The 72,089-nt window shown below is 37.6% G+C and overlaps 2 non-coding genes and 1 pseudogene across 2 annotated transcripts; all 3 read left to right on the forward strand.

The window, feature by feature from the left end:
* Positions 1–19,843: 19,843 nt before the first annotated feature.
* LOC149171738 (preprotein translocase subunit SCY2, chloroplastic pseudogene) lies at positions 19,844–21,184 on the forward strand (annotated as a pseudogene).
* Positions 21,185–34,326: 13,142 nt separating this feature from the next.
* LOC149171739 (small nucleolar RNA U3) lies at positions 34,327–34,560 on the forward strand. Its single transcript, XR_016259946.1, has one exon. It is a non-coding gene; the product is annotated as a small nucleolar RNA U3 (small nucleolar RNA).
* Positions 34,561–44,725: 10,165 nt separating this feature from the next.
* LOC149171740 (small nucleolar RNA U3) lies at positions 44,726–44,951 on the forward strand. Its single transcript, XR_016259942.1, has one exon. It is a non-coding gene; the product is annotated as a small nucleolar RNA U3 (small nucleolar RNA).
* The last annotated feature ends 27,138 nt before the right edge of the window (positions 44,952–72,089 follow it).

Consider the following 72,089-nt stretch of genomic DNA (forward strand, 5'->3'; position numbering starts at 1 on the left):
TTTGTCCCTCCATGGGCACTGCACATTGTTTCTCCTCAGTGAGGACTATGCAGAAAAGTTCCTCAGTCAAGCCTGCGCTGCAGTCTGCATAGTCTCAGTGATCAAGATCTCTCCTTGATAGCTATAACTAGACAATGCATAATCATTGAGCCCTTTCTCCTAGTCTTTCACTTATCTTGAGCTCAGTTCATGGATAATAGTGCATCATCTTAGACTAGAGAGTTTTTAGATTGATGTCATCCCATGATGAGTTAATTGCAGGAACATGTACATTATCAAGTCATGGCGAGATGATAAATAAGGAGAAGAAGGAGGGAAGCATGCCTAAAGACTCACTTGTAGATGAAATTACAAGTGAACCTATTAAAAGAAAGCAAAGGGACACAATTTTTCAACCACCTTCCAAGACCGAAGATCATAGAAGACCCCACATCACCAAGCTATTCAGAGGAGAAGAGAAAGCATATCCAAGAACACATCTAGCACTCAGCAGCAACAGTGATTGGACATTGCCACATCATCAAGCTAGTCTATGTCAGCAATGTCATGTCAAGTCCTGTCATGAGTTGTCATATTCCATATCACTAGTGTGGACCATGTATATTGTAATCAAATGTATTGTAAAGTGGAAGTCCAAGGACACATATGAATATGAAGAGTCATGTAAGTTGAAAAGTCATAGGAAGTTGAACAAACATGAGGGTAGTCAAAGAGTCACAAAGGGAAAAAATCACCCCTTGGTTATATATAACCCCTAATTATATGAGCAAAGGACTTTTTCACCTTGGCTTCTCCCACAAGGCATTAGAGAGATCAACTAGTTCTTTGAGGAGCAATGAGTGGCTCCAATGTCCCACTATTGTGTTGGGTGTGTGTTATATTATTTCCATGACAACCCCACGTCTAGGGGGTTAGTATTCCCCCTTGTACGTTGTTTCGGGTGTAGCAGAGGGGTATGCAAGGGGTCTAGTGCAGTGCCCCAAGAATTCTTTTTGGACCCTATATTAGGTGGGTGGACATACCTATGGTTTTTTGCATGAATTTAACACATGGTTTTGGGCATGATGGTTTTCTATCCATTGTATTTTGTAAATACAGTCAACAAAACTATGATTATATTTTAATCCAAGGTTAATCGATGCTTCGACATCTATATATATGTATTGTAACATTGAAAGGAATATAATGAAAGATCAATCTAGTAGTCCCAGTTTTGGGATCCATGGGAAAATATCTATGTATATATGTTTTATGTTTTATGCTCTCACCATTGTTTATTTTCTTCTTTTAAGAATTCGTTTGTAGGTAATTTGTGTACAAACCCTGGGGCTAGTGATTTATAATGTAAATATGTGTCTTGGAACTTTTTCTTAATAAAAAAATCATTTTAATGCGAGCATGTTCTTCATACATGGACTATGAATGTTTGTAAGACTACTTTGTGGATGTCTGTATTTCATGTTTTCTTTCACATGTACTAAGATAGTTGAACTATTTCGGTTACTTTACTGCTTATCTTATTGAGAATGTGCTGTAATGGTTTTTATCATTGTCCCATCCTTGTGGATTATTTTGTGGGATACTAGAAAAATCATTCCTTGTTTGCTGGTTGTAATGATTGTTGCATCCGTTGTGGACTATTCCGTTAGATGTTAAATGTATTTGTCCTTGTTTTTTGGTTGTAACGACTGTTGCATCATCTGTGGACTATTCCATTGGATCTCAGACGGATCCTTCTAGTTTATGTGTTTCTCTTCGTGGGTGACACTATTACCTCCCACTTAGAGGCTCACTTTTATCTCCCCCTTTTGCAGTAGAAGAACCTTGAGACAGTTGCACTACACACTCACCAAGCACACTCCCCTTGCTTTTCGAGGACAACACTGCATTGTAGATTTTTATTGTAGATTCAAATTGCAAATTGTGATATGCTAAAACAATTAACTTGAATCTACTCTACTCATCAGTGGAAACAAAAACAGATCGATGAAATCATGAAGTAGAAAAGTAAGAATTTCAATCACACATAACACAATAATTTTATGGGGAAAGCCTTAGCTAAAAACCCCTGCTATCTATATATTTAATTAACTAGAAGACATAAGAATAAAATACGATGCTTATTTAACCCAAATAAACTCTGCATAAGTACAATATATCTCACTGCTTCACAAACAAGCTCAAGCCAATACTTAGCCAAATCTGCTTCCTGCCAAGCCCCTAATTCCTTCTGTCATTACCTTGGGAATTATCCCACATTTAATTGGGAGATTCCCTATTCATAACTGCGCAATACATCCATAGGCCTTCCTCTGATTGCATGCATCATCGGTTTAATTTAGATGATTTTACAAATGATAGTACATTGTCCCTGAACTCTAATCTCAATTGGGTCTTCCTCTGAACTAACATGCATGAGTTATTTTTGAGTGAATTATCAGTTATATGATTGATCACTACATGTGAATTAAATCCAATTTAATTCACTTGACTACTCACTAGTTCCTCCAATAGTTAGAACTAGTTTTTCTAAATTTAACTCAGTTAAACTGAATTAAATAATTACAACTCAATAAGAACTCAACCTAAGCCCATAAATTTTAGGGCTCACCCTACCTAAATCTAGATAGACTTCCAACTAGAATTTACTGAGCCAACTATGCCAACTTAACTTAGTTAACTTCTACAAGCTACTATTAGAATAGAATTACAATTTAATTCCCAATTTAATTTAAGGAAAAATTAAATTATGATTTTCTTGTTGCTATTTTTAACACTCCATATCAACAAGAAAGGGATTATCTACTACCCTGATCATGCCTATGTGAAACTCGAATTTTTCATCTTGACAATACCTTTGTCAAAATATCTACATCCTGCTCCTCTGTAGGAATGTACTCTAGCAACATGATTCTCTCCTACACATAATCTCATAGATGGTGACACCAAATGTCAATATGCTGGGACCGAACATGAAAAACTAGATTCTCAGAGAGTTTCGTACAACTATGATTGTCATAGTAAATCATTGTTGGATCCATATGATGACTAAACAACCCAACAAGGATCTTCCTTATCCCGATAGGCTCACAAGCTGCTTGACTAGCAGCCATGTACTCTACTTCTGTTGAAATAAGTGCAACTCATCTCTTCTTCTTGTTATACCAAGAGACTATTGCTAGCACAATACTGAAGATTCCCCTTAATGTGCTCTTTTTGTTGGATGGACTCCATGCCCAATCTGCATCTGTGAAGCCTTGGAACTTTACTCCCTCTATTCGTCTGTACCAAAGACCAAACTAAGTGGCGCCTCTTAGGTATCTCAACACCTGTTTAGATGCCTTCCAATATATCTTAATTGGCTTAACCATAGCTTGAATAAGTTGATGAACTACAAAACACATGTCTAGTTGTGTGTTCACCGAATACATAAGTGAACCCACAAGCTTTCTATAAATAGTAGCCTCCACTTCTTCACCTAAAGTAGCGTCTTCCTTCTTCCAGTTACCATCTAGAGGAGTCTCCATGGGTTTGCTGCTCTCCATGTGGAAATTCTTTAGTATCTCGTTGGCATACTTTCCTTGAGAGACAAATAGTTCCTAATCTCCTTGCTATACAACCATACCAAGAAAGTAATGCATGAGCCCTAGGTCCTTCATCTCAAATTATCTTGCAAGATCCTCTTTGCAATATTTGATCAGATTCTCATCACATGTCAGAATCAAATCATTGACATATAATACAATAATCAACAATCTACCTTCAACCACAATATGGTAAAGGTTCGCATCTGCTTCACTTTTCGTGAATCCAAACCTAGTGAAATAACTATCAATCCTGGTGTACCAAGCAGGGGTGCTTGTTTCAATTCATACAGTGTTAGTTGGAGTCTGCACACATGTGACTCTCTATTGAAGGTCTCAAATCCTTCGGGATACTCAATATACACCTCTTCCTCAATCACGACATTGAGGAATGCTACCTTTACATCCATCTGTTGTATCTTCCATCTTATCTACGCTGATAGAGCTAGAATAGATCTTATTCATGAGTACCTTGCTACAAGAGAAAAAGTATCATCGTAATAAATTCCCTCCACCTGAGAGAAACCTATGGCCACAAATATGGACTTATGTTTCTCCACACTCCCATCTATTGCTTGCTTTACCTTGTAAAGCCATCTTGAACTCACCACTGACTTGTCTGCTGGTCTTGGGACCACCTCCCAAACATTATTTTTGATAATGGAGTCATATTCCTCAACCGTTGCATCAACCCACACTGGTTTCTTCACTTCTTCCTCGAATGAGGATGGCTCAATCTCTACACTCTCGATCATCAGAGCCATGTAGCTAGTGTATCGATTTGGTGACCTCCTCTACCTATGTTGTGATGTGGGTGCTCCCACATTCTCTCTAACATCATGCAATAACCTGTTAGCCTCTCTGTTATTTATCCCATCTCTTGAATTCTATGCATGAGTGGGTGATTCCACTCTCTTCTCCTCAGCATGTGGCTGCTTGACATCATCCAGAAGTTCTTCCTTTGGAGCTCAAAGCTCCTTACCTGCATGTAACTGAAGCTCCCTCTCAAGGGAACATTTCATGGCCTTCTCTTCACCAAATTTACATCTCTACGAACCACTATCATCCTGTTGGATGGAAGGTACACCCAATAGTTGTGAGGTGTATAAGTTTACCATACAAATATGCCCAACTCAGTTGTTGGCTCCAGTTTTTCTGTGCATCCTTAATAACATGATAGTAGTCTGATGAATCAAAGATCCTAAAGTATGCCACTGTTGGAAATACTGAGAGTGGGGTGAATCAATATTTCTTTTCAATTTTTATTTTTACCAATTAGATCACTTACAATTAGAACAGAAAATGGATAATAATAATAAATACTTTTACTAATTAGGAATAGCAAGGACCTCAATCCTGTACTTTACAATAAATCAAGTACAATATAGTGTAGGGACCCAACCCTAGATGAAGACACCAATCTCCAAATCGCCCAGGCTCTAACCTGTATTTTCATTAGGAGAGTTTTGAGGTCTAAAATGGGCCTCCTAAGGAAATTATAAAATAATAGTGGAAATAATAAAATAAGATTAGATTACATCATCAAATTTTAGGGGGAAAAAAACTATTTTTTCAACTCGTATTTTCAACTTATCTCCCTATGGGTTTACTCAAATTTCAAGAGGAAACACTCGTTGGATGCATAATTTGATTGCTCATCCAAGGATTTCCCATGTTGCATACTTTCTATGGACCCTACTACACAAAAAATGAGAAATACATGAAAAGCGTGATTACAATCATGTTTTTTCATGTATTTCTTATTTTCCTTGTAGCAAGGTCCATCGAAAGTATGCAACATCCATACTCCTTGGATAAAAAATTAAAATTTTCATCCAACGAGTACTACTGCTCAAAATTTGAGTAAAACATTAGGGAGATAAGTTTAAAGTATGAGTTGAAAAAATAGTTTTATTATTTTATTATTTTTAATATATTTACTTTTTTACTCCAAAGAATCATCCCCATGGTTGATATTATCATCTTGAATCTTATTGGTTATTATAAATTCTATTTTGGTTGTAAAATTTTCTAAGGAGGCCCATTTTATACCTCAATATTCCCCTAATGTGCCAAGCACCATCTTGGACTTCCCAAGGCTCCAACCTTGTCACTTTGAGGCACCAACCTTGTCTCTGTGAGGCTCCAACCTTTAGGGCTCCAACCCTTAGCTTCAATTCATCAAGATAAGTTTGATGATTCTTCATGACTCCCAATATATTCTACAATGAGCCCTGACAATATCTTCACCAACACTGCCTTCTCCAAATCACTTCATCAATGACAACCTTGTCTTCACATGAAGGTGTCTCCACAACTCTTCATGGTACCCAAACAAAATCTCCAAAGTCACCTCATGAGGGCCTTCAACCGTGCATCACAAGGTCAACAATTAACTCCAAGATCTGCTACTACAAGGTCTCTTCAATAGGTCATCAACAATGCTTCAAGATGTCTTCAATAATTGTTTCAAAATATTCTCCAATGGTTAAGTTGCTTCAACAAATATTCAAACTATGCTTCAAGGAGGTCTTCACTAAACTACCCCAAGAACTCTTCAAGATAACAAAGTCTTCTAGATGATCCTTCAAGATCAGCTAAAAACTTCTCAACAAGATGTCTGCATACAATGTCCTTCAAAGGTGTCTTCAATAATGTCTTGTCATCTGCTCAAGGGTCTTCTTCAAGGGCTTACTCAGTTACTCTTCAAGGTCAACAAGAAGTTTACAAGGGTCTGTCCAAAAATTTCTCCAAGTCTTATGTTCTTCAAGTATTCCCTGCTATTATAATGTTGCTCTAGGCCAACAATGCTCCAAAGATGCTCTTTCAAACAAGATATTTTATGTTGTATTTTCAAAGCTTAAGATCTATGCTAATGATGAAATTGATGCATTTGTTCTTCCTTTAATTCTGTGAACTAAATGTGTTCTTCCCTTGATGATGTGATTACACTGTTCTTGATTATGTGGTTGTGCTTTGGTCAAGACAATCCTATAGGCACCTTACTTCTTGAAACTATTGTAGGTCACCTTCTCTAACAGTGATGATGATGTCCTTACTAATTGCTTCTTAAATGACCAGAAAAGAATATCTTCAGTACTCCTTCTACTTCACTGCTTTAGATAATGAACCTGTTGTAGCCAATAACTTAATATTGAGACAAGATAACTCACAGATCCGAGATAGTCCTAGACTGCAATCTGAGACAACCCTCTGTAATGCTAGCTTCTATAGGAGGCAAGTCTGAGCTCTCCACATAGAAGCTGCCACAGGTAACTGAACTAATAACACCCTAAAGTCCGAGCTAAGGAGAAACCTGTCCACAGGACTGAGCTAAAAGCCTCAGATCACTGGTCTGAAGTTCTTCAATGGGATTGCAATCTGTAACAAAGATCTGAGTTCTGTCCTCCAACAAATGAGCACAATCCAACGCTGCAAACACAGGTGTATACTTCAGGTTTCAAGATGATTGTCCTTGTCTGAGTTGTCCACTAGCCTGAGGTAACCCAATCACAAATATTTAGCCCAAAACATGATGCCAAATTCCTTCTCGACCTCCTTCTTAATTCTGTGCTCAATCTCTGATTTTTTGTGATCCTCACCAAAGATTTTGATGGGAAGAATGAGGAGTATGAATGAACTAAAAATTGGGCCCTTAGGCTTCTTGTCTAACTTACAAGAACCTCTCCCACTACCAAAGCTTTAAATTTTCCCAAGTCTCAATGATTAACCAATGCGGAATTAAGAAATGCTTGAGAATATAGGTGTATGCTTGTACTTGTTTCTTTTACTATTGAGTTCTTATGTTCATTTGCTTATGTTGACACGAAACACAAATAAAATTAGATAAAGCAACAATACAACAAACCCATAAGACAACAGTATAATATGGAGTTCACCCTGATATCTTGGGCTACGTCACCTTGAGCTCTAATAAACTCTATTATGCTCTCTGGGATCATGGCTTCAATTACAAGTGCTACACTTAACTCCATCGGTTTACAGCTGAACCAATGGGCTTAGAATGCCATCTTACCCCTGGTTGTCCTTGCTCTGTAGACAGATCTAGGCTTCTCTGGACTTGACTCCTTCAGTCAGTGCTCTAAGCTTCTCAAGCTTCTGGCTTCTCTGACTCCCTCAGAATTCTACATTTGTCTTTGGAACTCCTGCTCTTGTCTTCGACAAACCTTAGACAACCAGCGACAGCTCGATCATTCGATCTCCTGCTATGTTGCAACTTCACTGTAGCCTCGTGGCTCTTTAGAATTCTGTTAGAGCTCTCTGGCTCTGCGGCTCTGCCTCCAACCTCTGGTGGCTCTGCCTATTACAGTGAGCTCAATTTGAGTCTCACACAACAGATACAACCAGTAGGATTGTACTTGGATCCTCCAAGTCTCTCTCCGGAGTACACAAACTCTCCTACTCTATCTTAACCCTGGCTCACTTGATATCTTTTCTTCTTCAAGTAAGCTCAGCTCTAGTTTCTCTACTTCCAGGTTTGCTTTTTGCTTCCGGGGCTCTCTCCCCTATTTTTTCTTCTCTGTCAATCTGTGGCTTTAACGCTAATCTGCTTCCTCGTTGTTTGTTTCCGCTTCTCTGCTTTCTGGTTCCATGCCTTTGTCTGTTTGAATCCCTTCTTTCAGTGGTTACAGTATCTGCATAATGCCTTATAGGGAGGTGGCCACCCATTCCTTTAACGAATTAGCATGTTAGGTTCACCAGAAACACTCGATCGTTTGAAACGGTCATTATTTCCGTTTACTCCAAGAATTCCCGTGAAACAAAAATCTCTGCCAACTCATCATCCATGTCGGACTTCAAATTTTATCCGCCTCAGCCCATTTCCCTGTCGAATTCGGTCATCCATCAGGTTGCTTCTCCGCCGTTGATCTGGGGCCTCTAGTTCGTATGGTCTCCATCCATATCGCACAGGTAAGTAGCATGCCCTTTACCCACACGATGACAGTGGTTTTCTCTCTCATCCACTGGATGTGTGTCACACGTTATATGGAATTGCGCAGAACTCGCCCGAACCTATTTACCACTTGAGAGCCTTCCAATATCTTGCCAGTTTTAGCGCGGGGCTTGCCTTCTGACGGAATTGATGATTTCTGTGTGTTTCTATGCCTTTCCCCATGACCAAGCGCTTGGGGCTTTCCTTCACTGAGGGGTACGCCCTGCTTTAGCGCTAATCATGTATCATAAACTGCCTCTGTTTTTGGATTTGACTTCTCGTTTTCCTAGTTTGCACTAGCACGTGGTTACCATGGGCCAACGGTCTACGCGCTTTGACCGAGGGTCCTTGTCGCTCCGTGCCAACCATAAATTACCATTGTTCAGAGGTTATTTATGATAAGCTCGACATCCATAGCACTTGAAACTTTGGTATAGATTATAGAGAGTTCATGAAGACTTAGAGAGTTTCAAGATCCATTTTGAATCAGGCCTTCCCACTAAAAGAACTTTTGGTCGATCAAAAGACTGATATACTGATCTAAGAAGTAAAATGAGAGTAAAAACACCCTCTTCTTTCAGCCTCCCTACACTTGCCTTTGCATAGTGCCTTTGAACCAAAATATTTGACCCTTCCCTTCTTGGATGGGTTGATCATCTCGAGAAGAATTATTTTCCTCCTTGACTTCATGCAGAACTTCTGTGGTGAAGTTTACAGAAGGTAGTTTGAACTTCTTTGCCTTTATCCTTCATCCTAGGTGGCTCAAACGAATGTGAAGCACATCTGCTCCACAAAACTTTCAATTGTACTTGTTTGAAAAGCTATCCACAACAACTGTTAACAACAATAGGCATACAAACAACAACTGGATGGACTAACTCCTGCTTCAAAAAAGAAACAAATTTCACATATTGTGAACCCTTCCATGTCTCATATCTACATATAATGATTGACTAGATAACAAGCCAATAAAACATGCCTTCACAACAAATAACTCTTCAAGTCAAGCACGTAGGAAAAGACCTTTAGGACTCTTTTCCAAAAGATGAAACACTTCATCGTTATCTCTATTTTGGAGACCAAGTCAACTTCTCCCAAGTCAACATCACATGCATACTTAAAAAAATTAATCAACCCTGCAAGTTAATTACACATACATGTTCAGTTACAAGGAAATCATCAGTATCCCTGTGTTCAGGCACACCATTCTCATGCATGCATTCCATCTTTCAACTTTCGCTTAAGTACATTGTACTTTCGAAGCTGAAATGAACATAATGTTGCAGCAACAAAGTGAGCCTCCTACTCAACTTTTTCTATTCACCATTTTGGTAAGATCATGCAACTTGCTTTTATTCCACAAAGAAATGCAAATAGATGCATCAATAGACATGCAATCTTAATTGGATAAGAATTCTAACCATTTCTTACCAATCCATTTCAAAGGTCCCTCCTTTGTTTGCACATCAGCATCAATATCTAAATCATCCTGAAACACATCAAGCATGATATCTTTATTTCCATCCCTGCCATATTCTTTTTCCACATTCCCCTTCAGCTTTGGTGGAAGCAGTGCTGGATTCAAAGTCCAACACCTTTCAGCAAGATGTCCTTGCTTATGGTAGTAAGCGCAACACATGTGCATCCTTTTGACAACATGATTTGCCTTGTACTGTGGACCTTTGGTTGCTTGCTTCTTTTCCTTCAAAAGTTTCTTGTATGTGGCCATCCTCTTCCAGCATCTAGCAACATAATGGTTATCCAAACCACAAAAGGAACATGCAATTATTTTTCCATGCTTTACAAAATCAAAAGGAATGTGTTTAGAACCAGATTTATACCTACCTCTTTCACCTTTATTGCCTTCATAAGGAGGTGAAGCAAATGAAGAAGTGACTCCCTTTGGAACACCATCAAACTCTTCAAGGCTGTTAGAGTCTCCCCAAATCTCTAGTTCAAGTGTGTGCTTCTGAACACTTGCATCCTACAATTGGTGTTTGAAGCTATTGCATTCCTCTTGGATGCAACTTTCACACTTTTGAGGTAGAGGACCTACAATGAAACTTCTTTTTGGAACTGTTTCAATGGCCTTCATGGTAGCTTTGGAACTCTCTCCATAATACTGTCCATAGCCAAGACCCAAATAATTAGGCCTTTCCTCAACCATTACTGGTTCAACAATACCTTGTGCATGCTTTCCCAAGCCCTTTCCTTCATAGCCCATCTTGGACATTAGCTTGGAACCTATGCCTTTAGTATGTTTCTCAAAAGAACCAATACAAGTATACTTAGAGGAATTTGAAGAAAAACTGGAATGGTTTACCTCTTCTTCATGCTGATACTTGAACAAGGCTTCCTTGGCAATAAAGAGTTGTGACTCCAACTCATGCCTCCTTTTTAGGTTCATATTTGCAATATGAAGTTGCCTCTCCATTTCCTGCAATTTGTCAGAAAGCAACTGCTTCTCTTCCTCCATAGAATCCAACTGCTCTCTAAGTATGTTGCTTCTCCTACCATCCTCATACATTTCTCTCACCATATACATCATGGAGGATAAGTCTTGCTTTATGTCTTCATCAAAGATTCTTATGAAGATATAATAATTTGAGGACTCACTTGTAGAAGTTGTCACTATGCCAATGAACAAAAAAACTTCAAACAAGATTAATAAAGAGCTTACTCGAGCAACCTTTTGCAACAAAACTCTTATGCTTCAAGGATTTCTTTGAGGTATTTTGGGATAAGAAGAATGCCTTTAGCCCTTATTCCTTCTTGTCCTTCGTGGACTGAGCTATCAATAGCTTTCCCTTAACATCTGCAAACTCAAACAATAGTCAGTCTGCAACCAAGCATACAATCAATGAGGAAATCAATCCTTGATTGTTTGAACACGTTTTAGACAAGCAATCTTGGCCCTGTCAATCAAGCATCCCGATACAACCTTCCTTGAAGGTGGGGTTAATCAATCTTAAGCTTTGATACCACCTGATCTGAAAATGGGGCTCTTAGGCTTCTTGTCTAACTTACAAGACCCTCTCCCACTTCCAAAGCTTTAAATTTTCCCAAGTCTCAATGATTAATCAATGCGGAGTTAAGAAATGCTTGAAAATATAGGTGCATGCTTGTATTTGTTTCTTTTACTATTAAGTTCTTATGTTCATTTGCTTATGTTGATATGAAACACAAATAAAAGTAAATAAAGCAGCAATTCAACAACCCATAAGACAACAGTATAATATGGAGTTCACCTTGATATCTTGGGATACGTCTCCTTGAGCTCTAATCAACTCGATTAGGCTCTCTAGGATTATGGCTTCAATTCTTTTACAAGTGATACACTTAACTCCATTGGTTTACAGCTGAACCAATGGGCTTAGAATGCCATCTTACCCTTGGTTGTCCTTGCTCTACAGATAGATCTAGGCTTCTCTAAACTTGAATCCTTCAGTTAGTGCTCTAAGCTTCTCGAGCTTCTAGCTTCTATGACTTCATCAAAATTCTGCATTTGTCTTTGGAACTCCTGCTCCTGTCTTCGACACACCTCAGACAACCAGCCACAACTCGATCATTTGATCTCCTACTGTGCTGCAACTTCACTACAGCCTCGTGGCTCTTTAGAAGTCTATTAGAGCTCTCAGGCTCTATGGCTCTGCCTCCAACCTCTGGTGGCTCTGCCTATTATAGTGAGCTCAATTTGAGTCTCACACAACAGATACAATCAATAGGAATGTACTTGGATCCCCAAGTCTCTCTCTGGAGTACACAGACTCTCTAGAGTACACAGAATCTCCTACTCTATCTTAACCTTGGCTCACTTGCTGCCTTTTCTTCTCCAAGTCAGCTCAGCTCTGGTTTCTCTGCTTCCAGGTCTGCTTTCTACTTCCTGGGCTCTCTCTCTTTTTTTTTATTCTCTATTAGTCTGTGGTTTTAATGCCAATCTGCTTCCTCGTTCTTCATATCCTCTTCTCTACTTTCTGGTTCCCTACCTTTGTCCATTCAGATCCCTTCTTTTAGCGGTTACAGTGTCTGCATAACACCTTATATGGAGGTGGCCACCTATTCCTTTAACAGATGAGTGTGTCAGGTTCACCGGAAACACTTGATAATCTAAAACGGCCGTTATTTCTATTTACTCCAAGAATGCCCATGAAACAAGAATCTCTTCCAACTCATCATCCACGTTAGACTTCAAATCTTCCCCGCCTCAGCCCATTTCCCTGTTGACTCCGGTCATCCATCAGGTTGCTTCTCCAACATTGATCTGGGGCCTCTAGATCCTACGGTCTCCATCCATATTGCGCGAGTAAGTATCATGCCCTTTACCCGTGCGATGAGAGTGGCTTTCTCTCTCATCCGCTGGATGTGTGTCACCCATTGTATGGAATCATGCGGGACTCGGCCGAACCTGCTTATCACTTGACGGCCTTCTGATATCCCACCGGTTTTAGTGCGGGGTCCACCTTCTGACGGAATCGGTGATTTCCATGTCGTTCTATGCCTTTCCCCATGACCAAGCACTTAGGGCTTTCCTTCACTGAGGGGGACGCCCTGATTTAGCACTAATCATGTATCAGAAACTGCCTCTATTTTTGGATCTGACTTCCCGTCTTTCTAGTTTGCGCCAACACCCGGTTACCATGGGCCAACGGTTTGCTCGCTTTGACCGAGGGTCCTCATTACTCCATGCTGACTGTTAGACTCCGTCTCATGTCAGAGATTGATTCTTCTTCAAAACCCTGTTTTGAAGAAGAAATCATTAATGTGTTGTTTAAATTTGTGTAATTTATTCTCTAGCTCTTCAAAAGGCAGCAGCAAACTTCAAAGCTCCTAGCCCTGCACAAGCACAATTTGAAACATTATCAGCAACCAAAGTCTGGCAATTTATTTCTGTATATTATGCTGCCCTTCTTGTTGTTATCCTCTCTTGGAGGCCTCCATTAAATCCAGTTCAACTTCTCACAGTGCTGCAAAGGCCTTTGTTTTGAAGCGCCTTGATTACACTTTGCTCTGAGAAATAACGAAAGTATTGTTTCTGGTGGTTCTTCATCCTATCAAGATGAGATCTTAGATACCATGGTCAACATAATATATCTGAGTTTGTTGGAAACCACAGCAAAGGTGATGACCGAATTGAAACTGTAAACATTTCATGTAATGTTGTTGGGTCGGCTTCTTGGGTTCCAAATCTGACATGCAGCAAAAAGGATAAGGGTGAAATTATGGTAGAAATAGTAGTTGAAACAGATGAAGTGAAGCAACATGGCGATGCATAGAAAATTGTCCTTGATGCATGCTTACCTTTTATAGATTTACTAGACGACAGTTGATGCTAACGTTATTTGTTTCAGTTCGATAACAGAGCATCTGGTAAGATTATTCCCCTTTGCAGTTGGAGATCATGTTATATATGGGCCATGGTTGGGAAGGGTTGAAGATGTGGTCCAAAATGTAACAGTCCAGTTTGATGACAACGCAAAGTGCAAGATAAAGAGGGCTGATCCCGGAGGTCTAATCCCTATATGTCATAATCTAATAGAAGATGAGGACTATCCTTATTATCCAGGTCAGCGTGTCCGTGGCAGTACATCTGCAGTTTTCAGGGATGCTCAATGGTTGCAAGGAACACACAAAGCAGGGCGTACAGAAGCTACAATAAGTAATGTGGAAATCAAATCTCTAGTTGTAACCTGGATTGCTGCAGCTGGTCCAGACGGTGGTTCCCAATCACCAACTACACCTGCAGAGCAGCAAGACCTTAAAAAATTGACACTTTTGTCTCACTCATGCTAATTGGCAACTTGGTGACTGGTGTTTGCTTCCCGCCTATGCAAAAATTTCCACATCAGTACCTATTAAGATGGAAGACTTTGCATCAGATGGAGAGGAAAAAACAGAGTAATGTTCTCAGCACTTGTTACGGCTATTCTGGAGAGTGTGGAACAAAGAAAAGCAAGCAAACATATGCGATGGTTGTGACAGTTTTGACAATCATGATTCCGAGGCTAGTGTATCTGCCCATGTAAATTTGAATGGAGGCACCCGTGATCAAGACGCTCGACTTGATTGGCAAGGAGAGCCTATGCTAGGTTGTCTCCCATATGATCGCTGTGATCGAGCGTGGCTGTATTGTTGAAAAGGTTGGTCTCCGGGATGATGATGTTCAAGTAGATGAAAGCAGAAGCTTTATGAATTGGTTTTCGTCCCAAAAGGCGGGGAGATGTGGAAGATGGTCAGTCAAATATTTTAAAAGATGTTTCCCTTTTACGCCTGGTATATCTCAACAAGCCAGAGGCCCCGACCCCCAGTGTTCATTTTGGGATCCATTGCGGCAGCTGTTAATGGGGTCATATTTCCTATTTTTTCTCTCTTTATTTCATAGGCTACGGTCAGTTTCTACGAACCTCCGCATAAGCTTCGAAAAGATGTCACTTCCTGGGCACTTTTGTTTTAGCGTTGGTTACTACAAACCTCCTCGTCGCACCAACACACAGATGCTGCAACCGTGCGTGGCATTGTGGGAGATGCTTTGGCACTTGCTGTGCAGAATATTTCAACAATCGTTGCGGGTCTTGTTATAGCTTTTTCAGCGAACTGGAAGTTGTCACTTTTGATATTAGCTCTTTCGCCTCTGTTAGGTATTCGAGGTTGGGTTCAAGGGAAGTCTGTGCAGGGCTTTTCTGGTGATGTTAATGCTGGCACCTGCTGTGAGGTATGAAGTTGCCGCCAACAGGACGGAAAGGCACAATATATGTGTTTTGTATGGATCAATTGTTGGGCTTGGGTCAGTTAATTGCTTTGCTCTCGGCGGAGTTGTTCAAACGCATGAACTCAGAAATTAAAAGGCAGGTTGATGCTACATATTCAAAGCGGATTCGAGCAACCCAGTTTGATGTTGCAATTGGACTTACGGTAGCAGCGGCAGAAGCATTAGTTATTTCTAACCTGATGGAAACTTGCATATTATCTAAAAGCACTGGGTGTTCTGAAATACTTGAAGCTGCTTTTAAACTTAAACAAGCACGACAAATTTGTGGCCTGAATAGCTTTTTAGATGTGTTCACTGAACCTGTTGATGATGAAATGACATCTGAAGCCCTTATGACTAATCTGGACAAGCATCCCCAGGATGAGCAAGATATTATCTCTGTTATGTATTGCATGGGCAAAAGCCATGGCACATATATCTTGTGCTCTGCGAATGAATTTTTACAACAGGATCAACAGGCAATCAAAGGAAAGTGACTCAATCGGTCTCTTTCAGCCCTGGGGAGGTTATTAGTGCACTGGTTTCTGAGGGCGGCATACAGAAATCATAAATTCACGATGCTTATGAGTGATGCATTTGATGGCGATGCCAAAACGCTACTTACTCCTGTGGTGATCCTGGTAGGAAGAAAGGGAAGTATACAGCGTCTTCATGTGTTTTAAGGATTTGTGAGTATTGCTGGGTAAAATCACGACTTGATGGGAGGCTTTATTTTCCATTTGATCTGTTCTTTGATTGTGATGAGATTAGATCGATCCTGGGTTCTGATACTCCTTACTCAACTCCTGAAGTTCATAATAGAAAGTTTGTGGCGGACATTGGATTCAGGACGAAGGTTTCTGTTAAGGACGCCCTTAGTTTCCTTTCCAAGTGGAGCGAATCTGAGTACATATTTAACGCATGCACTTCCAAAATAGGAAAATTACAGTTTTTTCAGGGCAGAACAATCTATTCAAACGGTGCCAGAACAACAGAATAGGATTCGATTCCTATTTCCCCAGATTTTAATTAATGTTTCAAGCTGGATCTGCGTTCCATGTGTCGGCCATCAGAGGAATTTGCCAATTTCGATCCTCAGTCATGATTTCATGAGATTTTTAGCACCAGATTTGCCTCGAAATTAGCCAAATCATCAACAGATTTCAGTGGAAAGAGCGCCATTCTCTCTTCAGGAAGCGCTGATGGTTTTGTTTTTAGTTTATTTTGTTAATAATGATAAAAACAAATGCCGGGTCCTGGGGTTGATTGGTTTTTCCCCAGTGGTTTTTTGTTTCATATATTAAAGAGAAAACGTTCTTTCCAATTTTGGTGTAGTTAGTTAAAACAGCGCCCCTGTTTTGGGCAGCAGTTTTATTTAATGTATTAAAAAATTCATTTGTAGAGAGGGAGTAGACAGAAGGGAGAGTTTTTCTGAGGGCTGGGAGCTGCTGGAGCGTAGCAGAGCTTTCTTGTACAGTCTTTGAGAGAGATTTTTAATGAAATTTCACAGCTCTTCTGAGATTCCTGTGGTTTGTTAATTTAGCATAAGTGTTTTCTTGTGCTTCATATGTAATCTGTTGTGTTCCATTTCATTTCATGACCATTTCCAGCTGAACAAATGAAGTGTTTAGGTAGGAATTCATAGTATTATATGCTCCTCCTATAAGTTTGTTCACTTTCAATGTTTTCTTCTGTTTAAGGAGGATTCAAAGTATTATTTGCCCTCCTTAGCTCCTCACCAGTCTTGCCATCCCATTTAAAATCTAGATTTGGTGTTAAATTGCTTGCCTACCTTACCTCAGTCGTCAACCTGTGTTGTTCATTATATTTCTCTTTTTGAAGCTGTGATTTTGCCCATGCAGCCCATAAAAACCCCGTCACCAAAAACCCCAAAAATCATTAAATCAACCCCCCTATCAATTTACTAGCCTAAAATCTTTATTCTTAATTGGTCAGCCTAATCATATTGAAAGATCTATCAAATCTGACCCGAGAGAGCCTTCTCATACCTCGTAGGGCTAGCTACGAGGTTAAATGGTTTGATGTAGCCTTGAAGGTTTACCTTCCTCAGCCTAGGGTGAAATCTCAAGCGCTAACACTGACCACAAATTTCCATTGTCATAGGTTATTTTTGATAAGCTCAACATCCATAGCACTTGGAAACTTTGGTATAGATTATAGAGAGTTCATGAAGACTTAGAGAGTTTTAGGATCCTTTTTGGATCAATGAAACTATATTAATACTGGTTTGACTCATAGTGAAAGGACACATCTCTTGGAGGTAAGGCCAACTTGCAATAAAAAATATTATTTTTCAACTTGAAGATTCATTTTCTCTTGAACAGTAGGGAGTTTAGGGGTGTGTAATAGCTCGTTAGAAATAGGGAAAATTCCTCTACACTCCTATGCCAATCCCATCCTTAAATATGGTCATTTTATCACCAATAAAATGATTTTTCTGATACTATCCTTATTATTTTATCTATGGCAGCCATTAGGATTTTAGTTTTAAGCATTTAATGTTTAGGGCTCCCTCTTTATAGAATTAGGCCGTCAAGCTATCTAGGATGAGGACTCCTTTAAATGTATCATGGGCATCAACAAGTCTAGGGTGCCTTTTCAATATGTCTTCATGGGCATCAACAAGTCTAGGGTGCCTTTTCAATATGTCTTCATGGGAATCTTCATTTAAGACTTCATTATCAATGATCTAAGGATTTTCATTGACATTAGGGAAAGGGCTTCTTCATTAAGATTAACGCTTCATTCATGTATGTGAAGGTCTTCTTCATAAGTTTAGGGTTACATACACATAGGATTCCATTCATGTAGCTTAAGGGCATCATAAGTATTAGGACTTGCATCAATGTGTTAGGGCTAAGGCATCTTCTAGAGTATGATGGGCATTTAAATCATGCATCACCAATCTAGGGCATAAATTTACTTAGGGTTTTATCATGTAGTTAGCGAAACAACATGAAAGGATTTAAGGCATGTATCACAAGATTATTTTCCATCTGCAACAATGTCATATTGACATCAATGAAGACCTTGACCAACAGTCTCCCCCCTTTTCATTGATGGAAATATTCTTTCCCTTTAACATTCTCTCCCCCTTTGACATCAATGGAAAACAGGGTGCCCAAGTACTCCCCCTATCCGGTTGCTTCTTGATATGCTGATCCCATCGTATTTTCTTCATCAATGATAGTTATCCATGATAGATACGTTGCTCCCACTATCAAGGTTCTCTTCCTTTTGGAAATCTGGTCCATGATAGATGTTGTTAGAGTCGGTCTGGTCATCCCTCCGTCAGAGATCATTTCTCTCACTGCATTTCATTTTTAGGTGTCTCATTCATTTCATTCATCTGCATTCCATTAGGGGCATGCCATAATCTGATGGAAGGGCCTTGTCACTCATTACCCCTCATGCCTTGTACCTGCTAGCTCAGGTCTGTCCATAAAATCAATTTTGAAATCATTCATAGTCCTGTTTTGGCCTCTTGTCAGCAAAGAGTTATTATAAGATTTTTAGGTCTTTTTAGGTCTAGGATTTAGTTGATTTAGTCCTCAAAGTGCCCAATAATGCCAGCAGGCCAGAGGGAGGTTCAATAAGTTTTCATTTCAGATTTTCATCATCAATAATGCGAAATTGTCAAATTTGTTTTTTTTTTAATAAATATGCATTTTAAAGTTTTCTGCCATGAAGTACTTCAAATGCGGACTCCGGTCATCCTTTGCCGAAGTCTAATGCCACCATCCCTGCAAAAATCAACCAAGAAAACATCATTTCAAGCCAAAAATCAAGGAGGAAACAAAAAGACAGAGTTGTATTAACTGTGAAAAAAGTGCCAAGCCAAAACATTGCAAAGTGGGTTTGTGAGAAACAAAAATTAAATCCATCACTATAAGATATTTTCATTGTTTTGAAACATCCATTTGCATCCAGAGGTCGATTGAAAGCCAACTCAAAGTGGTGAGAGGGCGATTTTGTCATTTTGAAAAACCAAGACTGTGTTCAAGTCTGCGCGGCGCATTGGGTAAGCGCGCGATGCATTGGGTGGTTTGCCACAATGCATTTTTCCTCTGGCGCGACACATCTAGGAGGCACGGTGCATTGGGCTTGTCATACGACGCATACAACCAGAGGCTCGAAAATGGTCAAAACTCGCTCAAATCGCTCAACAACACACAGATTTGCCTCGTTTCAAGTAGGCGGCATGATATGTTCATAATATTTGGGGGTCACATATACATGACAGTGCGAGAAGGATACTGAGAGCCTACTCCAATTTTTATTGCAATGGAGGCATTCACAATGAACAGGGGTGTGTCGAGTCGTAGCTGATCAACGGAGACAACATCTACTTCTTCGGTTTGGCCAAGAAGGGACGCAGCAGCGAATTTTGTTCACTTCCACAAGTTACAGAGATTAGGAGGAGGAGCAAGTGTAATTCAGCACTTTGCAAATGGTAGAGGACTGATTTTACGTACTCATTTTTCCCAACTATTATCAATAGAAAGTTACTCTCAGAGGGGAAGTTCTTTGTTGTTATCCATGAAATGGGGTTGGCAGACAATCAAAGACCTCCAGAACCAGTCAAATTTATACACACCACAATTCTTATGTGTTAAGTGTTCAGGTTCTAGAGATGAGCACCTGGAACATGATTCTAATTCACTGGCCACGCTAGATATGTGTAAAGGTGGAACTGAGTCCCCTTCATACTCCTCGCAGTACAACAATATTGTAGATGGGGCACTGAGCAATAAACGAAAGAAGTTTAAGAATAAATATCTCGGGTTAGTGAGGTTAGGGTCGGAGATCAACAATGCAACAGAATCATTTTTTAAGAATGAAACTCGACGGAGATTATTTATAACAGTGGTTTTGGTTAGAGCGAGTCGTGTTGGTTATTTTATTCCTTTGCCAGGGTTTGATCGTCGGTTGATTCCTGAAGATTATCTTGGTTTGTTTCTGGGTCTGTTGATGAACTTGGTGACTTGTCTGCAGAGCTCAAGCTCTCTATTTTCCAGTTGGGTATCAGTCCATACATATTTGCATCTATTATTGTGCAGGTGCTTTGCCATTTTATTCTGCCTCTGATTAAGCTGCGAAAAGAGGGGCTGGATGGGAATGAAAAAATTAAGGGATATATCTGGTGGATTTCATTGGCAGTTGCAATCCTGGAAGCATTGACGATTGCATTGCACTCTCTTCCATATTCAGTATATGCTGCTAGTCATAGGTTTCAACACATTTTGCTGAGTACTTGGCCATGGGACATCATTGATTATATGTGCTGGAATATTGACTGGTTATTTAGATACATTGTACAAGATGTTGGCTAGGCTCTCAGGCAGTGGTGTAAACTGGGTGCCTTATGTGGTTGTGTTGTTGGGGGTTTTTACATTTGTTACCATGTGGGCAGTATTGGTCACAGAAGGATGCAGGAAGGTCAAGTTGCAGTATTATGCATTCAAGCTAGCACCAACTGTCAGAGAGGGGGCTTCACTTCCTGAGGTTGAACCTTACATTCCTTACAATATCAATCCAACAGGAACGCAACCTGTCCTTACGACAACATATGTTTTGGCTTTGCCTGGCATCTTAGCAAGCCTTCTAAAGTCTCCTTTTTGGGAAAGGGCAAGAGATATTCTCAATCCTGCAACTGTGGCTGCTTCTGGGTCTAAACCATGGCTCTACTATTCCTTGCATGCTTTTCTAGTCTTTTCATTCAATCTCTTGGACATTGCCAACTTGCCTAACGAAATATCCAATTACATGATCCAAATGAAAGCGCCCCAAATGTTGCAAAGGATGCTAATTATAAAAAAATGGTTTTTATTCAAATGGCAAAGGGAAGGTGAAAATTCAAAGACCGAAAGCCAAAATTAAAACAAAGAATATCTACCATAGCAGATAGATAGGAACGAATTGCCTATTTTGTCCTCAGTCACGATTTCATGGGATCCATGCTACAGTTTTTTCCTTTTAATTGGTCATTAGAGAAATTCAAGTGGAACGATGCTCTATCTTTAGAACAAATGAATGGCTCTTTTTCTATCTTCATAATTTCAGTTGAAACAGCTCCCTATTTTCATCGATTTGTCTTCCCACATCTAGGTTTATTTATTATATTGTAAATCATTTGTAAAGGGTCGGAGTTATGGGAAAAGGGGTGGAAGAAAAACTCAGTGCTCCACTATACAATTTGGCCAGGAAATTAATAAAATGATGCAACTTTGATTCATGAGATTCATGTGGTATGAGTTTTAGCATATGTTTCTTCTTTCTGTTTCATATGCATCTTATGTTTTACAGTTCATTCATACTCATTTCCAGTTGAATGCTTTTAAGTAAGAAAGGTAGAATCCAGTTTACTGCTCTGCCTTGGGAAGGCATTCATGCTTTGTGTCTCTTCTTTTGTTTGAAAACCATTCATTTATTATGCCCTTTTCAACCTCTCAACAGTCTTTCCACTCCATATTATGTAAATTTGATTGCGAAACCTCCTGCCTATCTTGCCTCAATAAATACTCTGTGTCTTTGATTTAATTTCCCAGTTCATGTTGTCCTTTTTCCCATACAGCCCAGAAAATTCAATCATTCAATAAATTACCTCTTTCATATTTATTTGCTAGCCTTTAGTTCCCATTTTAAGTCATCTCAAGCCCCATTGAAACACTTTTCACTGAGATTGACTCGGAGAGAGCCCTCTCCTGTCCTCATAGGGTTAGCTACAAGGCTGAGCGTGGTTTGGTGTGGACCTAGAACCTTGCCTTTTCAGCCTGAGGCAAATCTAGGCTCTAACATAGTGGCGACCATAGTGGGGAAGAAAATGGTTTGCTTGTTGATGTCATTTGTTTTATAAGCTACAGACGGAGCCTGAAGTTATGCCAGGTAGCCTTCAAAACGCTTTTGCTTTGCATTAGCGGAAGTAGATAAACGCTGCTTCAGTCAATCTCCGGTCTATCTTGTAATCGTGACACTTGACTTGTAAATTAACCTAGTACATGTGTCAAGTTTAGATCTGATTGTTGATGGTGGACAACGATCAGACATTGGAAAGGCTGAAATCATTCACCTGGCGACTTCATTCACTGAAAAATCCAGAAATCAATGCTTCATGGTGACTCCAATGTAGGAAGATGAGAAGCTTAAAGATTTTCAAGATGGAATGGGTTGCAAGAAGATACACTCCCATGAGTCGAGATCACATCCCAGGTTTTCCAAATAAAATGCCCAAGGTGGATTGGCTTTAGAATTTGCCTAGGTTCAGAAATGTGGAAGGTAATGATGCTGCTCTTCATTTGATGAAATTTCACATTCATGTGCATAAATTAAATATCGACTTTCCTGAAGAGTGTTTGATGAAGATGTTTATGGCTACTCTGGAAGATGAAGCCTGATCTTGGTATGAAAGTTTGCCATCTACTTCTATTTACAGTTTAAAGGATTTTCATACTGTGTTCTTTGAAAAGTATAAAGAATCTTATCCATCCTTTGATTTTAGTTCAGAACTATTGTAGCCATGTTCATAGTTTTATTCAAAATCTAGAGAATTTTTATGGGGATAATGAATTGATGGACGGAGAAATCATGGAGGCCCTATACAAGAATCCATTTCAGCAACATGAAGAGAACCTAAAGGATTCCCATTAAGATGCTCAGGAAAATTTGCAGCAGGATCAAGATCTTGGTACAATGGAAAATGATGAAAACTCGATGAATTAGGACATCTTTCTGAAGAAGAAGACAAAGTAAACTTTTTCAAGAAGCTTCAATGGGATTTCGGAAGATTCAGAGGTAAACTACCTTTCAAATGTTTTGCCTGGTGTAGAGTCGGTCATTATGCTGCCAAAAAAATGTCCTCATAAAGATAAATATGAAAAAGGGAAGGAATCTGCAAAATGGAACAGAAAACAAAGTGTAAGTAAAAAGAGCTACTATACTCATGAAGATAGCGATGGTTTATCAAATAGTGACGAAGATAAAAATAGTAATGACTATAGACTTCTGATGGCTTTTGAAGACGATGATTTTTTGTATGCTATAGATGAATATGACCTTTATGAAGAAATCTAGAAACTCAAAATTTGTTTAGAAGAAAAGAATATGATTATAGATACCTTGACATACCAACTTGCTAAAAGAGAAAAACACAATGAAAAACTAGAATGTGAAATTGTGGGTCTAAGAAAGGATCTTGAGAAAACAAAAGCTCTCAATCTTAGATTTGCTAAAGGATCATAAACCTTAAATGAAATTATCAAAGTGCAGCGTTCTCCTCTGATAAAGACAGGTCTTGGATATACTGAAGAAGCATCTCAAGCACAAAATTCGTCAACCTCCACTAAAAGCTATCTTGATGCAGCAAAGAGCAGTGAACAGTTTGACAATCGTCAGCAAAGGCATAAAGCAGACCACCAGGTAAATGAGGATCAATTTACCTCAAGGATGAAAAGAAGCCACAACCAACCTCAGGTAAATCGTACTCAATTTGCTTCAAAGATGAATATCAATAGAAACTACAATCACCAGGTCAATAGATTTGATAATCGCAAGAACTTCTTTAATGGTCAATGTTTCTCATGTCATAATTTTGGACACAAAGCTGCTCAATGTGTTGCTTACAAAACCATCATGACTAGAGAAGCACAAAATCAAAGGAATGTGACAGGGATTAAGAAAAGTTCCTATAATAAATTTTCTCTTCTTGAAAATGAAATAGAGTGCTCAATCTGTAACAAATTTGGCCATGAAGAATTTGAATGTAGGAGTAAATTTCAGAAAATATCTCAAAAGGAGAAAACTCCATTAAATCCCAAAATATGGAGAAAGAAAGAATCGCAAACAGAAAAATGTGGTATAGCCTTGTATGCAGAAGGACAAGAAAACTAGTGGTACATCGACAGTGGATGCTCAAAACACATGACAGGTGACAAAGAAAAACTACACTGATATAATGCCTTAGAAAAGCAAAAGAGTGTCTCATTTGGAAATGAAACTCCTGCTATCATAAAAGGTAATGGCTCTGTTTTCTTGAAAGAAAAAGTTAAAGCTGGGAATGTTATGTATGTTGATGGCTTAAAGCATAACCTGTTGAGTGTGAATCAAATGTGTGATCTAGGAAATGAAGTAGTGTTTCGATCAAATGGATGTGTTGTTCGTGAGCTTGATACAAGAGAAATTGTGATTAAAGGTATAAGAACTCCAAACAACCCATACATACTCAAGAGAGGACAACAATAGTGCTATCTAATAAAAAATGATGAAAACTAGCTATGGCACAGAAGATTGGGACATCTAAGCTTTTCTCAAATAAGAAAAGCATGCAGATTCTAGGTTTTTTGTCATCTTCCAGATATCAACATTCCTGAAAATACTATATGAAAATCATGTCAATTTGGTAAGAAAACTAGATCTCAGTTCATCAAAAAGGAAGGGTCAACTAGTAAGCCTCTTGAACTTGTTCATACTGATTTATGTGGACCATTAAGGAAAAGGTCACCTCGTGGAGAAGAATAATTTATATTGTTCATTGATGATTTTTCCAGAATGTGTTGGATAGGTCTTCTAAAGCATAAAGATGAAGCATTTGAAAAGTTCAAAGCCTTTAAAGCTTTGGTTGAAAATGAATCAGATCGAAAAATCAAATACCTCAGATTTGATCGAGGAGTGGAATTTACCTCGGATGAATTCTTTGACTTTTGTGAACAACATGAAATAAAAAGGCAGTTCTCCACTGCAAGGACTCCTCAACAAAATGGAGTGGTAGAAAGAATGAACAGAACTATTCAAAAAATGGCTCGTGATATGCTAGATGAATCTTGAACTCCTGCAACCTTCTAGGGTGAAGTTGCATTCTCCATCGTCACTATTCTCAACCAAGAAAATGTTCGGGTAAACAACACTCAAACTCCACAAGAAATTTGGTATGGTAAGACTCCTACTTTAAAATACTTCAAAGTTTTTGGAAGAAAATGTTACATCAAAAGGATTGATGAAAAACTTGGTAAGTTTGAACCTAGAGCAGATGAAGGTATTCTTCTTGGCTACTCTTCCCGAAGTAAAGGATATAAATGTTATAATAAAAGACTTGGGAAAATTATTGAAAGTATTGATGTTGTAGTTGATGAAGCATGCAAAAATCCAAAACAGATAAAAACTGAAGATTATGACAATGAAGAAGATGAGGATCATTTTCCCACATCAAATCACACTGATTCTGAAGAAGAAACCAATGAAGCACCAGAGGAAGAGATAACGATAGAAGAAAAGACTTCGTCCAGGTATGTTTAGAAAAATCATCCAGAAACTCAAATTTTAGGGGAAAAAGGGGCAGGTGTGCAGACAAGAAGAACTATTGCTGAAGCCTCAAGCTATCTAGCATTACTATCTTCCACTAAACCTCAAAATGTAAATGAAGCATGCAGAGATGAATGTTGGGTCAAGGCCATGAATGAAGAACTTGAGAAAATTGAAAAGAATAATACTTGGGAATTAGTTCCTAGACCTCATGATAAGAATATCATAGGAACTAAATGGATATTCAAAAACAAGCTGAATGAAAATGGAGAAGTTATTAGAAACAAGGCTAGACTTGTTTGCAAAGGATATGCTCAACAAGAAGGTATAGATTTTGAAGAAACTTTTGCACCTGTTGCTAGACTTGAAGCCATAAGAATGTTTCTAGCTCTTTCTAGTTTTTAGAAATTCAAAGTATATCAAATGGATGTAAAATCTGCCTTTCTTAATGGAGACTTAGAAGAAGAAGTCTATATTGAACAACCAGAAGGATTCATTCTTGGAAATGATGCAAAAGTTGTATGCAAACTCATAAAGGCTCTTTATGGTCTAAAACAGGCTCCAAGGGCCTGGTATTACCGTCTTGACAAATATCTCCACCAACAGGGTTTTTCAAAGGGGCCAACAGATAGCAATCTATATACAAAGATTGACACTGGTAAATTGCTAATAATTGTTGTTTATGTTGATGATATCATTTTTGGTAGCAATGAAGAATCCATGAGTTAGAATTTTGCTTCAGTAATGCAGCAAGAATTTGAAATGTCCTTGCTTGGTGAGCTTACCTACTTTCTTGGTCTACAAGTTCAACAAAATAAAGATGGTATTTTTCTCTCACAAACCAAATATCTCAAACAGATCCTGAAAAAGTACGGCATGGAAGATTCCAAACCAGTATGTACCCCAATGGTAACAGGATGCAATCTCAGCTCAAATGATGAATCAGCAAGGGTACATCAACCAACTTACAGATCCATGATTGGCAGTCTGCTTTATCTAATAGGTACCCGACCTGACATCATGCATGCAGTAGGAATAGTTGGAAGATTCCAAGCAAATCCAAAGGAATCACACCTTCAGGAAGTCAAAATGATTTTCAAATATCTTCAAGGAACACAAAACTTTGGTTTATGTTATCCTAGAGATACAGATCTTACACTTCATTCATATACAAATGTAGATTGGGCAGGAAGTGTTGATGACAGAAAAAGCACTAGTGGTGGTGCATTCTATATGGGTTCCAGGTTAGTGTCTTGGTTCAGCAAGAAACAAAGTTTAATTGCATTATCTACAACTGAAGTAGAATATGTGGCTGTTGTATCTTGCTGCACACAACTATTTTGGATGATGCAAACCTTGCAAGACATTCAGATCACATGTACTCCACCCATCTCCATTCTATGTGATAATACAAGTGCCATCAGTATTTCAAAGAATCCAGTCATGCACTCCAAAACCAAGCACATACCCATCAAATATCATTTTCTACGAGAACAAGTGCTTGAACAAAAGGTCAAATTGGAGTATGTTCCCTCCAAAGAACAGGTTGCTGATATATTCACTAAACCACTGCCCATAGAGACATTTGAATATCTCAGACAAAAGCTGGGAGTAGTTGCTGCATCATCCTGTTGTTAAATCCTATCTTCTTTAGAGAAAGGTGGTTATACGCGAGTTTCATGAAGTGTAGTCGCGTACATACGCTGGTTTCTATGGGTACAATCGCGTATATGTTGGTTTGAAGAAAAGCAGTGGGCCAGACTCAGGAGAAAGGGGTCTGATATGGTTCAGTGAATTATCTTCTCTGCTTGATGATGGTTACAATCTATTGATGACATGTGGAAATATGTTGGCTCTCATAAGTTGTTGATAACTTGATGTATATATGATTGATGATGATGCCTTGATAACTCTTCTGATATATGAAATGATCAGATCTGACAGTGAACATTTGGCACAGATTCAGGGGGAGCATATGCTTCTAATAATGCATTTTTGGAATTATCTTAGAAGATCTTGGTACAGATCCACATAGTTTTTTTTTTTCAGGTGGAACAGGTTCAGGGGGAGAACATGTTTGCTGGTCTAGATGCTGCTGATGATAGTTGTTGATGACTATCATGGTCTTGTCTCTGTTATATATGTCATGTATATCATTTAATGTAAAGGTCATGAAAAGACCTAATTTGTAACACCACTATGCATAGGAGGGATGATGTAATGTTTCTTGTATAAACAATGAGTATATCCCCACTTGGTTGGGTGAATAAATCAAATTTGGTATATCCCCATTTGATGGGGAGATGGATGTATGTATGAGTCTTTGGTGATAGGAAGGTCATTGGTGATGTATGTCTAGAGTCATGTTATCTTTTCTTGCAGACCTTGCTTGTGCTCAGGGGGAGCATGGACTCGATCATAGGAGCTTAATCAACACACTTCAGCATATCAAAGAATTCAACATGTACTCAAGGGAAGCATGACCCTTTGCCCTTGATGACAAAGGGGGAGAGTGACTTGGTGTTGCCATCAAGTCCAAAGGGGGAGATTGTTGGCATTATGACACATGTGTTGTCCTTGATGGCAACTCACTTAGATGACAGATCACAGTTCAGCCGGTTAACAACACAGAGTTACAGATCAGACTTCACAGAGTGAAGAAAGAGAGGTATATGTAGGTTCACCATTGGCCAAGCCACGTATACACGCAGGTTCACTATGTACAAGTCGCGTATACGTACACATGCACATTCACAAAAGGAAAAATGCGTATACCTTGGAAAACTAAGTTTTGGTCCGAAGTATTTGGTCCATGGTATTGGTCCAAGGTATCTGGTACGAGGTATTGACCCTAGGTATTTGGACCAAGGTATTGAGTAAGGCCAAAAACTATAAAAGGAGGAGAAGATCATTAGGCCAAGGTGTGCAAGTATCGAATATCTGATGAAGTGTGAGATCTAGTATGCAGGTTATTGGGTTATGGTGCATTGTTGGATCTGAACCAAGGAAGAACCTTAGCAGATGATGAGGAACTAGATCTAATGATGGATCGAGATCTTAAGGCGTAAAATGAACTATCATTATGTGTTTTTTCTCATGAATATTCTAGATTTGAATACTGACACATATATTATTATGTAAATGATATGATCTGGGTATGACTGAAGTCTGGAATAGTTGTAATGTTTAAATCATCATTTACAGATCTGTACGTAGGTTCACTTTAGAAAAGGGGCATATACACGTTGGTTCTACATATCAAAGCAGCGTATACGCAAGTTCGCTTTGAGGAAATCGCATATGCATGCAGGTTCGACACATGGAAGTAGTGTATACCTTATAAAATATGTTTCAGTCGCTTCTGTTTGCTGTTGCAGTGTTTTGGGGCTTGGCTTGGGTTCTGGTTACTGTATTATGGTGACAACATTCTGAAAGATCAGATTAGTGGGTTGTCAGAGTGATTAATTGATTCGGTTGTGATTGGTTCAAAAGGAGATTGGTTGATGCAGATATATTTGATGATTGAATGATGTTGTTGATGGATCCAGTCTGAAAATTTATGAAACATGGTACCTAGAAGAAAAGAGAAGGTTGTAGCCTTCTATAGGCCGACACCTACGTACTAGTAAACATATCAGCTAGTACAAGAGCTAGGGGGTTGTAGCTCCCTTCCAGTAGAAGCTGGAGAACGAGAGAAGGTTGTAGCTTTCTGCAGGTAGAAGCCTGCATACTGGTATAAGACTGCACCAGTACAAAAATTGTAAACATAATTTTCTTATTATTAAAAGAAGACAGAGACGATTGCATCAGGTGGTTTTCACCCACATTGGGTTTCCACCTTATATCTTGGTGTTCATGAGTGTTGCTTATGTGTGATGCTTTATTCTTCTTTTACTGCACTGTCTAATGAATTCCTGATATACTGGTTAATGTTCAATGCATGATAATTTGGGTAAATCAAAAGATCTCTGCATATACGTTGGTTGCATTAAGTACAGTTGCGTATACACGCTAGTTCACTAAGCTGAAGTAGTGTATACAAATCAGTTTTGAAAATTAAATTATTGATATGATAATACTGATTCACCCCCCCTCTCAGTATTATTTCCAACACATTGATAGTGAGGGCATCTCTTTTCTTCCTTTCGGGCCTCTTGAAGAACTCTTCCTTGATGAGCTTTTTATAGATGGGAACATCTTTGATGGCCTGGAGGAAGGGTATTTTAAAACACAATTTCTTCAGTTATCCCATATGTTCAACCTATTTTATGGTGTTTTTATTAGGTTGGACCAACCTTTCAAGGTAGGGAGGTATATTGGCTTGAGATCTACTTTATTCCTTCTCTTCTTCAAGATATTTTGATGGAGAAGGTGGGTGAGTATATGGAATTACCTTTCAAGGCCTAAAGTTGATTTCCTAGATTTCTATAACATAGGAAAGATAGGATGTTTCGCCCTATACACCTACTGATCCTAATTGTTGTTTAGGTTCAGGAATCTATTACATCAAGTTCCCTTTTCATATGGGTAAAATCTTACTAAATTTGGTTCTTGGTAAGCCAATTGCCTTGGTGAAGAGGCTACCCTGCTTTGACAACCTTGTAGAGTCGTGTGTTCTACTAGCAAGTATGCTTCATCTTGGTATTCATGATCCAATCCAATATATCTTACCCAATGTATTTGGGATTGATTCATGTGGGGGCCAACTTTTCATTCACCTCTAATATGTACAATAGAGGTGGAAACTATGGTTGAAGCAACTCCACATTAAGAATTAGGTGCAAGCCAAGGAAAGAGGGAATACTTAATTCATAATTATTTTCATCAATTACCTTTTTGATTGTCTAAGTCCCATATTGAAGTTATATTAGATTCCTATGGGGCTTGAGAGGAACTCTTTCTATAAATGTAACCACGCCTTATCACCGACATGAAATGTGTGGAACTCGATGTTGGTTATGTCATTGCCCGTACTTGGCATTTTATTTTTACAATATATCCTGAACCTATTATTCAAGGTAATGGATCTATTTAAAATATCTGGCTACTCTATATGCATCATCCTAAGCATGGGAAGAAGCTGTAGGTGAAGATGTAATCGGAAAAGCTACATTAATAGGGGCAAATGGCTAGAACCCCGAGCATAGCTATAAAGGAATATGGCCAATAGATCCATGAAGGGATTTATTATAGTTATGTTGAACATATGGAAGTATTTCATAGAATGTATGTAGATGCATAGAGTTGTACATGTGTAATATATGCACAATCATCATATTGACTGCTTATATTTATCCATCTTTTTGGGGTGAAAAATAGTCGATGTGGTCAACTTAGTATACATAAGAGACCATAGATTGCACTAGAAGGTACTTAGGAACATGTCATCCCTATCTAAAATAATGGTCCAAGGTAGGTAAAAATGATCCCAAACATAATCAATGAAGAGTTTAGCAATGGATTTACTCTTCTCGCATGGTGCCAAATTGGCCATATTGAAGAACCAATCAATGAACATAGATACACAAAACCTGACATGTAATCCGTGGATAATGACTCCAAAAGGCTTGTCTAATATAGGGAGAGGAGTGTAAAAACATTGCTTCTTGATGATTGGTTTAGCGATGGAACAACTAGTGCATAATCTCATATGCTAGCTATAATCTTGTCATAGCTTTGGCCAACAAAAATACTTATGAAGTAATGTTACTCTCTTATCCACACCAAAGTTCACTACCACCCAACTATAATGTGCCTCCTAAATCAACTAGGCATGCTCACTTGATGAAACATAAAGATCACGTAGCTAGTACAACAACACATTGTAGAGGTGGAAATCTCAAACATTTTTTCCTACAATTAGTGTCTCGCATGTAATAGTGAAGTTGGTCTCATCCCACATGAGTTAAGAATCATGGTTAGTTCCATAACCAAGGATTGACTGAGGTAGTCTATAATGTGGTTGGTGCTACCGTTTTTGCACTTGATGTTCAAGAGGAATTGTTGCAAGCATGTGCACCACTTTTTATGGGGGTCATTATATAAATCCTCTTATCTTTGCATCATTGTGAAGGAATCTGATTAGTTTGGATGGTTGTCTCTTTCCCTAAAATATAATGTTTCTACCATTGACATGTTTACATGATGAAGTACATCTCATTTTCATAAGTGGGTATCTACCAACAATATCAAATATTATTTCACTATGATAAGCCAATGTATGTCCTTATTGAGGAATGGATTGATAACATAGTTGAAGGAATATATATCAATCTCAAATGGCTAATGCAAGTCTAGCAAAGAGAGGGTTTGTCCAAATCCCATGCAATATTTTATATACTGAAATGATTTTTGTTGTGACTCAAACTAGGAAAGATTTTGTTTATGTCCACCTTTGGTCACTATACCTAAGGGACAAGAAATATGAGAGAACCTCAACACAAAAATTCAATAGATGTTAGCAAGACGCACGAAGATATAGAGATATATTAAAGTATTCATCAAGATTGGCCAATCACAAATGACTTGGATCTTGGTTAGGTCCACATTCACCCCATGTTCATCCATGATGTATCCCAAATATTAAATTCTCTACATGCCAAATGAGTATTTCTCAATATTGGCATACAACTTATGTTGTCGTAGGGTGCTAAAGACCTATTGAATGTGTTACAAATGTTCCACTCATGTTATATTGAAGATGAGGATATCATCTAAATATAGAACCACAAAAGAGTTCACGAATAGTTGTAGGATATCATCTATCGTCCTCATGAATGTTGATGTAGCATTAGTAAATCTAAAATGCATGACCAACCACTCAAAAATAAATTTCTTTAGATTTGAAGGTGTTCTTTAATACATCAATTTGTTTAATTCAAACTTGATGGTAGCATGAATTTAGATCAATACTACTAAATAACTTGGATCCCTTAAGTTGATCAAGAAGATTTTCAATTTGAGAGATCGAGTATCTTCTCTTGATATGCTTTTGTTTAGGTCTCTATAATCAATAAAAAATTTCCATGTCCTATCCTTCTTCTGCACCAACATAATTGGGCTCCCACAGGGAGATGAGCTTAGTAATAAAAAGCCTCCATGTCCCATCCTTCTTCTACACTAATGTAATTGGGCTCCTATAAGGCAAGAAGCTCAGTTAAATGTGGCCCTTTTGGATGAGCTCATGAATCCAACATTTTATTCCTTGATTCTCCAAAACAGAGTGTCTATATATTGGGCCATTAGATAAAGAAGCACTAGGTATTGATTCAATTGATTTTTTTATCTAGTAGAGTAGAGGAATTATCACAGGTGAAGCAAAGGTATCTCTATATGAATTTACAATCCTATCCACCTAATTTTGTTTTGTAGAGAGTTCATATGATAAAGCTATGGTGGTCACATTGACTATCTATTCATCTTCTGACTCACCTATGAAGAGGATAAATTTTGCAGTCTACAAGATTACTTTTGGGCACTATTTTTCCAAATTGAATGAAATTGTAGTAGTTTGAACTACCTATGTTACCCTATAGAGATGACCTCCCATAGTAACAATGACACTATAGGGAAAAGAATCATAAAAAACATGATGTTTCCACATAAAAAGGTTTTTGTAAAATAACATCACAAACTTCGAGCGAGAAAACATCACACAATACTCATCTTTAATGGGATTAATGTTGTATGACAAAAAATCAAAAAGCCACATCCCCTTTGTTGACAAAAAATAAAAGAACCCACTTCAATAGATCTGAAACCCTAAATTTTCAAATAATCAAGAACTAAAGGGGAATCAGTCTCTCAAAATTCTCCAAAGCGAGGTAAGATAGAAAAATAAAGTCATAAAAATAAATAAAATTAAGACTTGATAATAACATGAGCTGACCAAACGCCTCCTTAATACGACAAAGAGCCTCACTAACGATAAAAACATCGAAGTACTTCTTCCCTTAGCCATTTAATAGCATTTTCTTCACACACATCATAAGAGCACATTAAAGATTCATTAAAGTGAATTTAAGGTACTCATGCTATCAGGTATTTAAAATACTAATAAAGATGCATAGAAAACAACAGGTATTAACTGTAAATTTTTGGTTATTGAAAAGTCAAGTTTGCATATGAGACTTGATTGTGATCAAATATCATGGGTATAACCTTTTAGTTTGAGTGGAAAGTTATGGATAACCAAATAAATAGTGATAATTTTCACGAGAGTTGACAAATTCTTTTATTTTTCCATTTCTAATAATAATAATAATAATAATAATTTAAAACAAGTGTATATCAATAAACTTTTCCATGCATACATTCTTCGTATGCGAATACAGCCCATGATGATATATGTTTTATACCATGTCTAAAATGTGGTGGATATTTTTTTTCCTTATAATGCTTCTAAGCATATCTATTTAGAACTCACTTCTAATTATATTTAAATCATGTGTTATTCTTATGTGCTGTTAACCTTTTTAGGTACTCTAAGCAGTGTAGCTTATTAATGGGAGTAGTGGAAGAATAAATGTGGGAGGACGAAGCAAATCGATTGACGGAAGACACAAGAATGCAAGTGAAAATAGAATTAGAATGGAAGTGAAGGATAGAAATGGTTGCAAAATATAGTTTTGCGACGTTCAGAAAGCAAAATAGAAACGTTATTTTCCCACATGCATTTCACAAAGGAATGAAGAAGGCGTATATAATAGGTGGAGTGGGCATTCATAAGCATGACCTTACTTGAACAAGATCTGTTCTATAGGTTGTACGTCAAAGTCTACATAGATACCTATTCAGACAAGCACAAAAATCTGGAAGATGAACGATGGCTCTTAGGCCAGAGCACGAATGCTGTGATGGCTAGGGGTTTCGACTCCCAGCCTTCTCCTGATGACCTAATGATCGTCTCGTCTGTGACATTTCCAGTTCCACACGGTGAAGGCCTGAGAGCGTTTTGACATATTAACCCAATTTTTTCCCTTTTCGACTGAAGGAGTGTTCTCACGATTTTTTTATCTATTTTCCGTCAAGTATTTTCCATTTCCGGCTTTCGACTGAAGGAGTGTTCTCAGGGTTTTTTAATCTATTTTCCTTCAAGTATTTTCCATTTCTGATGAAGGAGCGTGCAGAATTCTCACGGTTTTTTATCTATTTTCCATCAAGTATTTTCCATTTCCGGTGAAGGAGCATGCGTTCTCATGCTTTTTAATTTCCATTTCCGTTTCCAGGCGGTGAAGGAGCGTGCTTTCTCACGGTGTTGATTCAAGCGTCGGCTGTTGATCCAAGCCGGTGTAATCTGAACCGTTGGATAGTGCCCAACACTTAAGTCTTTGGAAACAATTGAATTATTTTGCAATAATAAAAAAAATTTGGCGCTTATTCAAAATAAAAAAGCGACATTTGTTCTAGCTCGCTTTATTACATAATGTGGATTTTTTTTATTTTTTTTAACTTACGCCTTTAGAAAGATAAAATGCTTTGACAACCTTGTAAAGTCGTGTGTTCTACTAGTAAGTATGTTTCATCTTGGTATCCATGATCCAATCCACTATATCTTATCCAATGTATTTTGGATTGATTTATGTGGGGGGAAACATTTCAATCACCTCCAATATGTACAATAGAGGTGGAAAATATGGTCGAAGCAACTCCACATTAAAAACTAGGTGCAAGCCAAGGAAAGAGGGAATACTTAATTCAAAAGTATTTTCATCCATAACCTTTATGATTGTGTCAGTCCCATATTAAAGTTGTATTAGATTCCTATGGGGCCTTGAGAGGAACTCTTTCTATAAATGTAACCACACCTTATCACCGACAAGAAATATGTGGAACTCGATGTTGGTCATGTCGTTGCTCGTACTTGTCATTCTATTTTTACAATATATCAGGAACCTATTATTCAAGGTAATGGATCCATTTAACATATTTGGCTACTCTATATGCATCATCCTAAGCATGGGAGGAAACTATAGGTGAAGATCTAATGGGAAAAGATACATTAATGGGGGCTAATGGCTAGAACCCCGAGGATAGCTAAAAAGGAATATGGCCAATAGATCCATGGAGGGATTTATTATAGTTGTGCTAAACATATGGAAGTATTTCATAAAATGTATGTAGATGCATAGAGTTGCACATGTGTAATATATGCACAATCATTATATTGACTGCTTCTATTTATCCATCTATTTGGGGTGAAAAACGATCGATGTGGTCAACTTAGTATACATAAGAGACCATAGATTGGACTAGAAGGTACTTAGGAACATGTCATCACTATCTAAAATAATGGTCCAAGGTAGCTAAAAATGAACCTAAACATAATCAATGAAGAGTTTAGCCGTGGATTTAGTTGTGATACTCTTCTTGCATGGTGCCAAATTGGCCATATTCAAGAACTAATCAATGGCCACAAATACACAAAACCTGACATGTAATCCGTGGATAATGACTCCAAAAGGCTTGTCTAATATAGGGAGAGGAGTGTAAAAGCCTTGCTTCTTAATGATTGGCTTAGCGATGTTACAACTAGTGCATAATCCGATACGCTAGCTAGAATCTTGTCATAGCTTTGGCCAACAAAAACACTTATGAAGTAATGTTACTATCTTATCCACACCAAAGTTCACTACCACCCAACTATAATGTGCCTCCCAAATCAACTAGGCATGCTCACTTGATGGAACATAAAGATCACCTAGCTAGTACAAGAGCACATAATTTGTAGAGGTGGGAATCTCAAACATTTTTTCCTACAATTAGTGTCTGACATGTAGTAGTGAAGTTGGTCTCATCCCACAGGAGTTAAGAATTATGGTTGGTTCCACAACCAAGGGTTGACTGAGCTAGTCTATAATGTGGTTGGTGCTACCCTTCTTGCACTTGATGTTCGAGAGGAATTGTTGCAAGTATGTGTACCATTTTTTATGGAGGTCATTAGATAAATCCTCTTATGTTTACATCATTTTGAAGGCATCTGATTAGTTTGGATGGTTGTCTCTTTCCCTAAAATATAATGTTTCTTCCATTGACATGTCTACAAGATGAAGTACATCTCATTTTCATAAGTGGGTATCTACCAACAATATCAGATACTATTTCATTATGATAAGTCAATGTATGTCCTTATTGAGTGAGGAATGTCGAAGGAATCTATCTCAATCTCAAATGGCTAATGCAAGTCTAGCAAAGAGAGGGTTTGCGCAAATCCCATGCAATATTTTATATACTCAAAAGATTTTTGTTGTGACTCAAACTAGGAAAGCTTTTGTTTATGTCCACCTTTGGTCACTTGACCTAAGGGACAAGAAATATGAGATAACCTCAACAAAAAACTTCAATATATGTTAGCAAGACGCAAGAAGATATAGAGATATATTAGAGTATTCATCAGGATTGGCCAATCACAAATTACTTGGATCTTGGTTAGGTCCACATGCACCCCATGTTCATCCATGATGTATCCCAAATATTAAATTCTCTACATGCCAAATGAGTATTTCTCAAATATTGGCATACAATTTATGTTGTCGTAGGGTGCTCAAGACCTATTGAATGTGTCACAAATGTTCTACCCTTGTTATACTGAAGATGAGGATATCGTCTAAATATATAACCACAAAAGACTTCATGAGTAGTTGTAGGATATCATCTATCATCCTCATGAATGTGTATGTAGCATTAGTAAATCCAAAATGCATGACCAACCACTCAAAAATAAATTTCTTTAGATTTGAAGGTGTTCTTCAATACATCAATTTGTTTAATTCAAATGGGATGGTAGCATGAATTTAGATCAATATTATTAAGTAACTTGGCTCCCTTAAGCTGATCAAGAAGATTTTCAATTTGAGAGATCAGGTATCTTCTCTTGATAGGGATTTTATTTAGGGCTCTATAATCATTACAAGATATCCATGTCCTATCCTTCTTCTGCACCAACATAATTGGGCTCCCACAGGGGGATGAGCTTAGTAATACAAAGTCTCCATGTCCCATCCTTCTTCTACACTAACATAATTAGGCTCCTATAAGGCAAGAAGCCCAGTTAAATGTGGCCCTTTTGAATGAGCTCATGAATCCAACATTTTATTTCTTGATTCTCCAAAAGAGAGTGTCTATATATTGGGCCATTAGATAAAGAAGCACTAGGTATTAAGTCAATTGCTTTTTTTCTCTAGTAGTGTAGAGGAACTATCACAGGTGAAGCAAAGGTATCTCTATATGCATTTACAATCCTATCCACCTAATTTTATTTTGTAGAGAGCCCATATGATAAGGCTATGGTGGTCACATTGACCTTCCATTCATATTCTAACTCAACTATGAAGAGGATAAATCTTGTAGTCTACAAGGTTACTTTTGGGCACTATTTTTCCAAGGGTAATGAAATTGTAGTAGTTTGAACTACCTATGTTACCCTATAGAGATGACCTCCTAGAGTAATAATGACAATATAGGGAAAAGAATCATAAACAACATGATGTTTCCACATAAAAGTTTTTCCTAAAAGAACATCCCAAACTTTGAGTGGGGTAACATCACACAATACTCATCTTTGATGGGATTAATGTTGTATGAAAAGTGACATTATTGGCTGACGTAAATGTCTTATGCTTGGATAGACTCACGTAGGAGCATATTTTTCCTAAAGCAATATACATCATTCATTGTTAGTTAGTATTCTAGAGTATGAAATAAGAGTTTTATGACTCCACCTTGTTCTTTAGTGTTGCAAATCCACCTTGTTGAAACAATGCTACAACTCCACCTTGCTATTATAATGTAGCAACTCCACCTTGTTGTTAAATGTTGTGATTCTGCATTACTGTTACAATGTTTAGACTTTGCTACAACATTATGGATCATGCCTTTTTATAGTTCCATGTTCCTTACTGTATTCTATGAAAAATCAGTGGACCACCTGTGCGAGGAAATATTAATTGGTTTTGGAAATGGATGAGAAAGATGAATTTTTTGGACTATTCAATTTCCAAACCTTTGTTTAAGAGAAAGGAAAAAATCAATGATGAAATATGGGTGAAGTAACGAGCAGAAGAAATAATAAAGCTAAAAAGGATCAAAGAAATAAAGATAAGACAAACATTTGTTTGTACCTAGTGGAGAAAAAATGATGCATATGCAGAGTCATAGCATAGAGTATGAATATACACAAGTTATAAGAATAAACTGGTGGTCATATGAATAATAAATAAAAAAAATTTGTCTCTTATCTTATTTCCTTTAATTCTCAATTCTTCAGTGCATTATTAGTTTTTTCTAATTCTATTAATGCTAGCATGCAAGTAATGCACTTTGTGGGAAGAGAACGAGTTCTTGTAGTTGATTGTGTGCAAAATTATCTATAATAAGTGGTACTATCTAAGATACATATTTGAATTCACTACCATCATCTAATTATATATACCTCTAGCATATATAAATGTCATTAGCTAGTACACAAATCTAATAATCTAATAGGACATCATCATCGTGATCACATCTAACAAAACACAAACATTGTAATCTAACATCATCACCACACACATCCTCAAATTAATATAAATCTCATGTCAAATAACTGCTATCACATACACATCTATCTACAAGCACATTAAATGAACATATCTAACATGACCTAAAAATATACACATCAACACCAACATATAAATTAAGTACATAAACATGAACAAAAAAAATGCACCATATATATATATATATACGGTGCATTTTATTTTTTCATGTTTATGTACTTAATACACACACACACACACACACACACACACACACACACACACACACACACACACACAAACAAACGAGTCAAATAACTACATCAAGTCAAATAAGTGCAATCAAACGTTCCTATAAAAAAGACGTAGTTCCAACATGGTTTGCAGTAGAAGACGATGGATGGTCAATTACTACATTATCAACATCGGTTGAACTTAGTTGAGGTGGAGGAGGAGTTGGATGGTTTGCAGTGGAAGACAATGGATGGTTAGATATTGTTCCCTCAACATGGTCTGGTGAACTTTGTAGTAGAGGAGTAGGTGGTTGGTCTTCTCTGTTAGGAGAAACATAAGGCACATCCTCTAGCTCTAACATCTCATCCTCAGGCGACTGATGAGGAGGTGTACTACCAAAAGGATCACTGACACCATGATCATGGAAATCATATGATGGGGTGGTACTACTAGAAGCATCATGATAACCACCCCCATCATTGTAATGATGATCATCATCCCTATCATCATCATCACCACCCTCACTTGATGTATTTTCCCCTGGATGAGGTCGACCTGCATCCCTCATCGCTGCCACTTCCTTACTATATTTGATGATATGCCACATAAGAGACATCATCTCACCGGGAAATCCCCATAGAGATCCACGAACATCAGATACATGCTGATATCTCGAGTCCTTGTAGGGTGGACTCCCTATCGAACCAAACCTTCGGCTAATCTATCGTAGTAGTCCATCTAAAATCACAGACCAACCATATGGCCCTAGACACCCACGCCCCCCTGAGGATGTCCCTCACCCTCTTGGGCCTCGCCCATCTCCTCATCTCCATCCAACAGTGGGGGGGAGGCATGTCCCCGTCAAATGAGTTGATGTATGCAAAATATAGAGTACACAAAATAATTAGAAATGTCATTAAACAATTTAATAAAACAAGTTAAAGAACGTGCTAGAATAAATTTTATTCTAATTCATTAAAACAAGAAACTAAAACTAGAATAATTTAAAGAAAACACTAATATTACGTATATCATGTGGAGGCCCAGCTGATATGAAGAGGATGTTGGGACACCCTCTCCAATAAATTTTTGTGTATGGAAACACTAACGAGACAAACACATGGTCATGCTCACTAGCCAGTAGCGCCAGTGCCTTGGGAGAAATCCTGGTCGGATACTCTGGCATGCCCCTCTTGGGTGTCATCTTCCCCCACATGCACATCCGGACCTCAGTGATCGGTCTAGGAGGGAAACTTCAAATGTAGGCCTCATCTCTAGAAACCTCTCAAAAAATAAAGAAAAAACCTTGGAAGCGAAAGGGAAGGTCTCCCTCCCATGTCTCAATGCACGAAATCTATCTAAACCCATGCAAAACTACCTCAAAAAAATCGCAGACCATTTGATGCAACATGGCGCCTGAATCAAAGAATCAACATAATACAAAAAAGGGAAACTAATGCACTGCCCATCACTACTAGAGTGTGCAATGGTGGTGACTAATAATGAGAGGCACCTAGCCTCCTCTACAGCAAAAGAAGAAATCCGTAGCTATCCACTACAAACCTGAAAATCTGATGGATGGACCGCATGAGGCCCGACATATCTCTAAGTGTAAGCAAACTGACTCTCAGTTGCAACCCCATGGGGAACATCAGGGAACTAGGGAAAATCCCCCCTCTCCTCAATAGGCCAATGATAAAGTATATGTCCTCCTCAGTGAGCTTATACTAGGCCCTAGGACCGAAATGGAAAGCCTGCTCCTGGGCACCCCATCGATGGAGCATATGCGCCAATAAGACATAGTGCGCTTTCAGGGATCTAGCCTCCTCATATTACTTGAGGAGACCTACATTCCTTAAGAGTGCTCGGGTCGCTGTAGTAATAGGGTGAGGGTATAAATCCCTCCCCCTCTCTCTAGTCTACGATGTTCGGGCCATATTATATGGGTCCGCTTGTTGTTCTTTCTCATGTTGTTGCTCCGTCTGTTGACGTCTCTGCAACATGATTGACATATAAAATACATCATCCTCATACTGAAAATAAATTTTCTATTATTAAATGAAACATGTATTTATAAATATGGAAACATAACTTTCAATTAAAAAAAAATCACTGTACACTCAAAAACATAGTCATGCATCGGCATCAGTGTGCTTTAAACTATAACTGCACTGATATCGATGTGCACATAAGTATGATGCACCGTTGTTGGTTCACAAATTTAACTTTTAATAACGATGTGGCACACTTATTTCCCAATGTGTTTTCATTTACAAAACACACCGCAACAATGACGGTGTGTTATGTTCATGCACCAAAATGTAGTGCACCCTATAAATTTACAGGGCACACCGATATCGGTGTGAACCGAACATCTCGAGCACACAGTGAGGTGATTTTTTTTTTCAAAAACAGTGGCAAAATAAACCTAATTTACAATTCTAATCTCCTAAAAATTAAATTATAAAGAAAAATAGATATTACCTGGACATTTGGTTGCTAGGGAAGCATTGTGGACATGTAATGGAGAAAAACAAATTTTAGCATGATTTGAAAAAATTGGAAACTCAACAAGTGACCACAGCATGGGATGGTGAGCAAGAGAAGCACTGACATAAGGGAACTTGTATGTGGCAAGAGTGGCACTGATGCTTTAGAGCTCTCCCACACTATAGATGGTAAAAATGAAAATTACGGTCAGGAGGGCTTCTTTCTTTTAATCGTCGTTCGATGTATTTCTCTAACAACACCAGTGCGGGATATATCCAAAAGCAACGCGTTTATTTTTAATTAGAAAATATCACGATGATTTTCTCGAGATGCCCCGGGGTGTTTATATACAGGTATCATATCGTGTTGTGTTTTTACTATAACAATGCTCTTTTTTTAGAAATTAAAAACTTCCTAGCGGTGCGCTTTAGAAAATTCCCTTGGGTGTTTTAATAAGTTTACCGCACTAGAACGTCGTTGGAAAATAACACTGCATTTTTCTGAAATTTAAAACTAGAGTGGTGCTCCTTATTGGTATGCACTGATACATTTGACTATATGAAGGACACTAGCGCTATCGACGATTCAAGCACCGTTGCATTGTGGTATTTAGCACACCGTGTTTTTTATTTTTATTTTATAAAAATAAATTTTCCACAATGCACCATGTTATATGAAACACCAATGCTTATATGGATAGTAAACCATCGATGCATTTGTAAAGTTTAAATGCATTGTCCAAAAAACATCCGTTAAAACATCTGCCCGCCCACCTCCGCAAGTGACCTCTGCTACAAACGAATTTTTGGGTTATTTTGATAGGGGTTTCTGCAAAAACCTATGCTAAAAGGTATTTTCCTTGTAGTGATTGCATGAAGTGAATATTATTCATTCTTCACTAGTTACATAGTTTCTGGTTTTATTCGTTTGTATCATACTTTTGTATATTTATTGTATCAATTAATGTAATTTAGTTTTGTATATTATACATAATGGCTATTTAATAGGTAGTTTAGGCATATTTAACATAGAAAATAGTTTAGGATTAGTGTACATATGACAACTAGGTAACCTTAGGATTCCCTTGGCTCTTTTCTTCTTAAGAGGAAGAGATCCAAAGGCCAACAAAGCCTTTATTTTATGTATATTTTTGTTTTATTTTCCATTAATTATTTTTAATTTAGTTTATTTTATTTCTATTAATTATTTTTATTTATTAAATTATCTTTTTTCGATTAGGGTCTTGACTCCTTTTTATAATTTTTGACTTCTCTCATTTTTCGGAGTTTGACTTTGATTTTTTAAACTTGTTAGTTTTTTTTTAATAAATTAATTTAAATATTGTTTTTGAAAAACTAATCGTTTAATATAGCCGTTACTTATTAATTTAAATAATATTTTTAAAAAACTAGTCGTTTAATATAACCGATACTTAATAATATTGGCTTTTAATATATTAATAAATTAATATCATAATTTAAATATTATTATTCAAATATAGCCATTACTAAAATTTTGGTCTCTACATTGCTCTCTATTTAAGCCTTTGCCATGGTCTACCTCTTCATTTGATCCTAATAATGAAGGACACTTGTTGGTTCGAAACACCTCGGCCAAAATTTTTCTCTTATATGATTTCTACTGAAAAACTTTGCTTGAGCCTTTAAACATGTCGAAAATGACTAAAATGACTACTTTAAATGACTTAGATTATTTAAATTAAATAACCTCAATCTAAACTACATCCCCTTGGTTAACAAAAAAATCCAAAAACCCACATCAACACATCCCAAACCCTAAATTTTCAAAAAAATAGTCTTTCAAATTTCTCCAAAACAAGACAAGATAAAAAAAATCAGCTCATAAACGTTTTTTGTTAAGACTCGACAAAAACATAAACTAACCAAAAACTTCCTTAATACTATAACGAGTCTTTCGAATTTCTCCAAAACAAAGTAAGATCAAAAAAATAAGCTCATAATTTTTTTTGTTAAAACTGGATATAAATATAAACTAACCAAAAACCTCCCTAATAAAAACATCGAAGTACTTCTTCCGAAAGCCATTTAATAGCATTTTCTTCACACACATCATAAGAGCACATTAAAGGTTCATTAAAGTGAATTTAAGGTATTGATAAAGATGCATGGAAAACAAAAGGTATTAATTGTAAGTTTTTGTGCTATTGAAAAGTCAAGTTTGCATGTGAGACTTGATTGTGGTCAAATATCATGGATATAACTAAATAAAGAGTAATAATTTTCACGAAAGTTGGCAAATTCTTTTATCTTTCCATTTCTAATAATAAATAATGATAAAAATCTAAAACAAGCTCCAAGTATATCAATAAACTTTTCCATGCATACATTCTTCGTATGCGAATAGAGTCTATAACAATATATGTTGTATACCATGTCTAAAATGTGGTGGATATTTTTGTTTCTTATAATGCTTCTAACCATATCTAATTAGAAGTCACTTCTAATTATATTTAAATCATGTGTTATTCTTATGTGCTATTACCTTTTTTAAGTAGTGTAGATTATTAATGGGAGTAGTGGAAGAATTTATAATGCTTCTAACCATATCTACTTCTAATTATATTTAAATCATGTGTTATTCTTATGTGCTATTAACTTTTTTAAGTAGTGTAGATTATTAATGGGAGTAGTGGAAGAATAAATGTGGGAGGACGAAGCGAATCGATTGACGGATGACACAAGAATGCAAGTGAAAATAGAATTAGAATGGAAGTGAAGGACGGAAATGGTTGCAAAATATAGTTTTGCGACATGTTCGGAAAGCAAAACATAAAACATTATTTTCCCACATGCGTTTTGCGAAGGATGGAAGAAGGCGTATATAAGTGGCGCAGTGGGCATTCTTAAGTACGACCTTACTTGAACAGGATCTGTTCTATAGGTTGTACGTCAAAGTCTGCGTAGATTCCTATTCAGACAAGCACAAAAATCCGGAAGATGAACGATGGCTCTCGGGCCAGAGCGCGAATGCTGTGATGGCTGGGGGTTTCGACTCCCATCCTTCTCCCGATGACCGTCCCGTCTGTGACATTTCCAGTTCCACACGGTGAAGGCCTGAGAGCGTTCTGACGGATTCACCCAATTTTTCCCCTTTTCGAGTGAAAGAGGAGCGTTCTCACGGTTTTTTACCTATTTTCCGTCAAGTATTTTCCCGGAAAGCGTTGATCAAAGCGTCGGCTGTTAATCCAAGCGGATGTAATCTGAACCGTTGGAAAGTGCCCAACGCTTAAGTATTTGGCCGGAAAGCGTTGATCAAAGCGTCGGCTGTTAATCCACGCGGATGTAATCTGAACAGTTGGAAAGTGCCCAACGCTTAAGTATTTTCCCGGAAAGCGTTCATCAAAGCGTCGGCTGTTAATCCAGGCGGATGTAATCTGAACCGTTGGAAAGTGCCCAACGCTTAACTCTTTGGAAACGATTGAATTATTTTCAAAATAATAATAACAAAACAATTGAGTTGTAACACGTGGTGGTCCTCTTTAGGGATCCCTAGGGATTAAGCTTAAGCATGGCTTCACGTGGTGGTCCTCTTTAGGGATCCCTAGGGATTAAGCTTAAGCATGGCTTCTCTGGTCATGGCATTGATTGCAGCCCCAAGATCAAACAAGCTGTTCGGGACTACAATGTTGTTAATATTTACGGTCTATCAGGGTCCAAATACTTTGGGGAGATGACCTTCTCAAGTAATAGATCATCCAATTTCCCAACAACATTGATAGTGAGGGCATCTCTTTTCTTCCTTTTGAGCCTTTTGAAGCAATCTTCCTTGATGAGCTTGTTATAAATGGGAAAATCTTTGATGGTTTGAGCCTTTTGAAGCAATCTTCCTTGAGGAGCTTGTTATAAATGGGAAAATCTTTGATGGCATGGTGGAAGGGTATTTTAAAACACAGGTTCTTCAGTTATCCCATATGTTCAACCTCTTTAATGGTGTTTTTATTAGGTTGGACCAACCTTTCAAGGTAGGGATGTATATTGGTTGGAGAACTACTTTATTCCTTCTCTTGTTCAAGACCTTCTGATGGAGAAGGTGGGGGAGTATATGGAATTACCTTTCGAGACCTAAAGTTGATTTCCTAGATTTCTATAACATAGGAAAGATAGGATGTTCCCCACTCTATACCTACTGAGCCTACTTGTTGTTTAGGTTCATGTATCTATTACATCAAGTTCCCTTTTAAAATATAAAAATAATTTTTAAGTTAGACTATTTTTTTTCAAGTCGGATATCCCATACCACTTTTAAAAAGTCATAAAATATCTATCCATCTAAATTTAAAAATATATAGAGTAATTAGATATCCAATACCACATTTTTTTTATATGGTATTACACATTTGGTTTTTCTTTTGACCAGGTATTGTGTTTTTTACCAATTTTTTTTGAAATTTATCTATAATTTAACATTATCAATTAAATTTTATTATTTTTATAAATATTTAAAATTATTTATCAATGATATGATTGATTTAGGTCTTATTATGTAATGATTGTTTTAAGTACCTATCATAATTACATGCATTATTCACCCCTCATCATACCAATACTACCAAAAAGCTTGTGACATATGTCTTCGACAACTTCGAAACACTTGTTAATTTAGTAGGTAAATCTGCACTGTTTCTTTCTTATTCTTTCTCATTCTTTCTGGATACCACTTTGACTATAAAAGTGGTATGTGTGCTCTACCTCCTATCTCTCCTGGATATATTTGCTCTGTTATGGAACAAAATTCTCTCTAAAGAATGGAATGCCTCTTCCTTCTAGTGGCCTGGTTATAACACAACCCGATAGCCTACTAGTGGTTAATTTGACTACATAAACTCTTAACTAGAGTTAAAAAATGGACTCTTCTAGAGTCTTTTACATCACAAACACGTGTCTAGCCCCTTTTCCATCAATAATGGGGGCTGACACGACATCCTCCCAAACTACAGATGTGAAAATAGGAAGGTCAACTTCTGAGTGGCATAACTTTTGTATACAGATTTCGATTGACGCAATTCTTACCCCCAAAAAACATTGTTTGAAGCCTCAAAACACTCCCAGAAGGTTTCAAATTTCGTTTTTCCATACTAGGTCCCGCCAGTAAAAACAATCCCATGATCTGATTCCTCCACTTTTTCCACTCCAAATGCATCGATGTGGATGACAAATAATATAATGATCCAATTCGGATCAATGCATAGGGACTGTGCAGTCTTTGTCTCAATGAACTATGCAATCATTGTCCTTTGAGACTACACAAGCACTCTCTTCTAGGATTGCGTAGTCGTGGTATTTTTGGTTTGTGCAACCATCATCCACAAATAACTGTGTACTCACTATCTTCAATACCTACGCAATGAATATAAACAAGGATTGCATAGGGCTTGACTCTCTAAAATAAACATTGACTGCTAGGCTTGCTTTAAAGGAGAGCACGTGTAAATGCATGAAAGACTAAGCATGTGTGAGAAAGTGACTTCATCAACTAGAACCTTAGAGGAAGACTTAAGCACTCAAAAAATCATCAATCAATCCCGAAGCGACCGAGAACAGTCAAGGAACAACGAATCATAGGATCACAAGTAGGATCCAAAATTTAAGTGTAAGCAAAATTTTGGATGGTTTTTATCGTACTGACAATAGATGCACAGTGTCTTCCTCCTCAAATTGATTCTCGGGTTATTGAACAATGTGACTTGGCACATTTGTAGCATTTTTATAGACAAAAACATTTCATAAATATTTGAAGAACTCATAAGCCCTAAGCTGAGCCACTGATTATTGAGGTCTTGTGTTGTGTGGGGCTTTATGGACAATATCTCATGTGGTCTCATTTGTTAATTCTAAAGAAGTTTGTGGAGCATTCTAGCCAATGTGATCTACCAAACCTTCTTAGAATCTATCTCAGTATGTCGCATATTACTACTTGAATCTTATTGTTTTTGGAACTCAAAGACTAGATATTGTATCGGTTCAAGTTGTCTATTGGTGTGAGATGCCAATGTGTCATCAATTACTCAATACATTTATTAAACTTACCATGAAAATCATCATGTGAGTTGGAGGCAGTGACACACGATATGGTCAACATAGCTAGCTATCCAAATTTTGTTGATAAACATGTTAGTCAAATTATGTTCATATGCATGATGGCTTCCACATGGACTACATATGTCACAGATTGAATGAAGGATTGAATATCCACGTGTTGGTTGAATGGTGAATAGGAAAGTTCAAAAGTTAGAAACTATAGAAACATTATAAGCACACTTTAATTTTTATATTTATGTCATTTTATTACATTGTTATCACTTTCAGTGAGTTAGATGAAATCTGGTAATCATTTTGTAGAAGTGGCACTCATTTCTGTCATATTGTAGAATGTTCCCTAGAACTACAATTATGATGAACAATAAATAAATGGTTGGTTTTAGAAGTCATAATTGATCTAAATTGAAAACCAAAAGATGTTGGGTGATTAGGGTTGGATGAGACTTGCATAACAAAATATATTGTTGACAACATCTTCAGGCCTTGTATTAAGTGGAACTGTTAGACGTTTGCATATGCTGGTATGTACTTTCTTCTAAGGAAGTGATGAAAATTATAAGAATGATAATGGAAACTATAATGAATGATAGAATCATTACAGTGTTGTGATTCCATTATTTTGATAGAGAATATGTAACCTGGAGTTGAGATAGATTATGCAAGACAAAGCTTTCTTCTGTTTTTGAATGATAGAATATGTTTGACAATGCCTAGGGTTTGGCACCTGATTTCATATGTCTTGTGATACACTGATGCTATGCTTCTAAGGTTATCAATACGCATGTGTTGATTAATCATAGTTTTTGTTAAGTGTATGATGGAACAAAACATATTGAGCTGCTAGGGTTGAGTCAAATATACTAGGGTTTAGTGCTATTGTATCTTTCTAATCAGCAAGTGTTATGGCAAAGGAAGAAAAGGCAGTTAAATGACTTTGGTACTGATGTTGGGTAGAGATTGATTTGATGTAATAAATATTGTATGCCAAGAAAATACATGGACTGGTAGTATATCATTGTAGATATGTTGCACAAAGAATTGATAGATGTTCTGTGTAGAAGAAGGATTGATTAATGCTAGGGTTTGACATGCAATTCGAGTAAAGGTAGAATTGATATTATTTTATTGCATTACAAGTTCTTTGTATTGACATTGAGCACAGGTGGATACAATCTGAAAGTTGTGAAACGTGGTCCTAAGGCTAATTAGGGTGGTAGGGTGGTGCTATGGCATGTTGGAGTTTGCATGGGTAATTGGAGCGTCCTTCCAGTTACATTTGGTAAAATAGGGTATTGGAGCATCCTTCTCTTCAAGTTGGAGCCTATACACCAGAGCGTTGGACTGTCCTTCCAGTTGTAGCTGGTAAAACATGGTGTTGGAGGATCTTTCAGGTTGGATCCTATAAACCAAAGTATTGGAGCATCCTTCCAATTGCAGCTGGTAAACCAAGGCATTGGAGCATCCTTCAGATTGGAGCCTGTAAACCAAGGTGTTGGAGCATCCCTTAATTAGAGCTAAAAATATTGATTTATATTTTATTGAAGACAAAATATTAAGAAGCATTCAATGTTTTTTCTTCCGGAAGGGTTTCCACTTAAAAATTTGTTGTCTACTATCTTGATGTTTGTGCATTGTTGAATGGTGTTGTTTACTATTCATGTGATGTTCATTTATGTTGATTTAATGTTAATTATAATTTATTCTATGTGAAGTTAAAAATACTAATTGAAAATAAATATTGATAAACCCCCCTCTCAGTATTTCTAACAATTAGTATCATAGCAAGTTCCTTCAGTCACAACCTAACAGTGGGAAGCCATATCTCAAGGAATCAAGATAGGAAGGCCAAGGAAACACACTTTTAAATAGTCAAAGGAAACGTCTGGAATTGCACTAGTTTAAAAATATATTACAACCAATGATGAAAATCAGGTTGGATAAGTTCCCTTCTTCGACGGGACAGGTTATGCAACATGGTGTGTTGATATGATGTTCAATTTGGTGAAATTTGGTCATGAAGTATGGAGATCAGTCTTTGATGAAAGCACTACTACATTAACAAAACACAATGCAACAACCATGAAGGTCATATTGAGTGGTTTTTTCAAAAACATTAAAAGACAAAGTGGATGAATGTTCATCATTTGAAGATATTTGGAACAAGTTGTTTACTCTTCATGAGAGACCTCCTCCTATGACTTCAAAGCCAAGTCAAGAAGATAGTAGCTCATCTGATGAAAGAAATAAGTCAATCACCAAGCATTCAAAGGAATCAAAGGAAGTTGATGAAGAGAAACAGGTTGGTCTGATTCCTCTATTTAATGAATAAATTTTGTATTTTGGAAAGGTAGAATGGAAGATTATTTGAAAGCTAATTAATATTATGTATGGCACTTTGTTGTCTTTGGAGGCACATATACCAATGAATCTATAAATTACAATATGAAATCTATGAATATTAATGTTAGTGCTATGCCATATCTAGTAAAAGTCAATTTTGATCGATGCACATTAGCCATAAGTGAATGGAAGAAGCTTCATGATCTCTACTCAACGAAGTATGCAGGTCAAGATGAAAATAATAACGATTATTTTGATTCCAATAAAGCAAATGTGGAAGAAGGAGTAGTAGATTTGGAAGAAAAATTGCTCAACACCTTATGTGAACTTAGCAAAGCAATAAAGAGAAGTAAGGCACTCAAATAAAAAAAATTGCTTCTAAGAGATCAAGTGCAAGAAGCATAAATGAAAGAGAAAATTTTGACAATCCAATTGGAAGAATCTATTTAGAAGTGTAAGTTAGAAGTTAGCCAAAAGAAAATGGAGCTTGATGCAACTCTTACTAAAATCATCAGGCTCAAGGAATGGCAAAAGGAACATTTTCGAGATATTGAAAATAAAAATCTTATCATTAATGGGAAATATCAAGAAATAGCTATGTTGAAGATGAAGGAAAAATAAGTAGGTAAAGCTCCATGTGACAAAGGTACAAGCTCCAAGTACCCATAGAGAAAGACTGATGAGAAGATTGATAACAATATGCCTTAAAGGCCAAATCAAAATGAATGACAAAAGAAGGTTAAAAATGTTGTTGCTTCAAGAAGTAATCAAAAAAAGGTTGCACCTCCTCCAAAGAAGGATGACTTCAAATGATATTTAGGACAATAAAACACATCTAGGCACCCTGTCATGTTTAATGTTTATTTTTTTTCATGTTCTAACTTCAGGAATATAGCTAGTAATTGCAAAATGTATGTAGGGGGTGACGATCAAAGGCATTATCAAAACCATAGAAGGAGGATCGCAAGATCGCAAAAGATATTTCAAAATGAATTTATGAGAAGGAAGTATATATAATTTTCTCCATCATTCAGGCCTGACATTGAATGTTACAAATGACATAACTATAGGCATATATATCATGATTGCAAGTTCAAGATGGAATCTTGTAACCCTAACATTAGGTTTAAGAAGCTTTGGAAAAGAAAACAAAAGGAAGAAGATCAAGTAAATGAAAAAGTTTTCGTAGTCATGGTTTTAGGTTTTATAAGGTCAAAATATCATGATGAATCTACAATGGGATGACATGGTTCAAGATGATTAGATCGAAGAGTCGATTCATACATTATTCTGGATAATTCAGTGTGATGACTCCCTATCTTGTGAATGCTGTGTAGAAATTTTGAATAATAAACACTTATTCACAGAGATTATCCCGATTATATACTATTGCGGAATACATGAATAATACATAACCTCCTCTACGTTGATCATCAATTTAGCAGCATCAAAAACAATGAAACATCAATCGCATGCACACATTAACACAGTATGTAACCCGAGGAAAGCTTACAGCTGAAAACCCCACACTATTTGTATATTAATGATTGAGAACATGTAACAATACATAGTACAATACTCCTCTCAAGTATCGAGCACTATCTCCACCTGTTACACACAAAACTAGCTTAGATCCGAACAAGTCACAGGTTCAAATATCCTCCACTGCATTGCCTGCCTCCACTGCACAATACCTGCTGAGAATCACTCACACTGGAAATCGCGTGAGCACAGGCTATTCTACTGGCCATATATTGGGCAATCATCATGGGAATACTCAATACATTGCTTGTGCAAGATCTCATGCACAACTATAGTCACAACTGATAGCAATCTCAACCTCTAACACCTGTCTCCACTGAATTGTACATGCACTGAGTTAACTGATGTATTCTTCAGTTGCATTATGAGTTAATAATTAGTGAATTAATTTAATCAATTAATTCACATCACTCATCACTAGTCTATTTGCAGTTAGACTAATTACAACTAGTTTAACCAAGTCAAACTGAACACAACTCCATCAACTCCACATCCAACTCCACAGAACTCACATGCATGAGTTCTAACTGATGTCCTGCATGCAATAGCTCAACTGAATCATAAGAAAAATGTATTTCCTTCTGACAGCTGCATGTGCCACATCTGTAGCTCAAACTGAAGTGCTCCAAGAGGATAAGATAATGTTTATAGTCTAAATATTATTATGAGACAATAATATTTGACTTTTCTATTTTTGACTGGCAGTCTAAAAATAGAGTCTGGTCACTCCTGCTGTGATCCAAAAATAGAAGTCCATCTATTTTTCCCAACATGACCAATCATCCATAAACAACATCCTGCAACTCATAGACCATGATCCATATGTCTAAAAATAGACATAGTCTAAAAATAGACTTTGCGCCATAATTTGCCTGCGGGCCCACTTAGTGAAGGCGACTCCTTTCCACTAATCTCCATCATCTTGTTGCATTCTCAACACTCCCTCTCAACAAGATATGTATTATCAGCAACCCTTATCCTGCCTCGATGGTATTCGAATTTTCTCCTGGTGAGCGCCTTCGTCAAGATATCAGCATCCTAATCCTCCGTTGGAATGTATGAAAGTAACATGATTCTCCGCCGCACACAATATCTGATATGATGGTACCTGATGTCAGTGTGATTAGATCTATCATGAAATACAAGATTAGCCGAGAGTTTAATGCAACTCTGGTTATCACAGTAAATCACAGTAGGATCCAAGTGAGAATCGAACAAACTGACCAGGATCTTCCTCATCCATATAGCCTCGCATGCAGCCAAACTTGCTGCCATATACTCGGCCTCTGCTGAACTGAGTGCCATGGATCTCTGCTTCCTGCTGTACCAAGAAACTGTTGTCGACCCGATACTGAAGACCCCTCCTGATGTGCTCTTTCTGTCCGTTGGGCTCCCTGCCCAATCTGCATCCGTGAAGCCACATAACTTCATCTCATCCTGTCTGTGCCACAAACCATATCCCGATGTGCCTCTCAAATAACACAATACATGCTTTCCTGCCTTCCAGAAGAGCTTGGTTGGCTTAACCATAGCTTGTGAAAGATGGTTAATAGCATAGCATATATCGGGTCGTGTATTGACCAGATACATAAGCGACCCCACCAACTGTCGATAAACAATGGCATCCACTTCTTCTGCCGAAGTGGCATCCTCCTTCCTCCAACCTCCAGGAAGAGGAGTATCAACAGGCTTGTAGCCATGCATGTTGAACTTCTCCAGTATCTCCCGAGCATACTTACCCTGAGAAACAAATAGTCCATCACTGCGCTGCCAAATTTCCAATCCCAAGAAATAATGAAGGAGGCACAAGTCCTTCATTTAAAACTCCTTAGAAAGATCCTTGCATGAAAGTATCAACAGCTCATCACCCGTTAGAATTAAATCATCTACATAAAGTACAATGATAAGCAACTTACCCTCCACCACAATCTGGTATAGGTTAGGATCCGCCTCACTCTTGGAGAATCCAAGTCCGGTGAAATAGATGTCTATCCATGTGCACCTAGCACGTGGTGCTTGTTTCAACCCATACAATGCTCTCTTGAGCCTGCACACATGTGACTCGCTGCTGAAGATCTCGAAACCTTCAGGCTGCTCAATGTACACCTCTTCCTCAATGACTCCGTTGAGGAACGCAGTCTTCACATCCATCTGATGAATGTGCCATCCCATCTGCGCTGAGAGAGAAAGAATTGTCCATATGGAAGAATACCTTGCGACAGGTGCAAAGGTCTCCTCATAATCGATCCCCTCTATCTATGAAAAGCCTTGGGCAACAAATATTGCCTTGTACTTCTCCACACTCCCTTCAGCTGCCTGCTTAACTTTGTAGATCCATCTCGAACCCACCACTGATTTCCCTTCTGGTCTAGGAACAATCTCCCATGCACTGTTTTTGACAATTGAATCATACTCTTCCACCATGGTGTCTACCCATGCGGGATCCTCCACAGCTTCCTCGAAAGAGGATGCCTCAGTCGCAACACATTTGCTCACAAGAGCCATGTATCCAGTGTACCGATCAGATGACTGTCTCTGCCTGTGTTGGGTTGTAGGTGGTCCTACAACTTTCTCTGCATCTTGAGCCAATCGCTCAGCTTCTGTCAGGCACTTTCGCCCTCTGATGGTTGGCGCTGCATGAGTGGTCTCTTCCACTCCATGAACCTCGTCCTGTGGCTGATCCACGTCCTAAAGCTCATCCTTAGGAACTAGTAGCTCCTCATCTGCATGCAAGTGTAGCTCCCTCTCAAGCAAACACTTCATGGCTTTCTCCTCCTGAAGTTTTATATCTCGTCGCACAACAGTCTTACCACTGTCTAGCAAATACACACGATAGTTGTGAGGCGTATCAGTGTACCCCACAAATATCCCAACCTCTGTGGTCAGCTCCAACTTCTTCCTGGCATCCTCCGTCACATGCATGTAAACGTTAGCACCAAAAATCCTCAAATGAGAAATATCAGGCTTCTTACCAGAATAAGCCTCCTCGGGTGTACTCTTGCCAAGTATCCTGTGAGGACAATAGTTCTGCACATATACTGCAGTATTGCATGCTTCCGCCCACAAGTGAAGCGGTAGGCCCTAATCATGCAACATCGCCTGTGCAGCACCCACAATCGTTCTGTTCTTCCGCTCAACAACCCCATTCTGCTGTGGGTTATGTGGAGCTATGAGCTCTCTTCGAATCCCTTCTACACTGCAGAAATCCTTGAACTCACCAAAGATGTATTCACCACCATTATCGCTCCTAAGAGCCTTCACCTTCTTCCCCGACTCCTTCTCAACCAGTGCTTTGAACTCACAGAACTTTGAGTATGTCTCGCTCTTCTTCTGCATGAAGAAGATCCAACACTTACGAGAGAAATCATCAAAAAAAATCACATAATACTTGTGTTTTGCTGTCGAAGCTACTGAGAAATGTCCACACACGTCTGTGTGAATTCTCTCAAGGATCGTCGTGGCACGACTATCCTTCTCGTGAAAGGTGGCTTTCACAAACTTTCCCAAATTACACCCGTTGCACTGATCTGACTGCGCAAGAGTGCCTTTAGGAAGCCCTGTAGTGATCTGCTGCAGTATCTTCAAGGCTCCATGTTGAAGGTGACCCAATCTCCTGTGCCACAGCTCGCCATCATCCCGGCTCACCAATCCTTCTGCCTTGCATTCCATTGCTGCACATCCATCTACATGTAGCTGATAAAGGTTCCTCACTTGAACCCCTATCTTTCGGGTTTCTCCAGTTGTCTTGCTGCGCAGGAAAGCCTTTCCCTCGCTGAAAACAACATCATATCCCTTGTCTTCTAACATTGCCACAGAGATAAGATTCTCCTTCAATCCTGGAACATGCATCACTTCCTTCAATACGAAGGGTTTACCAGACTCCCTCTCAAAGGAAATGGTACCGATACCGGTCGCACTGTATCTACCATCATTGCCCATCTCGATGTGCACTCCAAGATCTTTTTCCTCTAGATCAAAAAACAAATCTTGATCTCCTGTCATGTGAAAAGACGCACCACTGTCCAAGAACCACATCGATCCCATCACACTTGAAACCAAGCATGCGATCAATGAAAAATCAAGCTCAAACTGCGAGGCTAGAGCCTCTCCAGCTGCAGATCCAGCAGCTTGCTTGTTCTTCTTCTTCTACGGAAAATTAGTGGAATAGTGTCCGTGTTGGTGACAGTGAAAGAACTTCACCTTGGACATGTCCTGCTTGTTTCCTTTCGCACCAGATTGAGAAGCGTTCTTGTTCTTCCCCTTCTTTACTTTGGCAGCCAAAGCGTAGTTTTCTTCTTCAGGTCCCTTTGATGAAGATCCGTCCCTGGTATTCCGCCTGATCTCCTCCTGCACAAGATCTGACCAAAGTCTCTCCCATCCTGGCAATTTCTCCCGACCATTGACAGAGTTCTGATAGGAATGCCAACTCTTCGGAAGACCAAGGAGAGCCAAGCTCACCAAGTCCTCATCATCGATAGTTACCCCCACACTTCCCAGCTCATCCCGACACTGAGTGAACTTCGTGAGATACTTGGGCATACTGTCTCCCTCCTCACATTTGATGTTTCTGAGTTTATCCTTGAGTGCCAGCTTCCTCTGATCGCTCTTGCTATGGAATAGATCTGTCAATGCTTTCGACATCAAGTATGGAGAAGCCTTTCCATGCAGGCTGGACACAATGTGATCCTTCACGCCCTCCAATAGAATCCTTCGACACTTTGCTGTCTTCTTTTGCCAAGCATCAACTTGCGCAGCATCAGTAGGCTTTGGGACATCAGCCTCTATGAAATCCTTCAGCCCATTATCATCCAACACTGCCTCCATCTTGTCCTTCCATGCAATATAGTTTGAGCTTCCCTCAAGAGCATACTCCAATCGCAATCCGTTGAAAGACATTGCGACGTTGATACCAAGAAAACACTGCTGCAAATTCGAATTCCACCAGCTCCAAACTCAACCGCCTCTGATCTAAGATTCGTGAGAACAAAGTATTTCTCGTACAGAGATTGATTGTATGGGTTTTTACCGGATATCTCACCTTCCAAAGGAAGGATGAATCCGGAGGCTACCTGGCCCGATTACAGACTCTACCTGAAGAAATAAGATGTAAACACTTTCTGAATAATAGATCTGATGATCAACAGCTCCGATACCAAGTAGAAATTTTGAATAATAAACACTTATTCACAGAGATTATCCCGATTATACTCTATTGCGGAATACATGAATAATACATAACCTCCTCTACGTTGATCATCAATTTAGCAGCATCAAAAACAATGAAACGTCAATCGCATGCACACATTAACACAGTATGTAACCTGGGGAAATCTTACAGCTGAAAACCCCACACTATCTGTATATTAATGATTGAGAACATGTAAAAATACATAGTACAATACTCCTCTCAAGTATCCAGCACTATCTCCACCTGTTACACACAAAACTAGCTCAGATCCAAACAAGTCACAGGTTCAAATCTCCTCCGCTGCATTGCCTGCCTCCACTGCACAATACCTGCTAAGAATCACCCACACTGGAAATCACGTGAGCACAGGCTATTCTACTGGGCATATACTGGGCAATCATCATGGGCATACTCAATACATTGCTTGTGCAAGATCTCATGCACAACTATAGTCACAACTGATAGCAATCTCAACCTCTAACACCTGTCTCCATTGAACTGTACATGCATTGAGTTAAATGATGTATTCTTCAGTTGCATTATGAGTTAATAATTAGTGAATTAATTTAATCAATTAATTCACATCACTCATCACTAGTCTATTTGCAGTTAGACTAATTACAACTAGTTTAACCAAGTCAAACTGAACACAACTCCATCAACTCCACATCCAACTCCACAGAACTCACATGCATGAGTTCTAACTGATGTCCTGCATGCAATAGCTCAATTGACTCATAAGAAAAATGTATTTACTTCTAACAGCTTCATGTGCCACATCTGTAGCTCAAATTGAAGTGCTCCAAGAGGATAAGATAATGTTTTTTATAGTCTAAATATTATTATGAGACAATAATATTTGACTTTTCTATTTTTGACTAGCAGTCTAAAAATAGACTCTAATCACTCCTGTTGTGATCCAAAAATAGAAGTCCATCTATTTTTCCCAACATGACCAATCATCCATAAACAGCATCCTGCAACTCATAGACCACGATCCATATGTCTAAAAATAGACATAGTCTAAAAATAGACTTTGCGCCATAATTTGCCTGCGGGCCCACTTAGTGAAGGCGACTCCTTTCCACTAAGCTCCATCATCTTGTTGCATTCTCAACATGCTGAAGAGGGGGAGTCTTTATAACATTGATTGTACTTTTGAAGATCTATCCCTTATGGGCTTATAGATGGAATATGTGAAGAAATCGTCAACATTATGGCAATATTATTTAGTGTGAGGAGTAGATGGTTTGCAAAGTAAAATTGCATAAGGTCTCATTTTTGGCAAGTTGTGAAAGGCATAAAATGTAAGGGGGAGAGAAGGAGTTTATTACAAGAAGAGAGAGGAAGGAATTTTGTTAGGGGGAGCAATGATATGTCACAAGAAAATAAAAGCATGAAACTTATTAGGGGGAGTCACCCTTTTCCATTGATGACAAAGGGGGGGGGGGGATCAAGAAGAGAAGATCAAATTCATGGAGTCAGGGGGAGCAATGATCACAGGAAGAGTATGTGTTGCCATCAATGACAAGGGGAGAGATTGTTGAATGGTGTTGTCATTGATGTAAACATCAGTTATTGAATGCTTTAATATTGCCTCGATTGCATTTTTTGAATCTCTAGTGATTAATAAGAACTGGAAATATCTAGAAGCCCCACTTTTAAAGATAAAAATGACCATGAACATCAGGGTTTTTGGAATCAAGATCATCATCATACGATTCTCCTCATCATACTGATTCTAATAGTATGTATCATGTCAGGAGACTCCTTACAGTTTGAGTGATAACAAATTAAAGTTCGTGCCCCAATCTCATGGTCAAAAACCCCAAAAGGAGTAATGATGTGGAAGCATATTATTGAACAAGGCTATGACACATAACATGTGAAGAGAAACGAACCTTCATTAAAATTTTAAATTAATTATTGATGAAGGGGTTACATTTATTTGTTGCGGTCAAAAATAATATTTTTTTATTAATTCAAAATTCAAATTATATGGTCCACAATAGAGGGAAAATATGGCTCCAAATATAAATTAAAATTTCAAATTAAAACTTTCCTCCTAGATCATGTCGGCTCCTAGAATCCTCTTTTACCACTATAAAAGAAGGCCCATTCTTCCTCAAAAGGCATGGAACATACCTTCAGATATGAGCAAGGACTTCTCTAAGGTTCTGCGGCTAGGATAGTCAAGAAGATCCAAATAAGGTCGAAACTTTTGATGGTTTAGAAACTCATTGAGGTTTAGGCCTATTATGAGGCAATAAAATTCTACCAAACATAATGATCCAATATATATTGAAGATTTGAAGAAATTCTTTTGATATATTTTGCAAGGAATTCATTGAGGGCTCTGGGACTATTTCTCTTTTTTATGAAGGGTTTTACGTTTGGTTGTAGCTCTGATCATAGGCATTTGAACCAATGATAATACAAGTGTCATCAAATTTTCCTCGTCTCAAACATATTCCTGGTTTCCAAAATTGTCATATGATGCGAATGGATTCAACTGTCATACAAACTGTAGACCAAGTTATGGGGATTAATATTTTATTTTTGGAGGCTCTTCACTAGAATTTGTGCCCTAAAATGTGACTTTTAACATAGGTCTCTGCAGTATAATGAATAATGTATAATTGTTCATTTCTTTGATGTGGAATTTTTATTGAATTGGTGCAAAGCTAAGACGAGATTTCCAGTACAATGATTTCATTATAAAGATAGTGGGTCTCTTGCCGATTCAAAAGTTAGAAAAAAATTGATTCTTTTTACAATTTTCAATATGAGAAATGTATGAAATTGAAATTGTCTTACGAATGTCTTCAATGACTGAAACACATATGCATATATATGTTTGGTTTTTCCATGGACACGCAATTTCTTTCTCCTCAAATTGATACATAAACACACAACATATTTTTCCATGGACACACAACATTTGGTTTCACATTTGTAGCATTTTTATGGACATAAACATTTCATAAATATTCAGAGTATTCTCATAATACCTAAGCTAAGCCACCGATTGTTGGGGTCCTATGTTGTGTGGGGTGTTATGGATAGTATATCATGTGGTCTCGTTTTTTAATTATACCGAGTCTGTGGAGAATTCTGGCGAGTGTGATCTACTAAACCTTCCTGGACTCTATCTCAGTATATTGTGTATTGAAGAGAGATTCCATACAGGCTGGTAGAGTTTTTAATTAATGGAAAGACCTGTGAGCGATTTTGAAACCAACGTTTTGGACTAGCAAGGTGAGTCCATCATCAGGGTGATGAGATCTGCATTTTGAGAAGAGAGAGTCAAGAGAATGAGAACCTATTAATAGAAGGATGGATAGCTAACCTAGGTTTGGAGAGGTCGGCTTGATTATCATCAACTTATTAATAACTGGATTAAATAAATTAATAATTTTTTTTTTTTTTTTTAAATAAATTTAAGACTATATTAAAAGAAATTTTTTATTTAACTAGATTAATTAGACCTAAATTAAAAATAAATTTAATTTAAATTAAATTTCAAATAAAAACAATTTAATTGGTTAATTAATTAATTAATTAAATTAATTTTCAAATCTAGTTTAATTAATAAATTTAAAACTATATTGATTAATCAATTAATTAATTAATTAATTTTTCAATTAAGCTTAATTAATAAATTTAAAACTTCTCTTTCTTTTTTTCTTTTTTCTTTTTTTTTTTTTAAATTCACTTAAAGTAATTTGGCCTCATTTAAAAGTAAAATTGGTTTAAACTAAAATATTGTGTATTATTGCTTGAAGATTATTGTTTTTGGAACTCAAATGATGAACATGAAGACTATATACTCTATCAATTCAAGTTTTCTATTGGTGTGACATGCCCATGTGCCATCATTTATTCAATACATTTTCTAAATTGATCATGCAAGGCATCATGTGACTTGGAGGAAGTGACACATGATATGGTAAGCATAGATAGTTATCCAACTTGCGTTGATGGACATGTTAGTCAAAGTATGTTCATACACATGATGGATTCCACATGGAATGCATGTCACAGATTGAATGAAGGATTGAATAGCCACACATTGGTTTTGTTGGAAACAATGATCACTACTGGGGGGGGGTGAATCAGTAGTGATGGCCTTTATACCAATTTTAAATCTTTTTCCACAATCTCAAATATCCATGCACATTCACAACATTATCTCATAAAAATGTGTAAGCAACAATAAACTAAAAACATAATAACCATGAGAAACAACCATGAGGAATATCAACATAAGCATGCACACACAAGAACACAAGTTTTCTCGTGAAAACCATTTCAGGAGAAAACCACCCTATTGCTGCTAGACTGCTCAATTTTTTTATTAATATGATGAAAAAATTGTACATGGATTAGCTTACACATATAATCTGGAAGACTTGGCTTCCTCTACAGTATGCTAGCATCTATCAATTCGAAATTATGTTTCTCTCACATATCTATGGAAATCTATCCGATGGAAGATCCCACGACCAACTATCCTTGCCCAACTACCATTGGATTGTCCAACTCCTATTGGATGGAGAACTATCTTCCTACTACTGAATCCACCAAATCATTGTCTGTTCTGAAGCCTCCAAGCCTTCACTTCCTCCATATGAACCACATTTCATATATTTTCAAACTGGGTTCTCAATTCACTCAACATGAGTAACCCAACAACTCTAGAAATATGCACATAAAATATGAACCAAAAATTTGCCTAGAGATGGATTTTTCTTCTCTACTACTCACACCAAAACACTTCTACTACTCACACCAAAACATTGCTCTCAAACACACCACAAACAGCCAATACTTCTCCACTCTGCAATACATAAAATCTGAATTCTGCATACACACACTCTCTGCAATATAATGTGAGTAGCTTCATCAAATTCTACTCACTTACGATTCCCCTAAAATAGCATACTCTCATACTCTCACCACAACCAACCAAATAGATTCAAATATTTCTTCTATTTATCAATTTTTTTACGTTGAGTAACTTAGTAAATGCTACAGGTTATGGACCACTCAAAAGTCCTTTTCACATGCTTCATATTTGGTTGAGATAGAATTATTGACCAAATCAACCATTAACTCCACTAGCCCTTATATATCTTCAACATTGATCAACTTCTAGAGGGCCCACGAACTTTTCCGACCATATGCCAAAAAATTATGATCAATAACATCGCCACAACACAAAAATTGGTTGAGCAGCGCAAGGAATGCAAAGTAAAACCTGTGAAAAACCTCAGTCGATCCAACAACACAGCCTCCATGCGACTGGAAGTCCTCATTCGTTCCCATAGGCTTGGCTCCATGCGAATGAAGCTTTTTAGACACTCCCATTACTAAGCATGCATGCGATTGGGGCTAAGGATGGTAAAATACTAGTCAACTCTACTAAAAAGCTACTCAAATTTCTTCCAGAGCTTGAAAAGAATCTGTAGGACCTCTGGAATTCTCTGTCACCTCTGTAACACTTCACCAAATCACTGCCACATCACCAACATCATCAAAAGTCAAATTAGGTTGACTAGGATGCCAACCGATAACCATACTAATCACCTGAGCCATCAAACTTCTCCACAATAACTCTACCATTAGTATGCAGCTATAATACATGTCAGACATCCTCCAACACCCATACAACCATCTCAAGCATCCACTAACACATGTAGTTCCTCTCCAAGTCCAAGGTATAACATCATCAACATAAGATACCTAATCTAGGACATGGAGACCATGGAGACCTAATCAATAAGGCTCCTCAACTTTCAACTCTATTGCATCCATCAACATATGTATGCAACAATATGATCAAGGGAATCATCATCATGGGAATGCCTCCAAGATAGTGCAACACACCATCATCCAACACAATAGAAGCAACAAGATCATGATCACACTCTGTATGCAACACCTTCTTCATCCTCAACCTCCATGCCAGTATACATGCCAAAGCCAATGCAACACATCATCCATATAAAAGCAACCTGTAGCCACAAATACATATGTATAGCCAACTAACCTGCAATCCATTCTACCAAGTTTACATCAATTCCACCCAACCAATACATCTGCAACACACATCAATGCCAACAAGTTGAATGGTGAATACAGAAGTTCAAAAGTTAGATACTATAACAACATTATAATCACGCTTTAATTTTTATATTTATATCATTTTGCTACATCGTTAGCACTTTCATTGAGTTAGCTGAAATTTGGTGATCATTTTGTAGAACTGGCACTAATGTTTTTCTCATATTGTAGAATGTTCCCTAGAACTACAATTTTGGTGAACAATTAATATATGGTTTGTTTTGGAAGTCATAATTGATCTAAATTGAAAACCAGAAGATGTTGGGTGATCAGGTTTGGATGAGAATTGCATACCAAAATATACTATTTATAACATCTTCAAGTCTTGTATTCAATCGAGCTAATAGACATTTTCATATGCTAGTAAGTACTTTGTGCCAAGGAAGTGATGGAATTTATAAGAATTATAGTGGAAAGTATAATGATTGAGTAGAATCATTATAATGTTGTGATGCCATTATTTTGATAGAGCATATGTAGCCTACAGTTTGTGATAGAATATGCAAGACAAAGCTTAATTCTATTTTTGAATGATAGAATATGTTTGACAATGCCTAGAGTTTGGAAACCGATGTCATATGTCCTTTGGTATACTAATGCTATGATGCTAGGGTTTGTCAGTACTCATGTGTTGATTGATCAAGGTTGTTGTTATGAAACCAGCTCAAGAAAAGATAGAAAAGATAGATCAACGCCTTAGAATTCAGCCTCTTCGAGGGGGCAACCTCCTTTACATTACATAAATGAACAATTCTTGGATGATACAAATGAAAAAACCTCCTTTCTATATATAGGAGTCTAAGGAGTCACAATATAATCCAGCCGACCTAACAATAATAATATAAAGCCACAAAAATAACAATAGAGGGATTCTATGGGGCACAGAAATAACAATATGGGGGTAATAGGGGCACAACAATATAAATAAGGGGTATAACTACAATAGTAATGGGGTAATCACTAGTATTATAGGGACCCAACATGCCCCTCTCCTTCAAAAAAGTGTTGTCCTCAACGCTTGAGTAGTTCTGGATACTTCTGCATAAAATTCTCATCCTCCCATGTGGAATCTTCAGCGGATAAGTTCTTCCACTTGATAAGATACTCTGAAATTGATCGATTTCGTAGCTGTCGAGTTCTTGTTTCTGTGACTGCTTCCGGTTCCAATATAATTTTTCCTTCCTCGTCAAGTTCTGGCAATATTGTTTGAACTGGGAGCTTGTCGCCTATAACCTTCTTTAAACATGAAACATGGAAAACTGGGTGCAATCGAGAAGCTGCAGGAAGCTCCAATTTGTATGCCATAGTACCAATCTTTTGCAACACCTTGTACGGACCATAATACTTTGGTGATAATTTATTATCCTTCTTAGCTTGCTTTAGGGACATTTGCTTATATGGTTGTAGCCGTAGGAATACCCAATCACCTACATCAAAACTTCTTTCACTGCGATGTTGATCTGCCTGTTGTTTCATTCTATTTTGTGCCAACACGAGGTTATCCTTTAAGAGTTGGAGGACTTGTTGTTGATGTTCGATGTGATGTTCCACTGCCTGAACCTTAGAATTTTCTCTTAAATATGATGTGATGGATGGTGGTTGATACCCATAAAGTGCCATAAATGGGGTCATTTTTGTTGCTGTATGGAAGGAAGTGTTATACCACCATTCAGCCAGAGGCAACCATTTGACCCATTGTGTCTGTTTATCAGATACAAAGCAACGAAGATATCCTTCCAAACATTTGTTTACTATCTCAGTTTGCCCATCAGATTGAGGATGATAAGATGAGCTATGAGCTAACTGAGTACCAAGACAAGAAAATAATTCTGTCCAAAAATTTCCAGTGAAAATGGGATCTCTGTCACTTACAATAATCTTTGGGTTTCCATGTAGCTTTTGAACTGTTTCCATAAATGCAGTAGAAACTGTACTGGCTTTAAATGGATGTGATAATGCACAAAAGTGTGCATACTTGGTAAGTCTGTCAACTACCACCATGATGACACTCTTTCCCTCAGACTTGGGTAAACCTGTGATAAAATCCATTGAAACCTCCTCCCAACGTTGGCTTGGAATGGATAAAGGTTGTAATAGACCCGGTGTCTTAATTGTTTCAACTTTATTTTGTTGGCAAACCAAACATTCCGCCACAAACTTTTGAATATCTGATTTAAGGCCATCCCAAAAAAATTCCTTCTTAACCCTGTGGTAAGTTTTTAAAAATCCTGAGTGCCCTCCTAAGGGAGAAGTGTGCAATTCCATAAGAATCTTTTGTTTTAGCTGGGAATTCTTACAGAGGTATAAGCGATCTTTGTACCATAACGAATCATTTTGCCAGCTAAATGTATCAGAAGTACTGGAATCTTGTTGTAGCTTTCGAATAAGTGCCCACACTTCTTCGTCATTCTTCCATTCCTCCCTTGCTTCGTTTATCCAATCTGGTTGGATAATAGAAATGGCACACAACAATGCTTCCACATCCTCATCCTTTCTTGAGAGTGCATCTGCCACCACATTTTGCTTCCCTTTTTTGTAGATGATTTCAAAGTCATAACCCAACATCTTTGTGACCCACTTTTGTTGCTCTTCAGAGGATAATCTTTGTTCTAAAAAGTATTTAAGGCTATCATGATCCGTTTTTACCTTGAAGTGTCTTCCCATTAGGTAGGGTCGCCATTTCTTAAGTGCATGGAGTATTGCCAACATTTCCTTCTCATAAATAGCTTTGCTTAAAAACTTTCCCTTGATTGGACGACTTTCAAAAGCAATGGGTCTTTCATCTTGCATTAGAACAACACCAATTCCATTTCCTGAAGCATCACATTCCACAATAAAGGTTTTTGTGAAGTCCGGTGTAGCTAAGACCGGTGCTTGGCACATTGCCTCTTTAAGATGTTCAAAGGCCTTTGTTGCTTCCGGAGTCCATGAAAATGAATCTTTCTTCAATAATGTTGTTAGAGGTGCTGCTATTCTCCCATAATTCTTAACAAACTTGCGATAATACCCTGTCAACCCAAGAAATCCTCGCAGATGCTTTATGGATGTGGGGATTTTCCATTCCTTAATGGCTTTAATTTTGCTAGGGTCTACCTTAACTCCTTCATGAGATACAATATGACCCAAATATTCCACCTCCTGGACTCCAAAGAAACATTTGGATCTTTTTGCATATAATTGTTTCTCCTCCAATAGTTGTAGCACCTTGTCAACATGTTCAACATGATCCTTCCAAGACTTGCTGTAGATTAGTATATCATCAAAAAATACTAACACAAATTTTCTAAGGAATGGTTTGAAAATTGAATTCATCAAACCTTGAAATGTTGAAGGTGCATTGGTAAGGCCAAAAGGCATGACCAAAAATTCATAATGACCCTCATGAGTTCTAAATGCCGTTTTCGGAATGTCTTCAATCTTCATTCTGATTTGATGATATCCCGAACGAAGATCCAACTTGGTGAAGTAAATTGATCCATGCAATTCATCCAGTAATTCATCAATGACAGGAATGGGGAACTTATCTTTAATAGTGAGCTTGTTGAGCTCCCTATAATCTGGACACATGCGCCATGATCCATCCTTCTTGTGCACCAATACTACTGGAGCTGAGAAAGAACTTTGACTCGGTTGAATTATACCAGCCTCTAGCATTTCTGCAACCATACGTTCAATTTCACTTTTTTGGACATAGGGATATCTGTACGGCCTGATGTTTGGAGGAACACTTCCTGGAATCAGATGAATAGCATGATCATGATCACGCATAGGTGGGAGACCTTTGGGAGTCTCAAATACCTTGGAATGATTGTCCAGGACTTTTTGGAGATCTGGAGAAATAGATGATTCCAATGTGGAAACATCTAGCGAACATAATTGTGCAATTACACCTCTTTGCTCCTTTTTTAGAAGCTTTGTCATGCCATTAGAGCTGATTATCTTTCCTGGTTTCCCTGCAATACCCCTTAATTCAACTTCCTTTCCTTCCACAGAAAATTTCATGAAAAGTTCTTGAAAATTAAAAGCTATTGTACCCAAGGATTGTAGCCATTGGACTCCTAGTACAACATCAGCACCTCCCATTGGAATGGAAAGCATTGGGCTAGTCAATACATATTCTCCCATGGATAGCTTGATATTATGGCACTTTCCAGAACAATTTATTGTTCCTCCATTTGCAATCATCACTTGACACTCTGGTGCTGGATATAGGAAGCAATTCAATTCTTTTGCTACCCTACAATGAATAAAATTGTGGGTGCTTCCTGAATCAATCAACACTATTACCTTTTTCTTCTTGATTTGTCCTTCTATCTTGATGGTTTGAGGAGTGGTAATTCCCGCCAATGCATTACAAGATATGGTCGGATTTATTTGTTCTTCATCTAGGCTTTGTTCCTGGAATATATCCTCTTCTTTTGACCTTTCTTGCTCCTTTTCTTCTTCCTCTTCACAATCTATGTAGAATAATTTCTTCTCAGCACACTTATGACCTTTTGTGTATTTGCTATCACAATTGTAACAAAGCCCTTTTGCTCTTTTTTCTTCCAATTGTTGTGGTGTCAACCTTGTAGGTTGTGGAAGACTATGGGCAACAACACTTCCGTCTTTATAGTTGTGAATGGTATGCTTCCTAGTTGCCATAATTTTGCTTTCCATTTTTCTTGCTAACCTGAATGCCTTCTCTAATGAATCAGGTTCCCAAAGGCGCACATCATGTTGGATATTATCCTTTAAAGACCCTATGAACACATCAATCCTATGCTCCTCTGGAATATCTTTTACCCTTATGTTCAATTTTTGGAACTCCTCAATGTGCTCCATTATTGAACCCTTTTGTTTGAGACTTATCAATTGGCTAAAAAAAGTGTTGCTTTTTGTATCCTCATAATGTGCTATCAATTCTTCCGTAAAAATTGCCCAAGTGATAAATTGTTTACGAGAACAAAGCCATTGATACCATACAAACTGATTTGGTTCCAAATATAAAGTTGCCATACGTACCTTTTGTGTGTTTTGCACATTATTGAGATCGAAGAATTGCTCCATCTGTAATATCCATGTGGCGGGATCCTTGCCATCAAACTTCCTCATATCGATTTTTGGAATATGGTGATTCTTCGATCCAACATTAGAGTCTATGGAATCATGATTAACATTTCTTTTGTTCTCATCATGAGTTTCCTTTACTACCTTTTCACCATTAGTAAGTATTTCTTGTAGAAAATTAGTCAAATCTGTCTTCAAATTTGCCATGCCTGTCTTCAAATTTGTGTTCAAATCTATCTTCAAATTGTCCATCTTAGCTTCCATGCCATTCATCTTAGCTTCCACGCCATTTATCTTAGCTTCCACGCCATTTATCTTAGCATCTGTTAGCTTTTGTGAGCGTGACATTTGTTGCACTTGTTCTTGTAATTTTGATATATCATGTAGCATTTCTTCCTCTTCTTCATGAGTCATGCTAGAGCTTTCAGGTTCCTTACTAGGTGTTTGCATTTTCTTTCCTCGGGGCATCAGTTACCGATAATAATGCTCTACTATGCCCTTTGAATTCCTTCAAAATAAATTTTCAAACCAAGCTTAAGCAAAAATTTAAAAAATCTACACACCTTTTTTCACTTTGTAGGAGCTCGATATTGCCTCTGATGTATCTCTGTACTTTCCAATCATCTAGTTCTAAATTGTGACCTGTAGTAGCTCTCTGTGTCCTCTTTCCAATGCCACAAGTCTGACCCAAATTGGATTCTCCAAGGAAGAGTTATGTGAAATCTCCCACAGTGACTTGATTATAGACTAGTTCAGTAGAGCGAACTTGTACGACGTGCCACGAGTCACTGTTTCGACCTTTGGATCTGAAAAACACCCACAAGAAACTACAGTCCGTCCTCTTTCTGTACCTTTTTACGAAATTTCAATCCGATCCTCAGAGAGAAAGTTATGACGATTTTCCCCAGGTCACCTGTTTTGAATGTAATTCAGGAGTCTGCAAAAAGACCAACTTCCTCAGATCATATCTCCAAATATATCACGCGAAAAGCTCTGAAATTCGGACCCAAGGTTCAGCGCCAATTCTTCTCAAATGGGTTTTTTTTGCGACTTCTGAAACGTCACAGAAAAAAAGTTATAGCGAAAATTCCACGATGACCTGTTTGGAGCAGCGAAACCCTAGAATCCAAAGCTCTGATACCAAATGTTATGAAACCAGCTCAAGAAAAGATAGAAAAGATAGATCAACGCCTTAGAATTCAGCCTCTTCGAGGGGGCAACCTCCTTTACATTACATAAATGAACAATTCTTGGATGATACAAATGACAAAACCTCCTTTCTATATATAGGAGTCTAAGGAGTCACAATATAATCCAGCCGACCTAACAATAATAATATAAAGCCACAAAAATAACAATAGAGGGATTCTATGGGGCACAGAAATAACAATATGGGGGTAATATGGGCACAACAATATAAATAAGGGGTATAACTACAATAGTAATGGGGTAATCACTAGTATTATAGGGACCCAACAGTTGTTGTTAAGTGTATGATGAGAAAAAACATATTAAGCTTCTATGGTTGAGTCAAAGATACTAGGGTTTGATGCTATTGTACCTTTCTAATGAGAAAGTGTTATGACAAAGGAAGCCAAGGCAGTTTTTGACTTTGGTATTGATGTTGAGTAGAGATTAATTTGTTGTAACAAAGATTGTATGCCAAGATAATACATGGACTAACAGTACATCAATGCATTTATGTTGAGCAGTGAATTGATAGGTGCAAAAGCATGATTGATTGATGGAAGGGTTTGAAATGCGGTTCGAGTAGTGGTAGAATTGATAGTAGTTTCTTTTATTACAATTTATTTGTATTGACATTAAGCACATGTGGATCCAGTTTTAGATTTATGAAATATGGTCCTTCGGCTAATTAGGGTGGCAGGGTGGTGTTAGGGCATGTTAGAGCCCACACAGGGCGTTGGATCATCCTTCCATTTGCACCTAGTAAAATAGGGTTCTAGAGAATCCTTCAAGTTGGAGCTTATAAACGAGGGCATTGAAGTGTCCTTCCAGTTACAGTTGGTAAAATTGGGTGTTGGAGCATCTTTCAGGTTGGATCTTGTAAATTAGGGCATTGGAGCATCCTTCCAGTTGCAGTTGGTAAGCCAAAGCATTGGAGCATCCTTAAGGTTGGAGCCTCCCACAATTGGAGCTGAAAATATTGTTGTACATTTTATTGAAGACAAAGTATTAAGAAGCGTTCAGTGGTTTTCCTTCCGGAAGGGATTCCACCTAAAAATATGCTGTTTATTGTCTTGATGTTTGTGAATTGTTGAATGGGGTTGCTTTATGTTCATATAATGTTTATTTATGTTGATTTAATGTTAATTACAAAGAATTCTTTGTGAATTTAAAAATACTGATTAAAATAAGTATTGATTCACCCCCATCTGAGTATTTCAAACACACAGCTCCTCAAAATCTGATTTGGTCCAAATCTAAAAAGGTTTCCCCCAGTCCAAGTGTAAGGGGCACCTTTTTTGACAATTTTTCTCTTTTTCTTGGAGGATAGATTGGGAGGATATTTCCCAACAAAAAAGTAGGTTTCTATGTTAGTAAACCAAGGGGAAAATAATGAAATGGTGAGGAGGTTCTCATTAGGGAGCTGGTCATCTATCATCTCTTCATTCTCTGGAGAAGAATGTTAGTCTAGACAAATAATCTACAACCATTTTTTCTTTTCTTGACTTGTCAACAATTGTTAGATCAAACTGTTGTAACAAATATAACCATTTAACGATCCTAGAATTAACATCAGGTTTGTTCATTAAATACTTAATGACTGCATGATTAGTGTGTAAAAGACATGGTACCCTATAATTTAATGTCTAAACTTATTTAAGAAGTGCACAATAGACAAGAGTCATTTTTCAGTAACTATGTAATTGAGTTATGTTATCACTTTGTAATTTCCCAGGCTATAAAGGAATTGCAGAGTTAACCACAAAACCACTTTTAAGTTTAGAAGCTAGCCCTTCTAAACTCAAAGAGGGATCTCTTTATCATATTTAGATTTGTTTGTAGTGGGATTTTATGCTAGATGTAAGGTTCATAATTTTGTTTTTTGGATTGTTTGGTTGAAACTGTAATAGGAAGCCATTGGGCAATGGATTCAATCAGTTTATGTGGATCAATTGCAAAGTTAACAGACAAGTGTGATAGGGAAAGGTAGGCAGACTATCAGATCTTATGAGCTTTGTGAAGTGAGACAAAGGAAAATATTAAGGATCAATTAAAAATAGAGCATTTAAGAACTCTACATTTAACATTAGTTGGAAAACATCAATTATTGTTCATAAGCCAGAATTGAGTGCAATTAAACAAATTCAATTTCTTATTTTTCTTTGAACAAAATAGATAAGGAAAACATATGGATGACAAAGAAAAAAACACATTAACATGAGAGAAAACTTCACCAATGAGTCTAATACAGGAATCTTGAAACAACTTTTTTTATTACTGAGAAATGATCACTTGAGCATAGTGAACAAATTTACATCAAAAAGTCTTCGTTTTCATACAAGTCTCAATATTAATACTTTGAATTTTGAAGTATTTATACAAATTGTAACAAAATATCTTGATTGGAAATATCAAGATTTATTACAAAATATCTCAAAACTATTTTCATAATAGAACAAAAATTTAGGAGATCTAAAAACTGCTACGCTGTTGGAACTATCTTCGAGGGTTGTTGTTGATGACTGGGCCGAAAGAAGTGTTGTCCTGGTATCTTGCTGTTGGAGGTGAAAACCACTTTATCCAAGTAGTTCACATATTTTATCCCATCGATCTTCACTTGGAATAGAAAACTTTACCAACTTTCTGTAGGTCTCATCTACCTTAGTATACTTTTGAAAGGTAGGCTTGATGATAAATAAGTGTTTAATCTCATGTTTGATGAATAGGTCAAAATCCAACGC

This window comes from Pinus tabuliformis, chromosome 4_2 (genome assembly GCF_031772625.1).
Source record: "Pinus tabuliformis cultivar Carrire ecotype Pingquan chromosome 4_2, CPIR1, whole genome shotgun sequence".
NCBI lineage: Eukaryota > Viridiplantae > Streptophyta > Pinopsida > Pinales > Pinaceae > Pinus > Pinus tabuliformis.